A 70,723-nucleotide genomic window follows, 5' to 3' on the forward strand; every position below is an offset into this window, starting at 1 on the left:
CAGGCAGTGAGTGGTGCCAAAGCTTGGAAAAGGGTGGAGCATCTTGGGGCAGTGAATAACCAGTTCTCCGCTTCGCCCAATTTCTCCCAGAACCCTGGATTCGTTTTGTCCCGGGCCACCTACTTGGCAGACCCATGCTCTCCTGCCTGCATCCTAGCACGCTGGGCTTGGAGCCCATGCCACACTGGTGCTGGTGGGGACGGGGAGTGAAGGCCTGGGGACTTGAGGGGACACTGCAGGCCTAAGGGGGATCCAGCATCCTTTCAAGCCCACCTATCCCTTCCCAGGAGCTTGGCAACCTCTGAGGAAGCTGCTAAGGCCTCTGGAACTAGGCCAGTAGGCCTGGAGGGCAGGGGAAGCACCACCTCTCCAGGTCCCAGTCGCGGTCCCTTCAGTCTCTGATTCCAGATTTCTATCTCCCCTTAACTAGAACCAACCTCTCCCTGCTACCCTTTAATTTAGAGGAGGAAACCTGTGGTTCTGGGTTTCACCTAGGAGTTCCAATCCGCCAGGTCAGACAGCGTTCAGCTCTCCGCGGGGACAGTTTCTAGCGTCCCTCAGGGATCTCGGTTTCCTAGACGGCCCCATGGGATTAACACTTGCGCTGCTGGCAGCGCGTGCCCTTGGCCTCTTCAGGCTTACCCTTCCCTTTACACAGGCTCCCAATTGAGCTCGGGGAGGGAATGAGACCTGTGGGTGAAGCCCCGGGATATGCTTATGGTGCCAAGGGAAGACACCACAAGTTCGGGATTTCAGAGTCTCAGGAATTTCCAGGCCTTGGAGAGAAGCCAAACTGGGGCCCGATGGATCGCTTTAGGGAAGGCCTCAAGCAGAGAAGGGCACGTGATGCCGGGGTGTCTTGGAGAGACAAATTCTGAACCTGGGAATGCTGCTGAGTCAGATGCATTTAACCCCCCCCCCCCTTCGTCCTAAACTCTGAGGAGGCTGGGGGGCGGCTTCTCGAAGATTGGGGCAGATTTCTAAGAGTCAGGAGAAGCCGCTGAAGGTATCTGAAGGAAGAGGCCAAAGATTCAGAGACGTGTTCCTCGTCAGTCCTCCGTCCCTCCGCCCCGCCGTCACAAGGGGTGGAGTATGGAAGGCCCAGAGCAGGAGGTGATTGATACACAAACACGCAAATCCTGGGAAAAGAACAAATAGATGGAAAGACATGAACACGCTCTTGGATTTTTTTTTACTCCCAGGCCGTATTTAAATTCCAAGACCCCGAATTCTTCTCCCAGTGGCCTCAAAACAGAACCTATAAATTCCGTGGTTTTACCTTCAGATTAAAAGATCCTCGACCCTTCTCTAGCTCCCCGGGAAGGGATCTATCCTCTGTCCCTGACAACATGTGCCATGCCTTTGGCCCCCTCTTCTCCTCGCCCTTTCCGAGCTTACTGGGACCCATGGCTGCTCCGTAGGCCCCAAATACCACGACCGTCCCTCTGTTTCAGTGAGGAGGATCGTTAGTCGCAACTGCCTCCTTCCTGCATAGCTCCCCGGATCTTAAGTCAAATTCCCTCCGCTTAAGCCGGACTCTTCAAAAAAAACCCCTGCTCTTCTCTGAGATGCGGGCTTCGAGCGCCACCTAGCGGCAGTTATGGAGACGCGCAACAGAAGCACGGGTCCTACAGTCACCCCTTTCCCTCTACCGCACATGGAGCCCCCAAGCCAGCCCGGACGCGGTCCCACTCTCACACCACAAGCCTTTACATGAGCACGCTTCACCTCCACTTCCTGGCACTGAACCATTAGGAGAGGGCCACGGCAAGGAAGACCAGGGATGCGGCTGGGGGACACCCCCTTGGAACCCGCAGATGCCCGGAACGCTCTTTCAGGAATCGGACATGAGCGGGGTTGAGAAAGGGGCAAGCCATGTCTCTGCTGGTGGGGGAGGGGGCGCATAAAAACGGTCCCCCTTGGGGCATCGCTAGAGGCCACTTCCTCTTCGCAGTGAGTGCCTAAAGGGGAAGTTATGAGCCCCGAGTCACCTCTATTCCTACTCCAGCCTTGCCCTCCCCTGCAGCCACCCGGACTTCAGAAGCAAATTACCAGAACCGCCCCCCACCCCCAACCCCCTGCTCACAAATTTAGGGTCCGTGCAACCGCCTCAGCGCGGAAAGGTTAGGCAAGCGCTCCCTCTGCTGTCCATAGTTCGGTACTGCTGCACACTGCCACTCCAAGGACTGCAAAATTCAGTCAAGCAGCAGGATTGGCTTCTCTAATCCTGGTATGATATACTGGCGGTCATCTTAGCCATCCCTCTGCCTCAAGGGAGAAGGTCCCTCTCCCAAAAGGGCAAAAGAGGCTTCTCCGGTCTTCCCGGGTTTGCACAGGGAAGAAATGACTCAGTGTTGCTGAGTTCCACCCCTTCCACTAGTTCTGTGCTTGTTCATTTCTGCTGCTGAGCCAGCTGCCCTCCAACTGATGTCTGGCAAATAATGAATTTCTTCTTCTACAGTATGATCATCAAGGCTGACAGGGCAGGCTGTGTTCCTTAGGTAGTACTCGACAGATGGAAAGGTCACAGGGAAGGTGAGTGCCAACAGGTCAGTCCTTTCAGAGACTATATAGAAAGCGGTGAGAGGTGGTGACAGTGCTGTCTGGCACTGCTAGAAGAGCCAAGGCCCCTGAATTTCCATGTTTATAGCCAGCCACTCCCTGGCAGAGAACCCCCAGGTCCCTCACATGCTTGATACACACTGACACCCTGATATGCCAAATACTTCCTTCTGCTGACCCAAGCTGCCACCATCACCTAGTGACACTGAACCCTTGACCTTGGCACAGCCACACTCACCAGAGCCCTGCTCCTGATATCTGTTCCCACCCCATTGCAGGACATTGTCCAGCCCTGGACAACTAGGAGAAGCAAGGGTCAGAGTAAGCAGGAACCATGGCCAGGTGTGGGATGAGGCAGTCCATAAAGGTCACTGTGGGTCTTTGTGGGATTTTGGCACTGTCCTTAGAGAAGAGAGAGGGAGGGCAGTGTGTGTGTGTATGCGACAGAAGGAGAGGTGTAGGGCTTTGAAGGTCCCCATGTAACATGAGATCTTGTGACAACCACTCATTGAGGTGATGCTCTGTGATTGTGTATAGGTCTCCCAGAGCTCTGATCCAGGCCCCTCCCACCCACCTGCCATATCCAAAGAGCAGGCATCCTACCTGGACACAGATCAGAGTAAGCCACAAGTACTGGGAATTTCCAGTTACTCTAAATAGCTCAGGAAAGTGAGACTCAAACCTAGGCCTTAGATGGGGGAAAGTGGTAGAGGGGGGCTTCTGCCCTTTTCCATTCTTATCCATCCTTTCTCTCTTGGGGTCTTCAGTAGTTTTCCATGAGGGTACATGGTGCTTCCTCCTCTCACCAGCATGGACATCTTGGGGTCCTTGGAGTCACTACACTTTGAGCCAGGACACTTCATGTCCCTTTCTCCTCAGATCTAGGAGGAGAAGGCAGCAGGGGAGCCATGTCTGATGTGCCTGGCTGTGTGCCAATCTGAGCTTGAGAAAAATGCAGGTTTCAGGGCTGCACTCCAGAGCCATTAAAATGGAATCCCTGGGAACCTGGCCTGAGAATCTTCCATTTGGTGTAGCAGCTCCCTCCCATTTAACCCCTTCCTGGATTCTTATGGGCACCAGTCTGTGAGAAGTGTAGAACCGCTCCCCTGCCCATCCAGAATGGCTTACAGCTGAGGCAATCACACCTGCCATTACGGATCAGACATCCTGGGTTTAAGCCTGTAACTTCCTAGCTGTGGGACTTTGGTGGGACTCTCTGAGCCTCAGCTTCCCCATCTGAGATCTGGGGATAGTAATCCCTGCCTCTGAGGGCCAGATGAAGCTAATGTTCCCCAAAGATGCTTTGTAAAAGGCACATTTCAGTACAAATGCTGCTTATTATTCAAGAACTTCAGTGCTAGGTGTAAGGAGTTAATAAATTTGGGGGGACAACTCCCCTTCTTTGGAGATTTATCCTCCTTGTGGGCACCTGAGGGCATCTCACTTGCAGTGACCCAAGGTCTCCACCCTGCTTCCACATTTTCTTCCCAACCCACCTCTCCCATCAAAGACATGTAACTGATCTCTGTGGGAAAACAAAGGGGAGAACAGCCATGCCCTTACCCTTCACAAATAGGGGCTTAACTAGTGTCAGTTTTTGATATTAACAGAGTGGCTGTGGGTTGAGTTCACCTGTCAGGGGTAGGGGGTTGGAGAGTCAGGGAAAACTTATTAAAAACACATACACAGGATGCTGAGTCTGATCAGGAGTCAGGTGCTGGGAGGGGCCTCTGCTGGTACATTTTTTTTTGGGGGGGAGCATGGTAATTAGATTTATTTGTTTTTAGAGGAGGTACTGAGGATTGAACCCAGGACCTCATGCTTGCTAGGCATGTGCTCTACCACTTGAGCTATACCCTCCCCCTGCTGGTACATTTTTATCATGGTCTCCAGGTAATTTGGATTCCTTTATCACTGGGTGAGACTTACAGCCCTGGATGTTGTTATCATAGGCAGGCAGTGAGGTCCTACTGGAAAAGCTCCCCCAGAAACTGCTTATCTCTGGTTTCCTTCTAGGGCAGAGGCTGAGGATGGGGTAGGGAGTAGTGAGCCGGATGGACTATGGGGACAATAACCTAGAATGACATTGACTTAGAATGACAGGAAGCAGGCCTAATGGAAAGACTTTTGAGAGTTTTGAGGTGTGGGGCAGGGGATTCACTCATACTAGCCTTGTGGTCTGGGTCTTGACCTGTTTAAAGCCACAGTTTCTTCATCTGTGAAATAGGGGTGACACTCAGACCTGCTCTATTCTAGAGTGGTCATGAGTTGCCACTGTTTCTGAGAGGGGAGGGTGCATTTTCACAAACATATAGATGTGTGCATATGTGTGTAGAAATAAGAGCAGAACAAGCATCCTGTTCTGAAACTTTTTTTTTCATTCAATAATAGATCCTGGACATCTTTCCATGCCTAGATTCTGTGGTGGTAACTTGTAAACTGTAAACTGCAAAACTGTTGAAATGTTGGTTGATTTAAACAGACTTTGGGGAGGGTTGAGGGGCTGTGTCCTTATCAAGGTCCTCATTGTATATGTGCCCATGTCTTTGAGATGATAAACTGGAGGAAAGGGAGGGTTTGTGAGTACATGTGGGTGCATCAGGAGCTGGTGACCCAAGTAGGACTTGGCTGATTTTTAATAGTACGTGGCCTGGAGTGAAAAGGAAGGGACTCAGTTCAAAGTCTTCAGCCCCTAGAAAGCCGCCCTTAGCTGCCTCCTAGGAATCTGCCTCCTGGACAACTGGCCTTCGAAGAGCTCATACTTGGGACTTAGGCAACAAGGAATGGGTGGCACAGAGGATATATTAAGGAATATCTAAGCTACTATAACAAAGAGGCCCCAGATACAGAGGCTAAATGGGATAGATGTCTATTCTTTTTCACATAACAGCCTATATTCTGTCACAATTGAGAGCAGATTCTGGAACCAGATTGCCTGCAGTCAAATCCTACTTTTTGTGACCTCACTCAACCTCTCTGTGTCTGTTTCCTCACTTGTGAAGTTGGGATGTTAATAATGACATAGTAATTCTACCTTATAGGGTTGTTGTGAAGATTAAATGAGTTGTCCCTCCAAAAATTTCTTTATTGAGTGCCTACTATGTATCAGTCACTGTTAGAGGCCCATGGTGGCTGCCATCAATGGGCTCAAATTGGCTGCTTGGGCTCCTGCCATCATGTCTGCCTTCCTGTCAGTGGGAAGAAGGAAAGGGCAAGAGGCACACATACACATTTCTTTCAAGTTCATAACTTAGAAGTGGCCTACAGCTGAGCTCTTCATAGCCATCAGTCAGAATTCACCTAAGCATCAAGGATGCTGGGAAGTATAATCTTCAGGTGTGTGATCACATGCCAGCTAAAACTCAGGTATGCTAAAAAAAGAAGGGGAAACCCACACACCTGTGGTCAAGTAATCTTCAATAGAGGAGGCAAGTATATACAATGGAGAAAAGACAGTTTCTTCAGCAAGTGGGGCTGGGAAAGCTGGATAGCCGCATGTAAATCAACGAAGTTGAAACACTCCCTCACACTATATACAAAAATAAACTCAAAATGGCTTAAAGGCTTAAGACAGAACACCATAAATCTCCTAGTAGAGAACACAGGCAAAACATTCTCTGACATAAATTGTAGCAATGTTTTCCTGGGTCAGTTTACCACAACAATAGAAATAAAAGCAAAAATAAACAAATAGGATCTAATTAAACTTACAAGCTTTGGCATAGCAAAGGAAATCGTAACAAAATGAAGACAATCTACAGACTGGGAGAAAATATTTGCAAACAATACGACTGACAAGGGCTTAACTTTCAGAATATATAAACAGCTCATACAACTCATTAACAACAACAACAAAAAACAACCCAGTCCAAAAATGGGCAGAAGACCTAAACAGACATTTCTCCAATTAAGACATACAGACCGCCAATAGGTACGTGAAAAGATGCTCAACATCACTAATTATCAGAGAAATGCAAATCAAAACTACAATGAGGTATCATCTCACACCAGTCAGAATGGCCATTGTTAAAAAATCCACAAATGATAAATTCTGGAAAGGATGAGGAAAAAAGGGAATCCTCCTGCACTATTGGTGGGAATGTAGTTTGGGGCAGCCACTATGGAAAACAGCGTGGAGATTACTTAAAAAACTACAAATAGAGTTAACATATGATCCAGCAATCCCACTCCTGGGCATATGTGCATGGAGATTACTTAAAAAACTACAAATAGAGTTAACATATGATCCAGCAATCCCACTCCTGGGCATATGTCTGGAGGAAACTCTAATTTGAAAAGATACATGCCCCTCAATGTTCATAGCAGCACTATTTACAATAGCCAAGACATGGAAGCAACCTAAATGTCCATTGACAGATGACTGGATAAAGAAGATGTGGTATATATACATAATGGAATACTACTCAGCCATAAAAAGGAATGAAATAATGCCATTTGCAGGATCATGGATGGACTTAGAGATTATCATACTAAGTGAAGTAAGTCAGAAAGAGAAAGACAAATATCATATGATATCACTTATATGCAGAATCTAAAAATGAGACAAATGAACTTATTCACAAAACAGAAACAGCCTCATAGACATAGAAAACAAACTTGTGGTTGCCAAAGGGGAAAGTCAGGAGGAGTAAATTAGGAGTTTGGGATTATCAGATACAAACTGCTATATATAAAATAGATAAACAACAATGTCCTACTGTATAGCACAGGGAACTATATTCAACTGCTTGTAATAACCTATACTGAAAAAAGAACATGAAAAAGAATATATCCATATGTATCACTATGTTGTACACCAGAAACTAATACAACATTGTAAGTCAACTATACTTCAATTAAAAAAAAGATAGAGAGTCTAGGGTAGGTTTCAAAGGGGCTGAGAAACCCCCTCCCCAAACTGGATGCAAAAAAAAAAAAAAAGCCTAAGCGTTAAAAACTTAATAAATTAAAAGTTGTTTTTCAAACCAAAAAAGAAAGGAAGGAAGAAAGAAAGAAAAAGAGAGAAAGAAAGAAAAGAAAGAAGAGCAGATATTGGTAGAAAACTAGCATTTTCTTCTCTGTTCCTGGGGGCAGTTGCATCTTCCTCATACACAGCCCCCGAGGAAGACAGTGACAGAGGGAAGAGTGAGAGGGAGCCTGAGAAAAAAGGCAGTAAAGGGATCATTTATGAAAGGCAGTCCTTGAGACAGGGATAAGGAGATAGGAGGGCAGAAACCAAGACCTGGGGCCACCAGCTTGTGTCCAGGATCCAGGGTCAAGGAGATGTCCTGGAGATGGTGAACCATTTTTATGCTTTTGGATCTTCTTGTGTATTTCCTTCCACTCCCTCTGGGTTCTGAGTAAAGGTCTGTGGACTTCTGTGCTGGGGAAAAAGGTGCGTTATTTTTTGTGCTAGCCTAAGCTTAAGAGGAGGAAGACTGAGAATAATGTTGGAGGACACTTGTGGGAGCCCTGGCCACTCAGAGTGAAATCAGCCACAGACCAGAAAGAAGTGGTTCAGGGTTTCCATACCAATGGCATAATGCACTGAGATGCCCGACGGTCCTAGGAGAAGCAGCTGACAGGGAGGCCCTGGCTGGGCAAGTCTGCACCTGACATGCAGGATGCTGTAAAGGGTGGCTGTGAGTGGCCACTGATGGAGCTGGGGACTTGAGGGTATAAGAACAGTGTGATAACACTGAAAACTAGGGATCTTCATCGTACTCACCACCTTAACCTGTTGTCTGGCTGTATTTTCTCCGTATCCCTAAGCTTAAAGGAGCCTCTAGACCTGGCATTCTTAACCCAGTGTCCAGAATCCCCTGCAGCTGGGGGCACAGGTATGCTTAAGTGTGGTTTTTTTTTTTTTTTTGAATAGTGATGGCATCATGTATTGTTATCAGATTCCTAAAGGGTCCGTGACCCAACAGAAGACAACAGCATTGATTTCTTTCTCTTTTCCTTTTATCTGTTGGGAAGAAACCACCTTGATTTGATTTCAAAACTCCTGTGACTGTGCCTATAAATGTGTTTGTATAAGTAAGTTTAAGGATGAGCAGGAATTCCATAGCCCCTGTCCCTGGGAGGACAATCAGGATATGGCTGAAGTTTTGGCCAGTTTTCTCTCCTGCAGATCCAGCTGGAGAGGGAGGTCAGAGGGAGGGAGCATATTGGGTGGAGAAAGACAAATGGAGACTCTGGACTTGGCAAGTGGAGCCAAGATCCAGCTGGCCTTTTTCTTCTCTTCAGCTCTAACCTTCTGTGAATCTGGATCCCATGAGACAGGAGAATTCAGGAAACAAATTCTTTAGAAGCACATGGTGGGCTTTTAACATATAACTGTTGAATGACTGAATGATTGAATAAATAAAGCAAAAATGGTTTCATAAGAGTACAGCCATGATAATAAAAAACAGGGAAACACAATCTTTGTAAGTCATCTGAAACTCTTGACAGGAGCCTCAGTCATTTCAAAAAGTAGTTTCGCTGTGTGCCGAGACCCTCACATTCAATCCCCAGAACAACCTTGAGACATAGACACTGGGAGTCACAATGCCCATTGAGCAGATGGGGACATGAGGCAGGGGGCTAAGGCACAGCCCAGGGTGGCAGTTTGTGGGTGATCAGAACCAGACATTCTTCCTGGGACCACAGAGCCCATGCTCTGCTTTTCTCACTGGACCATTCCAGTGAGCTTGCCCCTCTACTTAGGTCCTGGTGAGGTTGGGAATCCTGTCTTCAGGTTGCAGTCTCCCTTTCAGCATCTCTTCTCTTCTTCCCAGGTGAACTGTGATGCCCATTTCTCCAGCCTCTTGCAACTCCGAGTGTGGCCCTCGGACCAGCAGCATCAGCATCACCTGGGAGCCAGTTAGAACAGCAGAAGCTCAGCTCCACCCAGCCTGCTGAGTCAGAATCTGCATTTTAACAAGATTTCCCTGAGTGATTAGTGTGCACCTTGGAGTTGGAGAAATTCAACTCTAGGTCTCTCTCTGCCATCCACAGGTGAGGGAAAAGCGTTGCTAACCTTATTTGTAGGAAGCCACCTCCTCTGGGATGCTGGGGCAGGGATGCCTGTTTCATTCAAGACCTGCAGCCTCTCTGGTGTTACTTCAGATTTCCTAGGACATCTTCCTCCCAAACCTTCCCTCTCCTTCCAACCAGAAAGCCAGACCTTCCTGCCCTCCCTGCACAATCCCTGCATTACCTTAAAAAAAATTTTTTTAAAAATTCCAGAATAGTCTTAAATTTACAGAGAAGTTGCAAAGGTAGTACAGAGTCCCCATATACCCTCATCACACAGCGCCCCCTATTGGTAATGTCTTACATGTCTGTGGTGCATTTGTCCCAACTAAGCAAACAATACTGGTATATTACTACTAACTGAACTCCCCTGCATTCAGTTTCATTAGATTTTCCACTAATGTCCCTTTTCTGTTCCAGGATTCCATCCAGGATACCACATTAAATTTAGTCATCATATCTTCTTAGTCTCTTCTGGTCTGTGAGAGCTTCTCATGATTTCCTGGAGTTCTTAATGCCCTTAACTGTTTGGAGGAGTCCTGGCCAGGTATTTTGTAGAATGTCTCTCAATTCGGGTTCGGCTGGTGGTTTTCTCATGGTTAGACTGGGGTTATGGGTTATGGGAAGAAGATGGTACCGGTGAAGCACCCTTCTCATCCCACCATGTGGGGGGACATGTAATCAACATGACTCATCACAATGATGATAATTCTGATCACCTGGCTGAGGTCCTGCCTCACCTAACCTTCCCTTTCTTCTTCCCCCAAGTCCCTATAGTTTCCTGCTTGGTAGTGTGTCATTGTTTTAGTGGTTAATGATATGTTTGTACTTCAATGTCTCCCCCACCCCTCTCTAGTGCATTCCTCCCTAGGCCACTTAGGTTGTTTCTCTGGTGCTTTTATTACTGACAAGGTGTGTTGTTGGAACACATCCTCTGCCAACAGAAGCACTGAGGCAGTCACGTGTCTCCTGCCAGCATGAAGCCTAAAAGCTCAATGGAAGTTGCCCACAGGGGCCTAAAGGCAAACAGGAGGCTGGGCCTTCAACAAGCCGAGATATGCTCCGGCTGTTTAGGAAAGTGTTTTCTACTCAAGTTGAAGGAGAAAAATCAGACTTAGATTAGAAAGTGATGGGAAGCAGGGCAATGCTGGATGTGTGGGGGAGGGAGGTAGCCAGACATGCCTGAGTGTTTGCATTTGTTTATATTTTATTCTAAATTCTGAATGATCCCTTTGGATTATGTTAGGCTGTAATTATGTGCTTCTGCTTTAACACAAGCCAGTCATATTTTCATCTGAGAATAGCAGCACTGAATGGGAAACATCCTGCTATTCTTCCCACTTTGAGCCTTCAATCTGCCTGTGCTCCATGAGGTGCCCCCCATCCCCGCCCTCCATCCAGGGCTACCTGTTGCCAAGTAATTAGGGCAGAGGGAGAGTTAAAGACATACTACAAGGGGTCCACCAAGCAGACTAGGTGCTCAGGAAAGAAAACTCTGGCCTCTGGGTGGAACTGATATCTTTAGAGTCCTAAGTGCAGTGGCGGGAGAAGTGCCCAAGATTCATGCTGACCTGTCTCAGCCTCTGCAGCCCTACCTACCACCCCCAGTGAAATCTATACAATCATGTTCAATTTCCAAAATTCTCCATTCAGTGCTAAGTCTGTATGGTTCCAGGATTGTCCAGAGATGGTAAAATATTGGTACTCGTCCTTCCTGAAAGGGCAAGTTATGATCAACAGTCATGTGCATGCCAGGGGGGAGTCTGCTTATGGAATGCTCTGTAGGAGTCTTAGCCATCCTACGAAGGATACACGATATGTCACTGGCCAGTTCTCCTTCAGTGGTGGCTGTGGGTAGCGGGAGGGGGAGACTGTCAGCTGCTACCACCATGAATGCTAGTTGCTCACAGGAAAGCCATCGAGGAAGACTTTTCTCCATACTCACTGAGGAAGAACTGGCCTCTGATCCAGCTGGACATGCCCTCGAGCCACACACCTTCTGATAGAGAGGTGAGGGGCAAACAGGCACCCAAGACTATGGGCAGCTGTTTTAGTCAACTCTGTTTGATGGCAGTGAATGGAAACCTGCTCAGAGTAGCTTGATATAACCTGGCTAGTAGAGGACTCCTCTTTGAGCCTTCCCCGGAGGTGGACTGCAGAAGCTGGGGTACAGTGTGCCCCCCACTCCACCAGACATGGCTGATTAAAGCAGAGCAGATACTGACCCAGACTGAGCCTGCTAGAGCCTTTCCCCTGATTTGGACAGGGCCAGAGAGTGAACAGGACATCTGACTGAAGGTGTACACTCCGAGGCCATGAAGCAGACATGCTCAGCTTCGTGTACAGAGAGAACTGAATGAACCCAGAGAGAGAAGGCTTCTAGGCCTGGCTTCTAGGCCCTCCTGGGGCCCAGGTGTGACACTTGTTCCAGGGTTCCAGGAGACACCTAGCCTTAGAATAACTACCCTTTTTGCCTACATTAGCCTGGGTAGGTTTCTGTCACTTATACCCCAGAAAAGGCTAAGACAGAGGATACTGTAGGAATTCAGAGAGTATCACAGAAAGGAAAGGTGGGAAGCACAATAGGACTCAGGAATTTAAAAAATCATGTGTCTCTCAATCTGCCCATCTGGTTCCTTTTCTTGCCTCTATTTTTCTTAACAGAACAGTTTTCTTTTTTGTTTCCATCAATGAATCTTCAACCAAATGTTTACTCCAGTCCTGAATCTACACAACTTTTCAGTTTCAGCCATTGGATTGTAATCTCTGCATCTAGTTAAAATATGGGGGATAGGGAGAGCGAGAGGAAGAGAGAGAGAGAGAGATTCTGCTTAGCCTGGAGGACAAGAGGTTTCACACAGTGTATTAATCAGGAATTTTTTTTCTTTAAAGAAGAGACAGAAGTCCATCTCTAAGTAGCTCAAGAAGAGAAGCAGCAATGGATTAGTTCATGTAACAGACATGAACAGACTGGAAAGGACTTCAGGAACAACGGGATCCAGAAACACCAACAATGTCACTGGGGCTCTACCCCTCTCTGTGTTGGCCTCGTTCCCTCTTATTGGACCTCTATGTGGGATATGGGAAAGACTGACAACTCTAGACTTATATGATTCCAGAGAAAATAAAGGCCTTCTGTCTCCTGTTACCAGTATACAAAATTTCAGTTAAGGAGCTGATGACCCAGTTTGAGTCACACTCCCTCCCTTTGGCTGATCACTGTAACCAGGAGAGCAAGGGTTATGTGATGGCAGCCTCTCAGTGCCCACATGGAAGGGAGGGGGATCCTTTAAAGAACAGAGCTGGTTGGGAGGGTCCACTGTGCATGGTCTGCAGTGTGACCCCTTTCAGGCACCAGGGGTGTGGCAGATAAACCAGCAGGGAAGCTGGGTGAGAAAGAGGGCAGTACTGGCAGAGAAGACAGTCCTCTTTTGTCTTCCTGATCAGCGCTCCCTCAGAGCCCTATCTTTGCAGATCTGAATCATTCTGCCAACAGCCCTTTGGCCTCCTTTATGTTTTCCTGGAAATTCAGCCTCCTGTTGTAACTCATTCTGCCTGGGCTCAGCCTCCTGGCTCTTGGACCCTTGCTTACATTCTGGAAGAGGATTCTGGAAGCTGGGCTCTGAGCAAGAGCCTGTAACTCTCCCTATGGGTTAGTACTGCCGACAGGACTGCAGACCTTGGCTCATAGGGGCCACTGGGGCGAGAGGAGGTCAGTCTATGGAGGAAACGTTCGTACCTGGTGCGGAATCACTGGCCCAGGCATTAGGCCTGGAGAATCCCAGGTTGAGCTGACTTCCGTCCCATGGAGGGCCTTAAGAGTGAATACCCCTTCTAGCAGCAATTATAAGTGCCTCTCTGTGTTGATTTCTGTCATCCCCAAGTCTTAAGCAAAGTTTTGTTAAATGCTAACAATAATAGAAAGACATTAAAGGTCAGAGGCCTGCAGGCAAACCCTGCCTTCAAAACTGAGACATGGGGAGACATCCGGATTACTTCACAACTCCAGTTGTCTCTCAAACAAGTCTGTTCAGACATCTTTAAATATGCATTTTATCACTTCTCCCTGCCAGAGTGTTGACACTCAGGCTGGCTTTCCCAGGGCTGACTGATGCCTCAGCCGGTGTGTGTAACACCTTCCTGGTACTCGGGGGCGCAGGCATCACCAAGAGGCAGGAGGGTGAGCCAGAGGGGCATTCCTGCTTCTCAATCAGTGCCTTTTCTGTTTGCAAATCGCTCAACACCAACCACTTAATACATGCGGACAAATCTGTCCAGACTCTCAAAAGGTACAATTCTTAGGGGTGAGGAAAGAGGAAGGACTGTCTTCCCCATACCCTTCGGCCATCTCCTCCTATTCCCACTTCTCAGCTCTGGCCAGGAAGATTCTGAGAGTGGATACAAAAGTGGAAGCTTTGGGATTTCAGTGAAGACAGATGATGGGGGAGGACCTCGGGTTTCACTGCGAGCCAGCGGTTATGCTGTCTTTGGGACCCACTGTCCCACAAAGGTATGAACTAGCATCCAACAAGGTCTAAATCAGCGCCAGGTTGTGTTAATTCAGTAACTCTCTTTTAATTACTTTTTTATTTTGAAAAAGCTTAAGCCTACAGAAAAGTTAAAAAACACTATAATAAACTCCCAAATGACCTTTACCAAGATTCACTGAAAACTAGTATTGCTACATTAGTTTCATTGTCCCTCTCTCTTACACACACACACAGATGTAATTATTTTAGTATTATTTTTTTCTGAAATATTTGAGGATAAGTTTCAAATGTCATATCCCTAAATACTTCAGTGGCACATCTCTCTTAAGAACAAGAATATTTTCTTACATAACCTTAGAATAACTACCAAATTAAGGAAATGTCATTAATACACAGAATTATCTAATATGTCCATATTCAAATTCTGCCCTTTGCCCCATATTGTCTTGTTATAGCATTTTTTTTTTCTGATGCAAGATCCAGTCCAGAGTTACAGATTGTGGCTAGTTGTCATGCCTCTTTAGTCTTCTTTAATCTATAAGTTTTTCTCATTTGTTTTCTTTTTATAATATTGACTTTTTGGAAGAGTTTGGATGTCTGATAGTTTTCTCATGGTTAGATTCGCTTTGTGCATTTAGATAGGGAATCTAACCATGAGTGACTCTGTGTCCTCCTTGGTTCATCCATCAGGAGGCACAGGGTGTCATTTGGTCCAATTGTTGGTGATGTTAACTTTGATCGCTTGGTTAATCTGGTCTCTGTCAGATCTATCACTTATGAAGGTTACTTTTTTCCCATTGAAATTAATAAATGTGGGGAGATACTATGAGACTATCCTTTTCCCCCATAAATTGCCCAGTAGTTTAAGCGTCCATTGATGATTGATGATTCTTTCCTGCATTAACTATTACTATGACAGTTGCAAAATGGAGTTGACTACTTTTAACATCTAGAACCAGCTGCTGTTTATTACCTCATTTTACAGATTAAACCACTGAGGGTCTGAAGGTCAAGTAACTTGTCCAAGGCCACAAAGCAGTGAGGTTCATACTTAGGCCTGTCTGATTCCAGAGCCTGTGTTTTTGCCCTTCTCCTATCCTCCCGCCATGCTGCCCCGCCAAACCACCAGCTGTGGGCAGGGATGAGATGTTCTCTCAACCCTGTCTGCCCCACTAAACACTCTCTTTCCTTGCTCCTTTCCCTAAATTTGAGGCTGAGGCTCTGGTCACGGTTGGATGGAAAGAAATGGACCACTGGGTCATTTTTGCAACCTCCCCCATGTCCCAGCCTTCCCCTCTTAGTCCCCTCATGATCCTTCCACAACTGGGATATCCAGAGCAGAAATCTCACCAAGAAGTCACCTCAAAGGGGAGAGGGAGGCGGGGAGGGCCAAATTAGGGGTATGGGATTAACAGATACAAACTGTTATACATAAAATAGATAAGCAACAAGGACGCACTGTATAGCACAGGGAATTAATTACACCCATTATCTTGTAATAACCTATAGTGGAGTATAATCTGCAAAAATACTGAATCACTATGCCATACACCTGAAACTAACACAATATTGTAAACCAACTATACTTGAATAATAACAAAAAAGAAGTCATCTCAATTATTCTGCCCCTTTTCCCAACACACATACATCCCACAGCTAAGAGGCACTCTCCTCCCCTGATCTTGGAGAAGAAGGAGATTATGTATGGTATGAACTGAACTTTGCAAGGTGCGTGAGAAGCGTTCGTGATTGGAGGAGGGGCAGAGGCAGAGCTACAGGGCAAATGCAGTGTCACGTGTGTGAGTGAGTGTGTGTGTGGACAGTTGGGAGTTCTAAAAGGGAGAAAGAGGAGAGAGGGATAGAGTATAGGTGGTGCTTAAAAGCACCGATCTGGTGTCAGAATGCTGGAATTTGAACCTAGGTCCACCATCAACCTGTGTAACTTAGGGTATGTTATTTAACATCTCTAGGCCTTGCTTTTGTCATCTGTAAAAAGGACATAATAGAACCTACCTCATGAGGTTGTGAGGATTCAGTGAACTAATCCATGGAAAGTGCTTTGCGGGTGAGATTTGGTCCGTCAACCATGGGGGTGTGTTGAGGAGGAAGATGATGTAGGTGGCGGTGGGCAGCGGAGGAGCCTTGAAAGGCCCTGGCCCCAGGACAGTGCCCACATGAGGAGAGAACCAGTCGCTGATCACTGGAGAGGCTGAGGGTGAGACTGAGGCAGGAAGGGGCTGGGAGGGCTGGATGACTCACTCACTCACTCACTTGTTTACACTTATCTCACCTGCTTCCAGAAAGGCTTTGAAGTAATTAAAGCCTCAGGTGTCTCAGCCTGCAGAGACCGGAAAGACCGTGTCCCAGCTGGAGCGTGGCTTGGGCAAGGCAGGCACAGCGTGGCAGGTCTGGGGCTCACCCGGAGCTGGAGGAGGACCGGCTTCTGCAGCGTTAAGGGGAGGATGGCAGGAGGAGAGGCAGAGGGAGGAAAGCCAGACTGAGCCCCACTGACCACCAGCCCAGATGGCCAGAGGGGCTGGAGGCTGGGAGTGTCCATTCTGGACAAAGGGAAGTGGGAGGAGGCCCTGAGGGGGCCACTGAGAAGGGCTTCCAGAGGGGCTCAGAATCTGGCTGTGCGCATTTCTGGGATTTTCTCAGTTGCTGTCTTGGGGCTTAGACCACCCTGTTGGATATTCTTGTTGGCCTGTCCTGGGCCCTCCAGCTGCCCCAAGGTGCAGGCCCTCTCCACCGGGAACCACCAACTTCTCATCTCTGGAGGGAGGGCCTTTCCTCTGGGGTCCAGGTGCCTCTGGCCTCAGGCTGAATCACTTGTTGGAGGAAATCCTGTCCTCCCCCACCTGCCTCCCCCTCCTTCTCCCCTCCCACCCTCCTCTCCACTCCTCCCCTGCCCCATTCCCCACAGCTGAGTTGAGTCCCACCCTCCCCACCCTAATGCAGTGGGATATCCTGAGGGTCTATGGCCTTTGGCAGCTGTGAGGAGAAATTTCCTGCCCCCACCCACTGGGAGCCCTTCTTCCTCAGGCCAGCCCAGGTCTGAGCTTTGTCTGCCCCTCCCCCACACTGTTTTCTTACCTTGAACATCCTGACTTGCCCCAGCCTCCCCTCAGCTCAGGTTTCCTTAGGGGGCACATGGATGGCGTCCCCACATTACACCAAGTTTTGGCAAGTCCAGCCCAACTCTGACAGACTTTCTGTCACACTTCCCTACAGCCACTTAATCCACACGTTACCATGTAATGGAATACCTTCCATTTAGGAAGGTGGAGGAGGTCTCCCCTAGGCGAGATTACACATGATGACAGTTCCTAAAGGTAGGGGCTGGAATTCAGGCTAAAAGGGTAAGGCCACAAGACTGGGATGGAGGGGCTGGGGGGTGACAATCAGAAGTTACACAGCCAGGGTCTGCCAGCCTAGGTTGTGGGCTGCCCCAGCAGCAGTGGAAAGGAGGAAAGCGAGAGGCTCTGCTCCCACAAGGATTCCCACCTTCTCTCTGTTCAGCAGAAGGAAACCTGCCCCTGAATCAAGCTGGGGGGCCAGGCAAACAAGGCGAGAGGGAGCTCGTCTCCTTTGCCCTCTTTGGCTTCTCTTTGCACTCTTTTGTCATTTGGGGGCTACTCAACATCTGTATCCCCTTCCTAATAGCATCCTATTTCCTTTGGAGGACTGTTTTAAAACGTATCCTGGATTTTGTCTTTATTCAGATGTGATGAGGCCAGCTGATCAAGAGATGACTGCCAGTGCAAAGATAATTTATTACTCATAGTTCCCAAGAGGAGGGGGCATGCCTGCCCCACAGGGCCTCTTGGGGAAGCAGCAGGGTCAGCCAGGAGGTGGGGGCATGGGCACAAGCCTTATCGTGGTTTCTGTGAAACAGTCAAGGCAAGGGAGGGCAAGCAGATTTAGAATTTGCAAATTTGAATAATTTCAGCAGGCTCTGGGCTATAGGGAGGTCTGTAGTTGTCTGGTATCTGGTCCTGGGATGATTAGGTCAGAGGGATATTGTCTCCATCTCCTGGAGTGTAAGAGCCAAGAGAAGATGGTTTGGAGTAGGGGCTCTGGATTGGTTGGTTTATATAAGAAAGACATGCTTCCCGTTTTGCGATCTCTAAGAACGGGTTAACCCTAAGATAAGCAGTCTTTCCCAGTCAATAAGGCCCCAGCTACCAGAGTATCAAGAATGTAGAAAGTAAAAAATTATAATACAGGGACTTAGTCCAGTGATATCAGATAGTATATTGGTGGGATGGTAAATGCAGGCATTCTTCCTCCATTGACAAAACCAGAGAGATAAGAGTGAAGCCAGAATGGTGGGCGCAGTTTCTGTGTCTCATAGTCACTCTTAAGGAACTGAGAACTTAACCTTTCACAATGTCAAAAAGACCATCTTATGCCCCAGCTCCTGCAACACAAATGCGCAGCACACCATAGAGTTATCTTGCCCACTAGAGGCTAGGGGAACCCTGGGCACTAACAGCCAGGTCATGGTGTCCTCTGGTATTATGATTCAAAACCCCAAAGATAAAGCACTGGTGCCACCCACGAGGGCTGGCAGAAAAGTCTAGGACCAAGTGAAGGCTTCTTACCCTGACCTAACACTGTGGGAAGCTGGCAAGATTGTTGGTGGCATATGGCAAGATCTCACTGACGAAGAGAAATAAGGATATTTAAACAACTATAAAGCAGAAAATATAGAGTAGAGTGAATTTATGAAGGCCTGTCATAATTCCCCTAAATCCGTCCTTACACAAGTGAAAAAAATCACACAGGAGCTGCTTTAGAGGAAGAAACAATCTCACATAGAGAAAAAAGAATCTTACAAGAGCATTCAGCCTGCTAAAGATCCAGAGGATTATGACGATGGCTTTTTAATTAATTAGACTTTTTTAGAGCAGTTTTAGGTTCACAGTGAAATTGAACATGAAGCACAGAGAGTTCCTGTATACCCCTTACCCCCACCTCACTTCCACAGTCTCCCCCTCACTATCAGCGTCCCCTACTTTTTTACAATTGGTGAGCCTGCACTGACACATTATCATGGCCCAAAGATCATAGCTTACAGTAGGGTACACTCTTTTGGTGTGAACCCCATTCCATGGGTTTTGACAATTGTATAATGTCATGTATCTACAATTATTGTATCATATAGAATGGTTTTTCAACTCAAAAAATTCCCTGTGCTCTGCCCATTTATCTCTCCCTCCTCTCTAACCCCAGGCAACCACTGATCTTTTTACTGTCTCCAAAGATTTGCTTTTTCCATAATGTTATATAATTGGAATCACCTAGTATGTAGACTTTTCAGATTGGCTTCTTTCAGTTAGTAATATGTATTTAAGTTTCCTCCATGTCTTTTCACAGCTTGGTAGCTCATTTCTTTTTGGTGCTAATGATATTCCATTAACTGAAGGTACCACAGTTTACTTACCCATTCACCTCATGAAGAACATCTTGGTTGCTTCCAAGTTTTGACAATTATGAATAAAGCTGCTACAGACATCTGTGTGCAGGTTTTTACATGGACATACATTTTCAATTCCTTTGGAGAAACACCAAGGACCATAATCGCTGGACCATATGGTAAGAGTATGTTTAGTTTTAAAAGAAGCTGACAAACTGTCTCCAAAGTGGCTGTACTATTTGGCATTCCCATCAGCGATAAATGAGAGGTCCTGTTGCTCCACATCCTTGCCGACATTTGGTGCTGTCAGTGTTTTGGGTTTGGCCACTCTAATAGGTGTGCATTAGTATCTTGTTTGAATTTGCAATTTTCTAATGACATACAATATTAAGCATATTTTCATATTGCTTATTTTCCATCTGCATATCTTCTTTGGTGACCTTCTTTTCAGATCTTTTGTGTTTTAATCAGAATTGTTCATCTTACTGTTGAGTTTGAAGAGTTGTGCATTTTAGATAGCAGCCTTTTATCAGATATGTCTTTTGCAAATATTTTCTCCCAGTCTGTGTCTTGTCTTCTCATTCTTTGGTAATGTCTTTTGCAGAGCAGAAGTTTTTAATTTTAACAAAGCCCAGCTTATCAATTATTTACTTCATGGGTCATAACTTTGGTGTTGTATCTAAAAATTCATTGTCAAGTTCACCTAGATTTTCTCCTATCTTATCTTTTGTTGATGGCTTTTCAATGAAGCATACAGAATTATCTCTTTCCAGAGAAACCACCACCTCATCAGTACGATGCTTAGTGAGAGTGTGGTGCCGGACTTACAGTCAGTTATCACAACAGCTAGAAGACAGGTCCTCAAACTACAGGTCTGGGTCTTAATAGTTCATTAGCAAAAACTAGAAGCTGAACTTTTTCAAATAGAGGAGCAACACCAGGACAAGAAAAGGAAATTCCTGGAAAGGACAGATTCATTCAACCGTGAACTCCAAAGGTCATATCATTTGAAGGTAAAAGTGGATCTGGAGAAAATCACAGCTGAAATGGCACAGGCAGAGGAATAGGCCTAAAAAGGCAGAGAAGGGGAGAAAAAGGCAGCAGAGCAAGCTGACCTCGGTCCCAGCAGTATCGTTCCTGCAGAAGAGCAAGGAGCTAATAAAACCATTTTAGCAGATGTCACTAAAGTGTGTTGAGAAATGGCCCCTTCTACCCCCTAGTTCCTATATGTGTTCAGTGGACTAGTGGCGATCCCAGGCCAGGCCCACTCCTCAGCTAGGAGGGTTTTGGTAGGCAGTTAGCCAATGATCATTCAACACATCACACATAGGCCTTGATGTCTGGAGCACACATATCATCCCCTCTTATGCACAGTAATAACTGCTGGTGAAGCACCAAATGTTTAGAAAGTAGTTTAAGGTTTTGGAAAGAGAGAGGATGATGGGGAGAATGTCTGGGCTGCAAACTCTGACGAGCCAATTACCACGTAAGGAATTCAGAGCTGCTACACACTCCCAGGAAAACCCACTGAAGAGTTTGTCTCTGTAGCCACCTTAGAGAAGGTTCATTCATTCAGTCAATGGCTCCATGTCAGTTCTGTGTTACGGGTTGGGGCACAACTGGAATAAGAGATTCAAGGTCTAATCTAGTCCAAAACAAATGATGTCTTGGTTCTGAAGTCAGACCAAAATAACAGTGGCTTGAACAAGGGAGAAAGGTACCTCTTAGTCACGTAAAGGTTCAGAGTTAGAGAAACCAGGGTTGGTGCAGAAATTCTGCTCCATGAAGTCTGCAGGGACTGTATCTACTAGGGTTCAATAAGAGAAGAAGAACCACTATATCATGGGATCAATAATTTATTATAGAAATTAGACTTTATTCAATCATTGGAGGTGCTAGAGAAGTAAAGATCACAAAAGGGAGTTGGAGGATCGTGGGAAAGTCACTACTTAGCCATTGAGAAGAACAGATTGTGTGTATGCTGGGGGACAAGCCAGAGCTCCCAGGGAAATAAGGAAGCAACGTATGTCAGTTTCCTGGATGGGGACAGAGAAGGGTCTGCTGTAGAAGTCTGTGAAAAGATGTTGTCTCTTCACAGATAGTACTTCTGCAAGTTCTTGCCCAGTGTCTAGGGGTGGGCCTCAGGTCTCTGCTGTTTATCAGGGCTGGCAATGAGGAAGAAGAGCTGGGCACTCAGGAATTTGAGTAAGGACAAGTAGGAACACTCTGGCACATTTGTGTCTATCTCTTCCTGCTTCTAGCCATGACAACTTCAGAAGCATAAATCCTTCAGAGCTATTTTACTTCCAGCTTCCAAATCTTGAGCAAATTTCTCCTTAGCTCAATTCTAGCCAAGAATCATACAGGGAAGGGTGTTTTAAAATGTACTTCCAGTTTAACCAAGGTGACAGTACAAAACCACCACAGGGACCTAGGTTCCTTGTAGCTTACTGCTCGGCGTTCTCACCTCCTGTTAACCACTCCATGTTGAATCTCCAGAGGAAAGGTAAGTCCACCTCGGAGAGTGGCATTTCAGGAGTAGCAGAACCCACATTGAAACCCAGTGGGCTCCTCCAAAGTCATGTCCTCTCCAGCCTAAGCAAATGGGGTGGGGGGTCATTGGAGGTGGTGGCAAAATAAAGAATTCAGATAGTAGCAGTTCCCTCCCTAGGTACACTCCACCAGTCAAGGGAATGATGCCCCAGGGGAACATGAGCTCATAAAGAAAAACAAGAAGACATTGAGTAGTGCAATCTCTATAAAAGAAAATCAAAAAAAAAAGAACATCCTATATGAAATGAAGCAGAATTAGTGGACCAGCAAGAACAAAATGTTAAAATAATCATAATAAAAGCCCTCTAAGAGATTATGGATAATAATATAAATTTGAAATAGGGAATGAGAATGTATAAAGGAGCTATCAATACAAAAAATATAACAGCTGAAATGAAGAATTCAATATGTAATTTGAATGGCAGAATAGATTCAGACTGAGAATTAATTCATAAATGGGATGACAAGGTTGATGAACTTTCCCAAAAGGTATCAGGAAGGAATAAAGAGATGAAAAAATACAAGGGTAAAGTTAATAGATATGGAAGATAGACATGCCTTTAAAATGAAAGTTTCAGAAGAAGAGGAAAAAAAGCTGGAAGGAAGGACATTTTTCTTAAAATAATGAGTTAAAGAATTCCAAGAATTTCCTAGAATTAGAGAAAAGTGTAAGATTTCAGGCTGAGTACCAACAAGATAGATTTAAAAAAAAAAACCTGAACATTACAGTAAAATTTAATAAAGTATGAGACAAAAATTCTAAAAGCTTCTAGAGAATCATAACAAACAAGCAAACAAACATGAAAAACAACACACATACAAACTACCCACTGGGAACAAGTATCACACCGACATTGGTTTTTCTCAGCAGCAATACAGAATGCAAGAGAAAGAGCTTTAGGACTAAACTTTTCATGTAAAAGTGAAATAAAGATATTCTCAAACTCTCAAAGTCTTAGAAGATTTACTTACCCAAAGGCCCTCTTTGAAAACACTTTTGGAGGAAGTACACTAGCAAAGAAAATCCCAGAGAACACTATAAGATATGAGAATGAAGGTTGACTAAAGAATTTAGTGAGGTATGTATTTGTCTAAATAAGTAAGCCTAAAAATGAAAAGACAAAAAGCTATATCCATCACTGAGCACTAAAATTCTAGATCATACAACATGACAGGGGTATGTGTCTGGAAGGGTGTGGAGTGAAGTCCATTGCGAGGTGAGCACACACTTTTGTGGAGGGAAATATATAGTTATTGATAAGCTAAAAATTGATAAAGGAAAACAAAGACAAGTAAGGGTTATCATAAGCTAGGGGTAACACCAGAAGAATGAAAACAGAATGTATAACTTTCAAATCAACAAAAGAAAATTCAATCTATCCAATGAAAGTTATGGAAGGAGAAAAAAGAGAAGAAATTCAATATGGTAAATAGGAGATATAAAATAAGATGTCTGACATAGGTCTGAATATAACAGCAAATAAAATAAATAAATGGGCTATCCTGACAAATCAAAAGACAAAGAACCTCAGATTAAAAGTAAGTAATACATTGAAATAAAATGTTATCAATTTAAAAGGGGATGCAGAAAGGCTGAAAATAAAGAGAAAAAAGATAAACTAAAACATCAACCAAAATAAAGTCACTGTATCAGTTTTCATAACAGACCAAAAAGATTTTAAGGTGAAAAACATCATAAAGGACAAAGAAGGACAGTATATATTCGTAAAAGACTAAATTAAAAAGGTCTAATGGCTATGACTACAAATGCACCTAGTGATATAGATGAAAATATATAAATAGCAACTGACAAAACCTGGGTTTGGGGTGGGACTAGATAAATCAACCATGGCAGTTAGAGATTTTTAATAGCTCTTTCCTAGAACTGATAGTTGAGGTAGACAAAAATTAAACAAAGACATAGAAATTTAAACAATACGTTAATAAGCTCAAATTAACAGGTATATATAGAGAAATTTACTCCTCAAAATTGGGACTATTTATGAAACATTAGCAAAATTTGACCAAGTAGTAGATCATAAAGGAAGCTTCAATTAATTTCAAAGAATCAACATAAAAAAAAGTTCTCAGACCACAGTATAATAAAATTAGAAATTTACAACAAAATGGTAACTTTAAAAATCCTCTATGTCTGTAAACTAAGGTAATACTTTCAAATTACTTTTGGTTTAAAAAGGAAATGATAAGGAAAACTTAAAAGTATTTGAAAATAATCAATGAATGCACTGCATGTCATAATTTGTGGGACAAAATTAAAATAGTACTTAGAGGAATATTTATAGCTTCAAATATGTTTATCAGAAAATAATAAAGAGTTAGAAAGAAATGAGCTAAGCATTTAACTCAGGAAGATAAAAAAGCAGCAGAATGGGGGGAAGGTATAGGTCCATAGTAAAGTGCGTGCCTAGCCTGCACAAGGTCCTGGGTTCAATCTCCAGCACCTCCAATAATAAATAAATAAATAAACCTAATTACAAACCACGCTAAAAAAAAAAAAAAAAAAAAGCAGCAGAACACACACAAACATACAAATGTGAAGAACAAAAATCAAAGACAAGGAAAAAATCAGTCACATTGAAAATTACAACAAAAAAAGAACAGATTAACAAAACTAAAGCCCTGTTCTTTGAATCAATTGACAAGATAGGGATATCTCTGAAAGATTGATCAAGGAAAAAGGAAGAAGATGCAAATAAACAAAATAAAGAATAAAATAAGGGGAAATAATTACAGACACAACAAAGATTATAAAAATAGTCAAAGCAATTAATACTATGTGCTGTAAATAGACATGTAAATAATCTAGTGGAACAAAATAATGAGCCCTGAAAAAGACTCATTTGTCTGCAAATACATGCGATATAACAGAAGTGGCTCTGCATGTTCTGAATTAGTTGGCTCTCCAAATAGGAAAACATCAGATTCTTATTTCATATCATATATACAACAAAACTTAGACGTATTAAAGACTTAAATGTGAGAAGCAGAACTAAATTTTTTTACGAAAAAATAAGGATTTTTTTTTTTAGAATCTTGGGGATAGGGCAAGATTTCTTAAACAAGGAATGAAAGCTCAGATCATTAATGGAAATACTGATGTATTTGCCTATATTCAAATTTTTAAATTGCATATGAAAATGACACAGGCAATGTTGAAACACAAGGCATAGACTGGGAGAATAGACTTACTCGCACATAACTGACAGAGGGTCGGGACACAGACTACTATAAAAGGAATTCCAACAAGTCAATAACACACAGCCCAATAGAAAGGACAAACTCAACAGCCAACGTGCATGTGAAAGAATGTCCAACCTTACTAGAAGCCAGGGAAATGTAAATTTTTAAACATGAGACCAATTCAGAAGAATTAGATTGGAAGATTGTTTAACATCTGACCAGAGCAAGTGTTGTCAAGGAAGTAGGGAACGAGGGACTCACATGTTGATGGGAGTATAAGTTCATGTATGAGTTTAAGTGGAAGATGTGCATGCCCACAGCCCTGTGTTTCACTTCCAGGTGTACATCCGGAGAAACTCTCACCTCTGTTCACAAGAAGACATGGACTAGAATATTCACCACTGATTGATTGCAACAAGTTTATAACAACCTAAATGGCCATCAGCAGCAGACTGGAGGTACAGCCACATGGCGGAGTTCTATACAGCAGTTAAAATGAGCTGGAGCTACACCCGTTTACATGGATAATCTCCAGAATGTAATATGGGAAGCCAGAGAGAAGTTACAGAATCATAAGTGCCTTATATCCTATTTATATTGAGTTTAACTTTTTGAAGACAAAATCATGAGATAGTTAAGGAAACAAAAATGGGGTGAAAGTGTAAAAGTGTACATGGGAATGATAAACACTAAATGAATGACAGTGGTTTCCTCTGGTAAAGGAGGGAGTGGGGTGGGACAGAGGAGAGGTACCTGGCAGCCTCAGTTGTATCTATAATTTTTTCAAAACTTCTGTAGCCGATATTTTCTAGTATTAAAATTTGCCAAAGTTAGTGGATACACAGATGTTCTTACATTGTTCTCTTTTCTTGTTTGTGTGTTGGGAAATTTCATAAGTAAACAACAAAATTACAAGTAAACAAAAATTAGAAGTGGCTTTATGCCAATAAAATTTTAAATCCAGAAGAAATGGATGTTTATTGAAGTATATAAAATGCCAAACTTTGAACAAAAAGAAATAGAAAATAAGCCAACAATCAGTAAAATGATTGAAATGATAATCAAAATTAACTCCTTTAAACATTTTTTCTCAGCTCAGGTTGCATCGCAGCTAGGTTCTACCAAGCCCGCAGTACTAAGCATGTCTTTTTATTCTGATGCTTTGATATCTGGGGCCTTGCTAACCCTGGAAGAGACTGACCTCTGGGGGGCCAGTCACGTCCTAGAGCTAGTAAAGGACTCACCTGGGAGCACACCTTTCATATGCAAACTAACTAATCCAGAGCTCTCCCACCCCACGCCCTCCGTTCTGGGCTCTTTCACTCCAGGCCTCTATTCCCTTGCCCTAATCACCCAGCACCCGGTACTAGGCTGCTAGACACAGCCCCTACACCCAAAAGCCCGCTGAAATGATTTAAACTAGCCAATTCTAAACCTGCTTACCTTGCCTTGCCTTATCTCCTCCTGGTCTTACGCTTCAGAGCAACCCAAATTCAGGTCCATGAGGGACCATGTATGAGTGCTGTTTGCAGCAGCAGAGAGCTGGAGGCACCCTAAGCACCCATCATTAGGAGAATGAATAAGTAAACCACGACAGATAGATGCATTCTGTGGAGTAAATAGGTAGCAGTTGAAAGCAATGGGTTCGAGGTATGTAGAATAACAGGGATTAGTCTTAAAAGTGGTGAAAAAAAGTATGGAATAAAAAGAGATCTGAAATGCACACACATTCAAAACACAATATAGTTTTCAAAGACACATCTATACCCAAGGACATGGGCCAAATATAATACAGTAAGTGTCTCTGGGGGAAAGCAGAAATACGGGCACTGACGGAGATGAAGGGAAGAAAAATAAGTGCATGTATATATATATAAAGAGAAGGCCTTGTATGGCTCTGGTTCATCGGGACCCATTACAGTCAACTGATGATTTAGCCCCTTTAGAAGATGACAGTGAAACAAAAGGTGGACCAGTCTGAAGGTTCTGAAACTATGTTCCTCAGAACCCCTCAGAGACAAGGAGGCTGGGAGAGGGAGATGACAAGGCAGGCAACGAATGCTCAAAGCCCCCTGTCTCTACTTCATGAGAGAAGCACAAAGAGATTATGTTTGACAATGAGGAAAAAAAAAAGAACGATAAAGGAAAATCCATACAACTTATTTGTATAGTTTAACAATTAGTTATAAAACCAATACCCCATCATGCAGAGCAAGAAGTAAAATAGAGCCCAGGGGATGGAGGCCCCAGTTGCTCTGGACCCCAGGAGGCTGCCCTCTCTGTGCCAGGCACTGAACGGGGCACAGGTGGTTGCGATCTTATTCCTGGAGAGGACGGTCCCCAGTAACTGACCCACAAAGTCCATCAGTGGCTGTGCTTCCTCCACCTGGAAATCCTTCCGCTGTCCCTTTTCTGACCTTATCAGGCCCTGTGCCTGTCAGCCCTCCACCTCAGCCAGACTCCTCCCAGGAGAGAGTTAAATAGAGTGCTGACTTCCTGCCAGCCCCCACCTGAACCCAGGTTTATCTCTGGCTCAAAGCCATCTGTCAGGAAATGGCCCCTCTCCCTTTGGGAGGTACCTGTCTGTCTGCCTGTCTCAGCGCTGGTTTATAGATCTTCATGGGGGAGAAAAGGAATAAGGTTGCCTGTGAATATTCCTTTTTCCAGGGACACCTATAAGTAGCATCCCACAAGTAAGACGTTAGATCTTTTAATCTCTGTTTCACGGATGATGACCATGGAGTGGATGTGACTTGCACAAGGTCACCTGCAGAGTGAGGACCAGACAACAGATCCGTCTCACTCCAGAGCATGTAGCCATCAAATCCTCTCCAGAAGTCATCAGGACAGAGACTGTGGGGTTCTCAACAAAGAGTACATTCCTAACTCAGGAAGGAGATTTGTGGGAGAATACCTTCTCTTCATCCCTGGAGAGGGACTGGGGGCCTGGCTGGCAGTGGACAGGTGCAGAGAAATGAAGCTCTGCTGGCCTAGATGGCCCCGAGACATCGTTGGCCAGTACCTCGTCCCCATGGGAGCTGCTCTTGGAAACAGGCCCTGTGGATGCCTGGTGTGGGTGAGAAGAACCAGGAAGGGTGTAAAGAACATAACTGGTGGCTATTTTGGGAAACTGGAGTTATTTTGAGGTGGTAAGAATTCAGAGGAACAAATCCTGAGTTTTAAGAGAAAACACCAGAACAAGGCTGTCAGGAGTCACTTAGGCTCCGACACACACTAGCCTTGGCAGGGGCTGCGGATGTCTGGGCGCACTTTGCAATAGCTTTGTAATGGCCCTTAAAGGGCAGGGCTCTACTTTGCAGCTCCAGAGACAGGAAAACACAGTAACAGGGGACGAGCTCCCCCTTGTGGCCTTTTGGGGTGATGGCAGCTCTGAACTCAGGCCCAGGGGTCTGGGGAAATTCACATGCCATCCAGAACTGATGAAGCATTTACAGTGCATTGGGCCTTGCACGAGCCACTTACCCCTACCGTCTCCCCTTCACAACAGCTGGTGGAAAACTGCTTCTTTTCACCTGGGCTCGTCCTCCACCTTCTGCCCTCAGTTGTGAGATGAAGCCTCACTTCCTCCCAGGGAAGCCTCACTTCCTCCCAGGGGAGCCTGCTGACCCTGCCCCTGGATCCTGTACCTCTGCTGGTGCTTCTGGAGAGCCTGGCTGTCTCTCTGCCTCTTGTTGCACTTCCCCATGATTCGTTTATCTGATTGTTTAGCTGATTTGTTGGATCAATGACTGTAACTTCCAGCTTACTTCCCATTACATCCCTGCCAGAGAGAAGGGGCTGAATTCATTTTTGTCAGATGAAAAACTGATGAATGAGAGACTATCCCTGGCCTGTAGCTTGTACACAGGGTCCACACCACAGCAGTGGCGTTATGCACTGCTTCAAACTGCCGCTCACTTTAGGGAGAATGTCTCTGAAGACCATTAACCTCGAAATCACTTCTCCTTGCAGAACCCCAAATGACTACATATATTCATCTGTATTTACGCCATTCTCTCATTAGTAAGACACAGGAAGAAAGGAAACAAGAGAAGAATTTTAGGACATAACCATCTAGTGTTGGGACCGAGTCCCTGAGAGTTGGTCTTGGGCATGGTCACTGAAGTAGGGGGAGAGGGTCTGTCAGAGAATGTCACCCAGAGATGAAACCCAAGAGGCCATTTAAGCTGGCTCTTCAAACTGGGGTCCAAGTTTGGTGGGGTCAGGGATCACACTGTTGATCTCTCACTGTATTTCCTTTTGTGAGGTTTTAATAAGTGACTTTGGCCTCTCCCAGCCAGAGGTTTCTCCTCGTTGATCATCTGCATGTAGTGGTGGAAATGGCAGCAGTGCCCCGAAACCCTGGGCTCCCCAAACGTGCCATACTCTTTGGCACACTCCAAAGCACTGGGAAGACTTCTAACAGTCCGTTTTCACAGATGAAGAAATTGAGACTCAGTAGTATAACTTGCTCACCATCACACAGCTGGTATGTGGCAGAATGGGGACAGCCATCCAAATCTGTGGTTCCAAATGTGTGCTCTTGACATTTTTTTTGAGTAAATAATATACTCACACAACACAAAATTCAAACAGTTCAAAGCAGTGACAAGCCAGCCTTCCTCCCACCTTCCCTCTCTGTCACTCTGTTGCTCTCCCTGGAGAACCAGAGCTATAAATTTCCTGGGTGTCCTTCCTGAGCTTTTCTATTCATATTCAGACCCACCTGTTCTCCCTCCCCACACGCACAAGTGCAGGGCAACCTAGCACACGTCCTATTCTGCATCTTGTTCTTTACACCTAACAATATACCTTAGAGTTTGTTCCACATCACTGTAATTAGAGCTCTCTCATTCTTTTCATGGCTGCACGTATTACACTGATGAATATACCTTAATTTATTGTCTGAGTTCTCTATTGATGGTCTTTTGTTTCCAATCTTTTGAGATTCCAAATAATGTTCCAATGAATGTTTGTTATATATGTCTTTTCATACATGTGCATGTATACCTGCACATCTTAAGCATTATACTTTGTTTGCTCGTTTGTATGTTGAGCCATTCATTCATCCAAGCCCTAAGGACACGAGATGAACTGTACCCAGTGTCCTCCCTGGAGGAGTGCTGCTCCTTGGCAGAGATGCTGAATGGGGCACAGAAGGAGTGCTGGCCACTCTCTCTCTTTGGAAGCCTGAGGCTGACGACTGGTCTGAGGATCGACCTTCTCCAGGCTCCTGAATGAATGCTGGGATTCAGGTAGACTACACTCTTCTTCATACTGCACTGCGCCCTTCCCAAGTCTTTCTGTGTGTGGTGGTTTTCCACCCTATTCCTCAATCTTTGAGAAGCATTCTCGGAGGCCAGTTAGAGACTCTTTGAAACAGTTGCAGCATGGGTGAGCACCCCCTTGCGGATCCCTGTGGCCACAGTGTGGGGAGACCCAGGATTGCTCTCCTCTCACCACCTTCTGGTACTGTGGAGCGCAGTCTCAAGACTCTTCCTTTGCCTTGGGTGCTAAAGGCAGAGGGAGAGTCCTCCCCAATCCTGCCCCCCATTAGAGAGTAGAGGCCAAATTTTAGGGGTATCCTGTGCCCAGGGCTTTAGGGTATAAAATCAAGAGAAGAGATATGGAATCAGAGAAATGGGAACATGGAAACCAAAAAACAAGAGAGGATCAAAGATGGAAAAATAGGTGCACCAAAATGGGCTAAGATCGCCACTAGAGAAAATTATAAAGACTATACTTTCTTCATTCTTTGGTTTAACAGACCTCTGTGAGTTCCCAGACTCACAGAGTTCCCCACCCACTGACCTCTGCAACCAAGACAGTGATGCTGAAACCAGCATCCAGCCAAGCAGGGCCTAAGCCCAGCCAACTTGGGCAGGGCCAGCCCCACATTGGGAAGACACCCCAAGTTGGACCGATGGCCTGGTGTGGCATTTGCACCTGTGGAGAAGAAAGGGAAAGCCAGGAAATTCCCAACTACAAGGGTGTGTGTGTGTGTGTGTGTGTGTGTGTGTGTGTGTGTGTGTTTGGCTCTCTCCAATTTGGGAGGAACCCCCTTTGCATGTGTCTTGGAGGGAGGCAGGATCTCATCTGCCATTAGAGAAGCTAAAGGGCCAGAGCTTTCCCTCTCTACCTGCTCTCGGCTAGCCTGTGGGCAGATGCCCAAGTTGAACCAGTTAATGCTCCTTTCAGGATGACTCAAAGGTGTAGGGACAGCTGAAAAATTATTCAAAGTGAGGGCAGTGGGGCTGGGAGCACGGCACCAGCCACATTAAGTGAGCAGTGGCAGGGATACCAGTGGGGACTCCCAACCAGACCACTCTTGTTGTTTGAACTTGGCTGCATTTGCTTCCTTCCTGGTTCCTGCACACTGATTCTTTTGGCATTTATGTGGATTCTATGAGCTACCCAAAATCTTTCCAAAAACTCTCTTTATGCTTTTATCTTTAGGGTATCCAAAGTTAATTTATGTGCTTGCTGTCAAGAACCCTAACTGGTACATAAATTGGTACAAGAAAAAAGATGGCTGGCAAAAGATTAGCAGGGGAATAGAGGGCATGGGGGTTGGTTATTTACCTTAGCTAGCGCTATTGGTATTCAGGAATGGGAATTATTAGCCTATGCTCTGTAATGCAAACCAGCTAATTAAATTATTGCCTGTGGTCACCTAAAATGAAATTTCCACAGAGGACAGGCTTAGGAGACCATTTGGGATGAGGAACCAGCTTCTAAAACCACAGCACAGCTTATGGAAATTGGATAACAAGCTTGAACCCTAAATTATCAGCTCAAAGTAATGACTTAAACCCATGGACTTTCTATCATTGCTTAAAAATGTATCTTATCTTTTGTAGTAACATAAATGAAAACCAATCTTGGAATTTGATCTAATGGTTCTTGAATTATAATGTTAGACAAATAGCAGTCTTATAAAATTAAGACATTGATGAGGAAAAGTGGGACCCCAGGAACCGGAACAGGCTATATAAGAGACACTCAGAGGGAACCCCAACTGCCACTGAGCCTCCTTACCAGCTGAAGCAGCTCCTCCCCATTGTCTGGCAATGCCCCTCCCCTGACTGACGATGCCCTGACTTCTCCTGGAGTTACCTTGCAAGAGGACACCATTTATCCTCATGGCCCACCCTTTCTGCTCAACATTTTATTCAGATATGACAAATTTTGGCATGCCAATTTGGGGCTGCGGGTGATTTTGTTTGAAGGAGCAGGTAGGTCACAGAAACCAGGCTCCCAGCTACTCAAGCTAGAACACCAACTTCAGAATCTTTTATAAGTGTCATACATCGTTAAATTCAGCCTGATCTAAAGTTACAATATCAGAAACAGTATCACCTCAAAGGAATCTGAAGACTCATAAAGATAGACACATTGGAGAAGATTCATTGGGTGCAGCTTGACCATCCCCCCAATTATGTCCCTGGAAAAAGCTCCATATGTTTTCTTCTCAAATAACTTAAAAAAAATACATTGGTGAAGGAAATACAGAAGCACCAAAAGCATTTTAGTAAGCTATGTTCTACAGGTCAGGGTGCCATTGTGAGGTGGTATGTGGCTCTTTGTTTCAAAGAAAACGAAGAACTCTGTGTACTTTAGACTAAGTAGTGACAGTTAATAGCAGAAGCAAATGAACATAAATAACACATTTGTCAACAGAGCTGACAGTTATCTCATGGACAAACGTCCCTGACTGTTATAATCATTTTGGCTTCTTCAAATTAATTGCCTGGAACCAAAATAGTCCACTAAGATGCCGCCCTGATAAGTATTTTTTTTTTTAATTGTAAAAACTGGTGAGGAGAGGCTTGGTTGAGTTACTGTGGCAAAGTCTACTAATTGTTTTCCAATATCTAGTTTCCCCTTATCTCTCACAGAAGCAGAACCTCTGATTTTTAGCAGAACACGTGGTTACCAAGAATAAAGACTACATTTCCCAGCCTCCCTTGCAGGCATGGCCATATGACTAAGCTCTAACCAACAGAATATGAGTGGAAGTAACATGTTGTGTGTCGGAGGTTTTTAAAAAGTAGGGGTTGTATCTTTCTACTTCCTCTTTCTCCAACCTGCTGCTCAGAATATAAAAGTGGTTATGAGGCATTTTGGAATGTGGACAAGGGCAATACTCTAGTCATGGTGAGAAAACAAGATAAAGAGGAATGTAGGTCCTTGAGTGGCTTTGTGGAATAGAGAAATCATCCAGCCTTGGACAGCCTACATTAGGACAGTCACGTGAGAAAGAAATGAACTTTTACCTTACTTAAGACACTGTTATTCCAGGTCTCTGTTACTTGCAGGTAAGTAAGTAACAATGACAGATTAGTAAGCCTCAATGATAGAGAATGAGGTGCCTCCTTCAATTTCTGGACCTGAGTCATTTCAGAAACCCAAAGACCCTTAAGTAAAAGGAAGACAGAATGTCCTTAGTGAGGAACTCTGTAATAGCAGAAAAGGAATATTCTTTAATAATTATAGCCATCATTTATTGAATTTCATCATGTGCCAAGCACTGTTCTAAATTCTTTATATGTATTGATTTATTTCTTTGGTATCATACATATACCAAAGAAGTTGATCAATACCTTGCAGCAGATACAAAAATTAACTCAAAATGGATTATAAATCTAAGTGTAAAACTTAAAACTATAGAACATCTAGAAGAACACATGGGAGAAAATCAAAGACCATGGATTAGGTATAGATTTCATAGCTATGACACCAAAAGCACTATCCACGAAAGAAAAAAACTGATAAATTAAACTTCATAAAAAACGGTAAAATTTCTGCTCTTCAATAAACACCACTTAGAAAATTAAAAGACAAGCCATAGACCAAGGGAAATATTTGCAAAACATGTACCTGATCAAGGATTTATACCCAGGATATATAAAGAGCCCTTAAAACTCAGTAAAAAAGAACGTAAGCAACCCAATGTTTTAAATGGGCAGATGATTTGAACAGACACTTTACCAAATAGGCATATGGAAAGATGCTTAATGCCATTCATCATTAGGGTAATGCAAATTAAAACCACAATAAGATACCACTACCTTAAAATGGTTAAAAATTTAAAAACTGAACATACTAAGCATTGACCAGGATAACTATAAACTCTTATATATTGCTGGTGGAATAACAAATGGTATAGCCATTTTGGAAAACAGTTTGATGGTTTCTTATAACACTATACACAGGTAATTACCAAACAACCTAGCAATCCCTCTCCTGTGTATTTAACGAGAGAAAAATAAAACATGTACACACAAAACCCTGAACACAAATGTTTATACTGGCTTTATTCATAATTGCCCCAAACTGGCAACAACCTTAATGTCCTTCAACTGTGAATGGTTACACAAACTGTAGTAATCCATATAATGGAATATTACTCAGCAATGAAAAGCAGTGAATTACTTCCACAAACAATAAATGCTGGAGAAGGTGTAGAGAAAAGGGAACCCTTCTATACAGTTGGTGGGAATGTAATTTGGTACAGCCACTATGGAAAACAGAATGGAAATTCCTTAAAAAACCTAAAAATAGAGTTAACATATGATCCAGCAACCCCACCCCTGGGCATATATCCAGAGAAAACTAATCTGAAAAGATGCATGCACCCCAGTGTTCATAGTAGCACTATTTACAATAGCCAAGACATGGAAGCAACCTAAATGTCCATCAACAGATGACTGGATAAAGAAGATGTGGCATATGAACACGATGGAATACTACTCAGCCATAAAAAAGAATTAAATAATGCCATTTGCAGCAACATGGATGAGCCTGGAGATTGTAATACTAAGTGAAGTGGATCAGATAGAGAAAGACAAATAACATGATATCACTTATATGTAAAATCTTAAAAATGAGACAAATGAACTTATTTATAAAACAGAAACAGACTCACAGACATAGAAGACAAACTTGTGGTTGCCAAAGGGGGTGGGGAGGGATAAGTTAGGAGTTTGGGATTTGCAGATACAAACGGCTATATATAAAACAGATAAACAGGGTCCTACTATATAGTGCAGGTAACTATATTTAGTGTCTTGCAATAACCTATAATGAAAAAGAATATATATGTATAACTGAATCACTATGCTGTACACCAGAAACTAACACAACATTATAAATCAACTGTACTTCAATTAAAAAAAAGTAATCAACCACGGACACACAACAACATGGATGAATCTTAACTGCATCACACCAAGTGAAAAAAACCAGACTCAAAAGTCTACATACAGTATGATTCCACTGACATGACATTCTAGAAGAGGCAGACTATAGGGAAAGAAGATAGAGCAGATGTTGCCAGGAGCTGGGGATGAGGGAGGGGTTGACTACAAAAGGGTATGAGAGAATTTGGGGGGAGGGGGTGATCAAAATGTTCTATACCTTGATTGTGCAAATTCCTCCTCACCCTTCAGTGCAGCTTAGAGATCATGTCCTCCAGCCAGTCTTCCCTGATTGCCCCTCCCAGGCCAGTCTGGGAGCACCTCTTGCCAGCTACACTAAGAGTGGTATTCACCACACACTACTGCTGAAATTTGTGAGTTTCCACAGTGATAATACAAGTGGATGCATTTGTCAGGACACATAGTTCACTGAAAAGGGCGAACTTTGCTGTATGCAAATTGTATCTCAAACATGACTACAGGGGGAAAGCACTCTATGAAATAAGCACTTTACCCCCATTCTACAGTTTAAGAAACTAAGACACAGAGAGAATTCAAACACACAGTCCAGCTCCAGACCTGTGCTCTTGACCACAGAACTGTATTGATTTTTCCTCTTGGCCTTCCTTCAAGGAATCCTCAACCACTCCTACTCCCAGGGTAACTAAGCCTTAGAGAAAGAGAAACACTCACCTTTTTGAGAGATTATTAGTCACTGTCTTTCAGCTAACATGAAGGTCCCCGTGGTCCATCAGAGTGGAGGCTCATGGAACTTATCTGCCTTACAGCAGGCCCAGTGTAAAACCATTCCATGGTTATCATTCTTTCTATGCTCAGAAACTAGCAAAACAAAACAAAACAAAACAAAACAACACACTGGTAATCCAGTAGTTGGAAAGGCAAAATGGAAGCCCCTGGAGCTCTCATTGTGTACCAAAATAGTAAATCAAAAGCTACATCCTGGAGGAACTGTAAAAATTTTACCATAAAAGACTATAAAAGTGAAGGGTGATGATTCCTATCACATCTCCATTTAATTATCAAGAGATAACAGACCATACTAACACAACATTGTAAATCAACTATACTTCAATTTTTATAAAAAGAGAGAGAGTAGAACATGGATAAGGCTCAGAGAAAGTCCAGAGTTTCCGTGGCACATCAGGGTTCTATGTGGAGCCTGTGGCCTGTGATGATAGAATAACCACAGTGGAGGCACATCTCATGGTCCAGAAAAGAACCAAGAGTGTTTTGTTTTGGTTTTTTTCCCCTAAAGAAAACAGCCACTCACAGAAATCACTAGGTGTATATGAGACAGCAAGATGAACTGTGCTGGCTGCTATCTGATCTACCTAGCCATGTGCTGGCTGTACCCTTTAGAGTCCAACCTCAAGTGTAAGTGGAATATATGGAATCAGGTCCAAGTAGGTCTTGAGAGCATAAGTAAGTGTTCTGTACAGGCCACTCTCCAGGGCCTGGACTGGGGGTGGTAGGCGAGATGCCTAAGGTATAACATTTATAGAGGCACTCACTCAGGTGCTGACCCAGTACTTACACGACCCTGAGAGTGTATTTTTCACAACAGGCAGCCAACTTGCCTCATCCTCACACACACCGCAATATGCCACCCCTCACTCCATATCTATGATCTCATGTGGATCATCTAACACCAGATGACTGAGGAAGAAAAGTTTCCAGTCTAGTTTATAGTGCAATACACCAACTCTGGCCAGAAACAGACCATTGCTGTACAGTCACATTCAGGGGTGGCTCTGAAAAACAACAGAGAGGAGAGACCTTCCCAAAGGGCAGAATGTTAAACAGTGTATTTTGTGGCTCACTCTGTCTGTAGACAGGAGATGGCCTGAGGTAAAGATTTGCAGTGAATGTGTGGGAAGTGGCTAATGGTTTAGACAGATGATCAAGGACTTAAAAGGAATGAGATTAAAGACCTGGGGCAAGGAAGTGGAAAGAAAAAGTATAAAGAAGAATTTTGGGGATGGAAATAGAGTGTGAAAATATTTGTGTTTTATGAAACTGAGCACCAAAAGCCTCCCACTATAGAACGGGTTCTCAATCATCAGACGGACAAGATCGCACTCTGGATCTGAGTCCCCTTCCCCAGAGAACTCAGGGCCTGCTCAACCTCCCCTGGAACAGATGGCGCCATGATTGAAATGAAAGCCATACATGAATTCCACATCTCACACCAAAGTTAACCCGGTTACCATCACGGCAAAGTGGACAATTTTCCAGCAGCAGCAATCACCCCCAAGTCCCCTAAACTATTCTATAACTGCAGGTGAACCAGGGAGGGACCTAGTAGGAATTTTGGATATACCTTCCCTGATCATCAAGCTTCTACCAATATTATTCAGCATGAACTTACTCTATGCTTTATAGTTGTCTTATTTCTCACACAACATTGCTTCTTAACAAGAATTCACATTTGCAGCTTGAAAACGAGGCCAATGTCCATGAGATTCATCAATCTTCTGTATTCCACCATCCAGAAGCAGCTGACTCTACAGATCAATGGAATGGTATAGTGGAAACTACGGCTTGTTCCCAAAACCCATCCTCCCTTTCTCCTGAGCATATGGTTGTCCACATAGGGACTACATTTCCCTGACTTTCCTGCAGCTAGTTCTTCTCAATGGAGTGTGAGTAGAATTGAAAGGTACAGCTTTCAAGTCATCTTAAAGAGCCTGCCTCGGAGTTGCGGCAGCTTTGCTGCCAGCTGGCCAGGACCAACAACTTTGGAAGGCACCTGCTGATGATGGCAGAGCTTCCTTATTAGCTTTGGTCTCGAGATATGTTCACAGAGCAGAGCTATCTGCCTTCCCTGGTTGTAAGAGAAAAAAAAACACTTATCTTGTTTGAGCCATTGTTTTTGGTCTCTTTGTTGGAACAACTTAGCTTTTTCTGGCGGTATACTACAGTACTTCAAGGATGAGGCATATGCTATGGGCTAGTGATTAATACAGAATTCTATTTCTCCCATAGCCCAATTATATGGGTCCAGAAAGAGGGAGTAACACTTCCTACAAGTACCCAATGACCATCTCACTTCTTGTGACCCTTGTTTCTGCTAGATTAGTGTTAGGGAGTCCTCAAGGGAAGAAAGATCCCCCCAGGAGAAACAATATTTTTACCGAATTGTAAGCAGAAATTGCCACCTGTTCACTTCTGATTGTTCATGCCAATGGATGAACAGGTTAAAGGTGATTATGGGATTGGCCAGAGTGATTAATTCTGAGTATGAAAGTCAAGCAGAATTTCTTTCTCTACACAACAGGCAAAAGGAAGTATTCATGGAACCAAGGGGCTCCCCTGAGGAGCCTCCTAGTGCTGTTATGTCCAGTGATACCAGTTAATGGAAACTAAAATTTTAAAAGTTAATCGAAGTAAAAGTTAAAGTTAACTGTAGCTCTTCATAGGCAGGGCCATCATGGGCTCAGATCCCTCATAAATAAAGGCTTACTTCTCTGCTGGGTAAAGAATGTGAACTAGCTCATGTGATGGCTGAAGGCAAAAGAAATGCCGAATGGAAAAAGGAGGAGGGAGGTCATAAATACAAAATAGAATCTCATATTGCAGAAAGAAAGAGGCTTTTATCTCCTGACCTGTCATGTTAGACATTTATACATTTGAACTTATTTGCATTTTCTTCCAGTTCTTCTTCCTTTGCTATTGTATTATGTGTGACGGTGATCAACTTTACAATTTGGTTTAGTTCATAGGTTGCAAAATACTGAGATAGAATCCCAACAGAATTAAAAGTGGAATAGAATGAAGATCTTGAACTTAGAGCTATGAGGGCTTAGACTGTCTCCCTTGGGGGCAAGTTGAATACATTCTGTACAAATGATAGTAACATGATGTGAGCATTTTGAGGGGGAAAGGACTGCAAATTTAGAAAGAAATGCATGTGTGGATGTTGGGCAGCCAAAGGATTGGACTATATTGGCATTTACCATTTTCCTCTTTTTTTAAACCTAGCTTCTGAACACTCTTCCTGATTGGGAAGACTTCCCCCAAACAAGGTAAATGGTGGGGGCAGTTTTAGCTTTTCATATAGAAACCTAAAGGACTGTTTTCTCCCCATCTCTGACAGCTGGCACCTACATGTTTCCTAGGTTTAGCCAATCAAATGATTCCATACAAGCTTTGAATCTGAAGGATTAAAGTTAGTAAGGATGGAAGGAGACTTGAAAGATTACACATAGTGATACTCATGTCATGAATTTCATGACAGAGGTACCCATAGCAGTGCACTAACCAGGCTTTCCTGTAGTGTGATCTGGTGGTGTTTCCTGAAACAATCTTCCTTAATTCTTCAGCCTTCCTGTTGATCCTGTAAACTAGTATTCCTGCAATAAGTTAAAATTTCTCTTGAGTTAGCTGAGCCGAGACTTACACACTGATGGACATGGAGAAAATCAGGGATTCAAGGAAGAAGATTATTGTCCGCAGTCTGGAGTTGAAAAGTATTCTCTGAACCTTACGTAGGTGAGAAGGGCTTCTGTCCTATATTGGCTGGAGAGGGATGCTGTTTCCTACGGGTCCCTTTTGTGGACTCTGGTCACTAAGAAGACTCATTTGTCAGGACAACTGGGGTGGCGATTGACAGTTGCCAGAGCTGTGGCCCAGAGATCCACAAGACTCAGCACTCCTCCCCTCCTCCCCTCCTCCCCCTATATTCAAGGACCATAAAGACAGCGATGCAGGGAAGACGCAGCCGTATGGGGAGGAGCAGTCAGGGCTGGGTTAACTCTTCTTTTTCCTGGGATTCCTGGCTGTTCCAAGGAATGTGAAGAGGAGGCAGCAGCGCTCACTACAATGAACCCCATAGCACAACTGCAGGGGTGCTTCCCAGCAACAAGGAGCTCAAGGTGCTTTCTCCTCAATGAAAAATAACAGCAACTGAACTCTTATATCAACTCTGCCTTTGCCCTGATCCTTCATGGATGCCGCAAGCTGGGCCAAGTCATGGGAGAACTTACTGGGGGCAGTAATGCTGGCTGATTCCATCGGGGCCCTTTGGGGCTGTCATCTCTCTGTAGTAGAGTAATGTCCTCCCTAGTCCTCCTGGAGCCCCACAGGGCCCAAGACGCAGGTAGGACTAGAGAGGAGGTTCAGGGTGGTGTTTATTTGTACCCCAGAGCCATGGGGCAGGTGCACCTTTCACCTTCCGGGTTGTCACCCTGCAACCCTCCTTCTGGCCCGTGCCTCTCCCACAGGTTTTCAAGCGCTTACCTTTCTGCGGCTGGAAGGATCCCGGGGGCTGAGATCCGCTACTCCGAGTCTGCCCCGTCAGCCCGGAAACCCACAGGAGCGAATCCGCAGTCAGGGCGGTGCCCGGGTTGGTCAGGGCACGGCCCGGCGCCTTTACGGCCCCTGCACGCTCTTGCGTTTCTCACAATTTCTCAGGCGGGGGTGGGGAGGTGGGGTGGAAAGTCCGGCAGGAAAAGAGAGGTCGCCGCCTCGCATTTTACTTCCCGAGCCCGGGTCTTGGGTCCCAGGAAGAGGTGAAGCCCACAGGAGAACCTGGTGGCAGATTTCGCTGAGTCCCCGAGCCGCGTCGGACATGTGTCCCTGAAGCGTAGGAATAAAAGGCAAGCCCTTCTCTGTCGCGGCCAAGGGCGCAGCCTCTCAGGCCACCCTCCACAGCCCAGGTCAGCGCTCAGCGGCTGGAGTCCGTGGGCCCTCGGCGCGCTCAGGTCCACGGCCGAGCGGAGTGACTCGCTGCTGAAGAACGAGCCAGATTTGCCGGACTCCCCAGCCCTATGGCTACAGGACCCCAGGCCAGCGGAGTCCGGGTCAGAGCTGGTTGGAGGCTCGACTTTGCGGACTGATCGGATTCAAGCCAGTGGACGAAGGCTGCGTTTTCTTCCCGGCCTCCGGCCCCTCAACACCTCAGAGGACCAGTTTTGGGGGACGGCTGTACAAGATGTTCCTCTTCTCCCGGAATCTGTTTATATTCCTCATCTGGGATCTCCGGAGGCCCGGCTTCAAAACGAGAGTCCGTTTCTCACCCTTTTTTCATTTCTTGCAAATTCCAACCTCCGAGTGTCCCCTGCTGTCTGGCCTGCATAATCCCTGTGGTTGAGGGACGGTGCTTCTAAGTCACTCACTAATCGTCCCTACAGAGCTCTCCGCTGAGTTTTTGGCCTGGACTGTTTATGTTTGAGGCCGTCCGCGCTCGGAAAGCGGAGCTTTCCCCACGCCCTGGGCTGTCTTCCGTGCAGCGCTGGCCTTTCCCGGCAAATCAGCGCGGCAGCTCACTGGAGTCCTGTAAACTGACCCTGACACCCCATGACAAGCTGTGAGGTGGGGACAGTGGAACCCACCCCAGGGCAGAAGGCTCGGGGATTGCAGAGGGGTGGCGTCATTTGAACTGAGTATCCTGTTCAGTTTGTGCAACCAAAGGCCACAGGCCTTCCAGTGATGTGCTGCTTCGGCCCCTCTCTCCCGCCGCCTCCCCTCCCCCACCTCCTCCCCTTCCACCACACCCTCCCCATTGAGAAAGATCCAGTCTCTCTAACACCACTGCCCCCTAACTTTCTCTGTTCTAGAATCCTCTCCCACCAGGTCCAGGCTGGTATGCATCAGCACTATAAGTGAGATTTGAGTAGACTTCTGTCCCAGCAACCCCTGCACAAAGGCAGACCAGCACCTCACTCTCCCCTAGGACAGAACTTGAGGACGCAGAGTTGACTTAGAGCTTCTGTGGGCTTAATAAACCGTCCTCTCCCTCTCCTCCTGCCCACTGACCTGCAGAATCTGCCCCAGTGCAGCAACCATGCCACCTCGGTGCTGACCAGAAAGCACCCAATTTCTGGCCTGAGATGGGAAAAGGAGAGAAGTTGAAGCCTGTGGACAGAAATGGGTTAAAGGGTATGACTGTGTGTCTGTGAGCTCTCAGGCTGGGCTCCTTAACAAGTGTGCCAGTGTGCAAGAGCTGATTTCCCCCTGACAGCAAGTGAACGTGAGAGGACTCTGCAAAGGCCCATTAGTATTTTTCTACTAACCAGTGGGACCCGCCTTCGTATCTGTAAGCAGTCAGATGTAGCCTCGTAGCCACCTGGGAACAGGTGGGTGAATGCCTACAATCGTGCATTTCCCTGGACTGGAGGCAATCATGAGGGTGAGGTTTGGGGACAGTAACTGTTGTGTAACCAAGGATCTCATGGGAATGAGTGGATAGATGTATAGACATGCAGCAGGACCCACTGGTCAGCCTGATACCCAGCCTGAGAGTTTGAAACAGGCAGAGGGCAGCGTGTGCCTGTGAGCACAGGGGGTGTGGGGGGCATGTGTGGTGGCAGACAGTGGAAGACACCGCTCTGCAGTGGCCCCACCTTGTCACGGGCACCAGCCCTCTAGGGCTGGGCCAGTCCTCACCTAGGTTCACTCCCTCGGATCTCCACCCATCCCTACCTGGTCTGTACCAGCTCTCATTACCCTGCCAGTCTGCCCCATGGACAGTTGGGCACCTGTGAAGGTGGGGATTTGCTAATCTGCTCCTTGTTCCAAGGAGGGGCGGAAGCGTGGCACCTAAATACACAATAAGCCTCCCTTTGAAGCACTGAGGAGGGAAAAAGCTCCCTTCGAGGAGAGTAGTCACTTTCCCCAGAAATCAAGGGTCTGGGATGAGATGGGGAGGGCAGGGCCCTTGCAGCTTGTAGGATCCTCTGCCTACCACCCCGCCCTGCCTGGGGGCAGAAAAAATGAGGTCAAACCACCCTGGGTGCCATTCCTGGAGCACTTGAGAAGAGCCAGATGCTTTTATTTGTATTATCTCCTTAATCCCTCCTATAATCCGGGAAGGGTTGGCCCTATAATTTGGGCAAGGAAACTGCAGGCTCCTAAAATTTAATTAACTTGCCCAAGGTTAGAAAGTAGAGAAACAGAGCTCAAAACCTAGGCTGATGTCCAAAGTCACCTCAGCAGCCACCTGGGAGTGAAAGAGGTTTTTGGAAAGAGGGACAGGTGCAGAAGGAAGAGGGAATGGGGGATGAGAAGGGCCATGCAGGTAACAGGGAAGGAGCAGCACATAAGATAACAGGGAGTGGTGAGGCCTGTGATATGCTGGAGAGTGGATTTGGGGGTATCATTTGTATCTATATTCTTTATTTCTTTAAATAAAGTGGAAAAATATTCTTGGGCAAATGAAAATAAGACTGCAGGCCATATCTGAAAGCCAAGCTTGAGAATCCAAGATTAGGTCTCATACTTAGGGTGGTAGTTGAAGACCTTGATCCTTAAAGTAGCATCAGTATCACAGGAAGCACATTCTAAATCTGGGATCTCATCCTAGACATAATAAATGAGAATCTACATTTTTAACAAGGTTCCCAAGTGTTTCTTATACACGTTAAAGTTTAAGACTGTCAGGTGAAATTTAAATTTTATATGTAGGTACACCTTATATTGTATATAAAAAAGCCTCCTCAAGGACACCTCCCCCACCACTGCTTCCTCTAACACTCTGGGGGAGGAGGCAGGGGAGAAGAGAAGGCCATGCTCTCCTTTCTTTTCAGTATTCTGACTGAATCTTGCTGTTTAAAATATTGCTAACTCTCAGACCTTGAGGCTTCATCCTCCTACCCACCCCAACACTCTCCCCCTTCCTCCAGCCCAGAGCAGCCTCCCCCAGCTACAGGCTTTGCACAGAGCAGATGGAAAAGGAGAGAAAAGTTTTTCCTTCCTGGTCACCATTCCTTTGTCTAATAAAGTGTGATTCATTCACTTCTATTTTTAACTTTTGCTGGTTTGAGTCCCCCATCCTGCTGACCCAGAAGAGGGAGGGCTGGAAGTGTATAGAATCCCCTTCCAATCCCAAAGGGCTCCTGGAAGGTTGCAAGCCCAGGCTGGGAAGGCCCAAAGTGTGGGCACCGGGATAGGTGCAGAGAAAGAGGAGGGCGAGGTCTCAGGGCCCTATAGTGCTGCACAGTCAGTCCTGGAAAGAGGGGGGCAGTCAGAGCTGGAGGAACACAGTGGACTGGAGCGGCAAGGAAACATTTTTTTCAAAACCTTTGGGGGGCAAAATCCCAGTGGACCTCTGAGCTAAGTGCTCCCTCCACAAAAATGAGACACTTCTTGAGGAGTCCTCCCCAAATACACCACAACCCTGGACATGCCATCCTTCCCAAAGATCCTGGCTCTAGGATTAGACTCTGGGTTGGAATACTGGCCTCAGCTTTTATCAGCCTCGTGCTCTTGGGCAGGTTGCTTGATATCTCTGAACTTCAATTTTCCTTGTCTATAAAGTGGAATGAAAAAACCACCTACGTCATAGGGTGGTTGTTAGGAATGAATTAATACTTTTAAAACCTAGTGCAGTGCCTGGAACACAGCAAGCCCTCAATAACGTTGCTTATTAATACCAGGCGCCTCTCCCACCGTGGCCCCTAGAGGGCGCCCGGAACTCACTTGTCCTGCGTTTCTGAGGCGAAGCCCCAGGTCTGGCTCCTGTTTCTGGGCCTTCAGCTTTTGGGACTCGGTGACACCTCTCGCAGGAACTGAAGATACGTGGCTTCTGCTGGGGCTACAGGGCGGAAAACGTGAGGTGGCAGGAGTTACTCCCACCAAACCTCCCCTTAGGGCGGTATAAAGCAGAGGGGGCCTCGCGCCCCACGTCTCCTCCTGGATCTTCTGGGCCTTGCAAGGGTCCTCGGCCGGAATCCGGGGCAGCTCGCCGCCCCCAAGGCCAGCCTCAGGCGCGTGGAGTCCCGCTGCCCGCCGGAGCTGCAGGGCTGGAAACCAAAGCGCTAGCCTAGGAAATCCCCACCCCCACGCTGACCAGCAGTCGAGTTAGACCCTCCTACCTCCCGGCTGAGGGAGGAGAGATGGAGTAAGGAAAGGAGGAGATCCCTCAGCCGGGTGGCCGCTTGTTAACCACCCATAGGAGCTTGATTGGGTCCCGCTTGGCGTGAACTTGTGAGGGTAACTGCGAACCCAATAGTGGAGAGTGTATGGGTCCGTGTGTATGCCTAGAAACGCACACCTGTGGCTCGCCTGGTGTAACATTGCACACCATCGTCGTTGTATAGTTGGAGGAGGTTTGTAAGATTGTTCACAAAAATGCACGCTGTGAGTGAAAGGATGTGAGTATGTACCCATCCCTTAACACAACATGGTTACCCTTCACTCCCTCTGCTCACCACCCCCTCCCGCCCCTACTCCCGCCCCCATAGCACACATCGGCTTCCAAGTCTGCTCTGAGTTCCTTGGAAAATCCGAACTGGCTCCAGTCCTTGCTCTCCTTTAGCTTATTCCTATTGGACTCCCCAGAACAAGGAATCCAGGCGTGGGTGCAAGTGGGCGGTGCCACGGGCCTTCCTGGGCCGACATTTGGTAGCAGATTCGAGCCATGCGGGAAAAGCGCAGGCAGCTCCTCTAAGCTGCCCAGGCAGCGGCCTGGCGGAGGAACTCTGAGATGATTAGGTAGGCCTAGGAGAGTGAGAAGCTGCTCCGGAGCAGGCTCTGCCAGGGCGACTGAGAAATGTGTAAGGGTGGGTGTGAGCAGAGCAGAAGGGGGTTTCCTCCCGCCTCTGGCCTGAGGAGCCCTCAGGGCAGCCCCCCCACGGGGCCACAGCTCCCCAACCACCACCACCCTCCAGCATGGCCTCTGAGTTCCAGCTGCTCCAGTTCTGCAGTCTGGAGGTGCCTACTTAATTGTCTCATACACTGGACCCGATCTGCCCACTTGCAAGTCATTCTCACCACATCTGAGTCCTGGGTCCAGGGCAAACCCCACACTTGCCACCATAGTGAGGACTTCACAAGGCAGTGCTTAGGCCATGCCCACACAGCCCCAAGCACAGATCCGGCCGCACAAAGCCGCTATTATAGTTAACAGGTTGAGCCAGATTCTCTGTGTGCCACCCAGCGGCACAGTACGGGGCCTCTAGGACCCCAGCCCTGCATGGGTTTCTGAGCCCCCGAAAGCCACCACCCATTCAGCCACCGCGCTGGGCTGCGCCAGGTCTCAGCGGGCTCACTCACCGTGCGATTTGGTCGGTGCAGTCGGCTCACTCAAGCCAAGGAAGGAAGCCTTTCTTCCCAGGCAGGTTCGTTAATTCCTCTTCTCTCTCCGCACCTCTACACACAATCATTCGGATAATTTGTTCCTTTTCTATTTATGAACAGACAGCGACCATTTCGTGCAGGGGCGGTGGCAGGCCGGGAGTTGTGAGCTTTCTGCAGCGGGTAATTGGCCCTGCCTGTGACCCTGGCAGCCCCTCCATTCCAGCCTGAGGCCCTCTAGGGACACCTCGCGCCATCCCGGCCTTTCCCCGCCGTGGCCCTCGGCCGATGCGGGATTAGGCGAGATTCGGTCCCAACGAATTCCCGGCGGAGAAAGGGGAGTCCTGAGCGGTTCCTCAGCGCCGAGAGCCCCGGTGCCCAGGGGACTTTGTCCCCCCGTGGGACGTCTCGCCTTGGGGCCCGGGCAATTGGGAGCGATCCTGGGAGAGCGCGCGACCCGGGCCTCCAGCGAACGCCGCGAGCAGGCAGGCGCGCGGGAGCCGGGAGTCGGAATACGGAGTCCGCTGATCTCCCTTGAGGGCCGCCGGGGCCCCAACGCTCAGGGTCCTGGCATTCGGATTCCCTCTTCCCCACGAGTCCCTGCAAGCCGGGCAGGGTCTGAGAGCCGCGGGGCTGAGGGGCCTCGTCTGCGCGATTGTGTGACCCCGGCTGTTTGTGAAGATAGGGGAAGTAGGAGGTATTTGGGGGAGGAGGTGTGTTATGCCTAATTTTGCTTGCGTTTGTCTTGCAAGAGGGGGCGAGGAGGTGGTGGTGAAGAGCCGGACTTCGGAGCCTCTCTGGAGGGTTTTTTTTTTTTTGGGCCGGGCAGCCGCACCCAACTCCAGCCTCAGCTCCTTAGCTAGACGGTGTGCGGCCAGAAAATATCCAGGAGCCTCCCGGAGTGTCGCCTCTTGAGGGGGTCCCAGGGATTATGGAGGAAGGCCCCAGTCTCCCCTGGGGTCGGTCACTCTGGAATCATGCAACTGGCAGGCACTAAAGTTGTGTCTTAAAGACGCAAATGGAATAGAGAGACGGCAAGGAACAAGATGGAGCGGACTGAGCAGCTCCAGTCCTACCAGGAGGGGAGGGACAGCCAGATCTGCCGAGGTAGAAGGAGCCGAATTCTGCGGTTCCAGAAGGCCATTTCCGGATTTCGCTGGGCCCAGTACTGGATGCTGCAGCCGGTGCAGGCGCGAGACCCTCGCAGATGTGACATTGAGGCTAGAACTTTCTGCCCACAAGTCTGTCAGGGCCTGGCCTGGTCACCAGGTGGGCCTGGGGGCGGGGAGAGCAGGGTAGGCAGAGGCCCCAAAAAGTCCTTTGGACCCAGAATCTTCCTCTTCTGACCAGATCCAGCTTCAAGGGGGTCACAGATGAGGGACGGATGAACACTGCCCATTTCCTTCCTAGTCAAATTTCCCCTTGGGCCTCCATGGGTGGGAGGTTGCTATGCTTTGTCCCCACATTGTATGGCAGATCCAGGATGGCAGCCTGGGCCAGAATGAGGGACAGTGGCTCTGATGATTTCCATAGCTCTCCTCCCCAGCCCCAGTCTGGGTGCACACAGCTCTGCAGACACAAGCTCCACATCCCGCTCTTTTCTAGTTTCTAGCCACAAAGTTCTCTCTCCCCCATTCCAAAGAAGGCGCCTCCTATCCCCCAACTCCACTACCTCAGGATGGCATGGTCCCCAGAGCCTAGCTTCTTCCAGAAAAGCAGGCCCAAGTCAGTTTTGTGCATCCTGAGATTGGTCTTATTTACTAGATCAATCTAGGTTGGGGACTAGATGATACAGGGAGTGTTATTTACTGTGGCTTCTTTCTTGGGTGGAGTGGTCTGGGGCCTCCCTGAAGGTCCCTGGGAAGTCACTTACTCAGATCCCTCCCAGGCCAGGCTAGTCTTGGAGCTGGGAAGTCCCGCTTAGAGCATACAGAGGATCCTGGCTTGATTCCTGACTCAGTGTGCCCTGGTTTCTGCAGCTTGCTGGGTAAGGGCCTAGCAGATTCCTAGCAGATGTTCATACTCTACAATGTATCTGCACACCCCACCTTAGACCCCCCCCACCACCCTGTACACCACCAGTGCATAATTAGACCCACTTAAACACCACCTCATACACTCACTTGCAGGGACAGTCACCCACAATGATGTACACTTCCCATTATTTCACTCCCCTAATTGTATACTGTCCCACACAAATATGTACAGTAAAATACACATCTCATACATAATTACACTCATGCAATTATAGATGATACACAATCACAAATATTCACACATTTAACACAAAAATAGATTCACAATAAGAAACTAATATGTACTCTCACAAACTTTACCACATGATTCAGACACAATCACAAACATGGGTGAGTGATTACATAACTACCCCAAAAGACAGTCACATTCACACATGTTTATACACACACACTACAAGTTTGTATATACAATGGTAGTTTCAGTTTGCAACTTAAGCAGAACAAGCATACATAATTGCAAACCAAATTACAGACAAATATTCATTATTAATAACATCTTGATTGCCTACACCACCACAAACACACAATGCACACACACACAACTCTTACACCCAAAGACATATCCTTTCTACTAGCTGTCTCAGGAGAGTCTAGATCTCCCATCCTTCCTCAGTGTTGCCTTCTCTCCATTTCTCCCCCTCCTACTTTCCTCTCTCCAGATGGTGTAAGTCCTGGCCCTGAGATGTCCCTCAAACTTAGGTTACCAGTATCTGCTCTGGCTGCATTAGCTCACACCAAACCCAAGTAGCTGTAAGATGCTGGGCCCAGCAAGGAGCAGGCAGCCTTGACTCTGGATCCGGAGGGTTTTATTATTTTTTCACATAAATTACACACAACACTTTATAAAATGGTTACACAGAAAAACACCTTTGTAAGTGCATAACTTAACCCCTCCCCCCACCCACGAACAGGATCTGGAGAAATAGGCTGAGTTTGCGTGGGAACCTGCCTGTGCGTACCTGGGTGTGGCTAGGATGTGTGATGGGGGCCTGGCAGGCCAAGTGACGCTGTTGTGGCTGTTGTGTGTGCGATGGTGTGTCACAGTGTGGCTGTGGCCTTGTGTTTATGAGAAGTGCCATGCTGTTCAGAATGCATCTGGGTCACCCCTGGACTATGCCTGCTAGTAAGGATCAAGTGTATGAAGGCTGTGGTCCCGTGTGTGTGACTGCCATAGGTCCCCTGTGTGTGACTGTGGGGTGACACCAGCAGGGACAGTGAAATTGCCTCTGTGTGGGCCTGTGGGTGTCAGTGAATGATGAGGAGTGGGAAACAGAGATGGGTTTCCCCCCAGGGCAAGTTCAAATGACAGCCCATGCTGTCCTCTAGGGACCCCAGAAGCTCTTATACCACCTCTCCTGCCTTTGTCAGTCCCACATTAAAAATCAGAATAAAATAAAATGGACACAGAGGACTCCTAACAGTTCCAGAGGGCGCAGGACCACATAGGCATCTGGGAGGCGGCCATGTATTCCTGTCCTGCCCACTCTTTTCTTTTCTAACAAAAAGGAGAACAGCGTTGGCATGAGTGCGCGGGCGGGTGCGGGAGGGGCACGGGGTTCCCCTGCTGCCCGCAGTCTGAGGCGGGAGAGCTGGCGAGAGTCTTGGCTCTCCGGCCTCGGCCACCCCTTGGCTGTGCCCTGGGTCTTGAGGGTCTGAGCAGGCAGGCTCACTCGCAGGCCGACGCCACGGACGTGACGCTGGTGATCTTGGTCGAGTCGTCAGACCACGGCTGCAGGTTCTGCAGGGCGAAGAGTGACGAGTTGTGCACGCATAGCGGGTCGGCGGGCAGCGGCTGCGCCAGGCTCTTTTGGAAGGCCTCTTGCTGCAGCTGCAGGAGTATGCGGTTCGCCTGCTGCCTTTCGGCCTCACGCTCCTCCGCAGTCTGCCGCCTGCACCAGGGACAAGCCGTTACCGAGGCTTCGGAAGCGCTCCCTAGAGACCGTCTGAGAGAGAACTGCTCCCTTTCGTGGCCCCCAACTCCAGCTTGGGCCCTTTAATGCAGTTCCTTATCTTGAGGGTACTGACTCAAAGACTGGAAACCCCAAAAGTAGATGGAGCGGGGGTATCCTGGGGGAGCTGTGGGAAAATCCACTAGGCACAGGCATCTGAGGCTTCCCATCTCCACACAGGGCCCACACCTGCACTAGCCTTGGAAGGCACAGACAGGGATAGGATCGCATCTCCCCTCTCCCCAGCCCCAAGGAAGACCAGGTGCCTTCCCAAGCCTGAGGGGCCTCAACCTCCCCACCAGTCCAGGGCAGAGACAAAGGCCAGTGGATACGAGCTGCCCTGGCAGACCTCTCTTCGACATCTTCTCTCTGTGAAACTCTCCCAGGCTTCCAACCTCCTGCACCGAGCCCTGTGCCCTGCCGGGACTCTCTCTGGACAAGACAGTTTCCTCCAAGGCGGTCTAGGGAGGCGATGACTCATTTATTCCATTTAATGCCTCCCCTCCACCCTGTCAACTGAGATCAAACGTCTGTCTCTAAGGTGGACAGATCTAATGGGAGTCCCCGGGGCCTCCAGAAGCAATTTGTAGGCGATCGATGAAGCCTCGAGAAGCCAGGAGACCTCTCCCAGTGGCAGACGCCAGCCTCCTTCCCACCTCCCCTTTCTTGCCTTTTCGTTCTGTGTTTCTTTCTGTCTCTCGTCTTCTCCTTCCTCCCTGCATTTCAAATTGTCTACTTCTCTTCCTTTAGGCTTTGTGTCTTTAACTCTTGTTTTCTCTCACCCCACCCCCTTCCTTCTCTCAGAATTTAATTTGTTTGAAACGAAAATGAAGGATTTAGTCGTTCATTGGTTCATTGGTTTATACAAGACTTCTTCAGGCTGCCTGGTTTTTCCTTTTCTTTCTGGGTAGGGAGTCTATCTCTGTCCCTCCCCTTGTGATTCAGTTTCCCTCTGCCTGCTACTCTCTGTTTTTCTCTCTGCCGCCACCCCAAAAGCTTGCCTGGCTCCCTCCCCTAGGCTGCAGCCCAGGGTGAGACTTGGGTACCCAAGTGCACCCCCCACCCCCAGCCCTTGGACCCTCTTTAGCTTTCCGGAGGCCTGGAGTTTCGTCCCACACCCCTTCCCTAGCGGCAACAATGTTGTTGGGGCGGGGTCAAGCAGCAGACCCGAGGGCCAGTAGCTTCCTTTGTGGCCACGGTGGCGGAATCCCAGGCAGATTCCTCGCCTTCGTTCAGAAAAAGAGGAAACTCCAATTCCTTCCTCCGGCCCTAGGCCCGCCCGTCCCGGCGCCGGGGACTTCACCCAGACTCTCTTGCTCTACCCCTTGAGGCCTGAACTAGCAAGAAACTCCTGATGCATGTGGAACGGAGCATGCAGCCAGATGTGCGGGAGGGTGCAAACAGCGAAAGTGCCTGCGTGTGTGTGTGTGTGTGTGTGTGTGGTGGGGGGATGAGTTTAGTTTTGAGTGTGTGACCTAGAGAAGAGAAAATGTCTCACTCACACACACACATCCATCTGCTCCTGATTGATCCCCTTTTCGAAAACCCCGCTGCAGCCGGTGCAGATTGATTTTCCCCTTCCTGAGTGGGAGACCCGCTGCGCCGAGGCCAGACGTCTGGGGAAGAGGGTGTCAGCAGGGCCCAGGCCGGTGGTTTGAGGCCCCAGACGCTCTAACGGGAGCCCCGGCTGGGGCGCAGAAACAAGGCGCGTCCCATCCTGCCTCCAGTCTCCGGGATAGAGAAGGAATCTCTGTACACATGAGTTTGTGCAAAGTCCCTCAAGACTCACTCATCTCGGAAGCCCGGGATGTGTAGACTGCCCTCAAACCCAGGCGTTTCCCCCAAGCAGCGGCGGAGACCAGTCGTGTCTACAGCGGCAAAGAAAGCCGGAAAGCAAAACAGCCGGGGCCCTCCAGCCCCATTCTGTCATCGGCCACGGTAGCTTCCCGCTCCCTACGAGCCTAGCAGAGCGGCCCCAGAGCCATCAGAAAGCAGCGAGCGAGGGAGTGTGAACACCCCAAGAGAGGACCCCCGAGCTGGAGACTGCGCCGACCGCGCCCGCGCCCGCCCCGCGCGCTCACCTCCACTTCGTCCGCCGGTTCTGGAACCAGGTTTTGACCTGCGCGTCGGTCATTTTGAGCGCCTTGGCCAGGGCGGCGCGCTCGGCTGAGGCAAGGTACTTCTGGCGGTGGAAGCGCTTCTCCAACTCGCAAATCTGCAGGCGCGTGAAGGACGTGCGCGGCTTCTTCTTCTTGGGGGGCGTCCGATTCTGATAGGGGTGACCTATACGGCGTGTTACAGTGAAGGGTGAGAGGGCCACTGGAGCGGGAGACAGACAGACGGCAGAGGCAAGCGGCAGAGCGTCAGGAGGCGTCCCAGGCCCGACACCCCGCGAGTCAGCGAGCGCAGCGACTAGACCCCAAGAGCAGGACTGTGATCCTCCCGTCAGCCTCGGCTCCAAGCCCGTGTCCTGAAATGGCCCCTACCCTCACTCCAGGCCGTCGCAGCTGCCACCACGAAGGCCTCCCAAGCCCCGGGCTCCCACGAGCCCACCAGACACAGCCGCAATCTCCTGGAGGGCATGTCTGAGGCCAGTTAAAGGTCACAGCACCCCACAGCCCCAGGCCTCCAGCCTCAGAGAAGCTACTCAACAGTAAGAGGCCGTGCATGGTCAAGACCTTGGATCGCAGGGCCTGCCCTGAGGCTCCATCACACAGCAACACACACAGACACATCACATACAACAGGGGCAACTTATAGGGCTATACACCCAAACAAGCTGACACAATCACAGACACACAAGGCAGATGCACAAGTCGACTGACACAAGGGGACAGCCATATACTCCCTCAGAACCTTCAGGCCTGGAGCAAGATTAAGGCAGGCTGTGGCTACCCTAGGTGGGCTATGTGGAGTACCTTTCTGCCAGAGACACAGGACCACTGGGCTTCAGACTGGGGGCTTCCATCAAAGCCCTTTAAAAGTAGCCTGGCCTGGGTGGGGGTAGGGGAATGGGGCACTAGGCTCTGCCCCCTCAGGCCTGAGAGGACTTGGGTTGGGGCACTGGGGTCCCCTGAGTACAGGGCCCTTTCTGGATGCCCAGAGTGGAATGGCAGTTCTGTCTCCCTCCACTCCCACTTCTGCCACAGACCCAGAGTCCAGGCCAAGCTTCCAAGGCTGGAACAGGTGCTCAGCCCAGGGTCTAGCTCTAAGCTGCCTATTCCCCTTCCATCATTGGGCCCTGGAGCCTGAGACCCCTGGGAGCCCCAGCTCCCTGGGAGCCCCACGTTGAGGTCGGTGGGAAGCGGCCTGTGCCTCCTGTTTCCTCTCTAAGGCCCCACCGGGAACCCAGGCTCAACTCGTGGCTGCTTCCCAGCGGGCTTGGGCGCTAACCCGGTGGGAGGATCGTACTCTCCGATCCAGGGAACTTTAAGGGCGGCGGGAAGTGAGGCCAGGGAAAGAGGCCCGCGCAAAAGCGACAGCTGAATGCCTTGAGCGGAAGCGGGAGCAGAGGGAGCCGAGGCGAGCGGAGGAGGCGCGGAGCAGGCAGAGGAGAGGGCGGCAGACGGCCGCCGCGGAGTGCGTAATCGTCCCAGGAGTTGTCTTTTCGGCTGCCGATCGATCACAGGCTTGCCCGGTGCATTATTCACGCCGGAGGGAACAAGGCTGGGCCCAGGGGGGAGGATGCCAAGCCGGGACAGAACGAAAATGAAGCGGACGGCTCAGTCTCAAGCTGCCACTGATCCGGACGGAGCCCGCAGTCTGAGAAGAAGGGCCCGCCAGCTCTGCTGCTTTACTTCGGGCTCCGGGCCTCCCGGCAGCGCGACGGGCACAGTACCTCGGAGCGCGGGTGTGTGTGTGTGTGTTTAGGGGACGGGAGGTGGGGAACCTGTTTTCCTTGCGTCTGATTCTAGGGTTCGTTGCCTCGGCCAGAGAACGTTTGCCGGGACGGAAGAAACAGTTTGCTCACATTGCGCCCCTTTCTCCGAGATTCCCGAGCCCCAAATGCCGGCGGAAGGTAGTCTCGAAGCTATATCCCCCTTCCCTCCGCCTAACTGGGCCCAGGGAGCGCGAGAGGGGATCAGGGAGAGCTTCTCAGATCAGGGGTTCTGCGGGAGAGACGGAGAGGGGCCCAGGCTGGGAGAACTCTTCCTCCAAGTCGATTCCGCGAGCTTAGGAAGGTGGCGGGCGGCTGAACTTGGGGGAAGCACCAAGAGAAACTGGGTGACCTGGCGCGCAGAGAGGGCTGCGGGGAGCCATGGAGCATGGGAGGGGAAGTGCAGAGCCCGGGCCGCGGCCAGGCGGTGCGCGCGCGGGCCGGACTCACCTGTGAACCTGTCCTTTGTGTATCTGCGGTTACTCTCCATCCAGGGGAAGGTGAGTCCGGTGAGGTTGTTGACGCCCGGCACGGCAGGCACGGAGGGCACGGTGGGCAAGCCGGTAGTCAGAGGTTGGGGGTGAGCCACCGCTCCAGCTAGCGGCCTATGCGCGGGCACCCGGATCACCCCAGCAGCGCTCAGAGCGCCTCCGCCGCCGCCACCCCCGCCGCAGCCGCCGCCGGGACTGGGGCCGCCCGCCAAGGCCATGTTCACGTTGTAGGAGCCGGCCAGCGGGCCCATGCTGCAGGCTCCGCCGCCACCGCCGCCGCCGCCGCCCGCCGGGCCACCGGGGCCGTTCGGGCCTCCAGCGCTATAGGCCCCCGCGCCCCCGGCCCCCGCACCAGCTGCGGGGCCCGCTCCGCCGTAAGGGTAGGCGCCTCCAACCAAACAGCCAAGGCCGTATTCTCCGTCCTGGAGGCGCGAGGCGGGCCCCATGCAGCCGCCCTGGTCTGGGCTGTTGAGGATCTGGTCGATGCCGAAGCTGATGGGCTCCGCGTGGCCCGGGTGGAGATGGTGTGGACCCAGGTGCTCCATGCTGGCCCCCGACCCCGGCCCCGCGAAGGGGGGGGGGGGCCTGGGCGGTGGCGCTTGCTGTGCTTGGCTTGGGGGCAGCGCTCAGGGGCGCGGAGGCGGCAGCGGCTCCTGGCTGCGCAGACTTGGAGGCGAAGTGCGCAGAAAGGCTAAAGTAGGGGGGAGGGGAAGGAGAGAAGGGGCGCCGTATTCTTCCCCTCTCCGACTACTCCTTCCCCTCTCCGGCTGCTCTCGCTCGCTGTTGACTCTGGGACATCAATCACCGGGCGAAAAAGCCCGGTGCGAGCGAGCCTCGCCGTTTCGGCCGGGTCTCTCCATTGGCTGTGCGCGGAAAGGAGCGGGGTGAATGACAGCGCGGGGGAGGGGCGGAAAAGAGGAGACGGAGGCCGGGAGCCGAGACAGATGTAGGAGCCAGAGTCAGAGGGACTGACGACCGAGGCTCAGAGAAGTAGTTAGGAAGAGAGAGAAGAGGCAAACCAGAGACTTAAAAGGAGAAAGAAAACGAATAGGACGCCGCCATTCCCAAGACCAATAGACAGATGGACCCAAGAGGCTGGAGGTCAGAGTCTTCTTCCCAGCCTGGCAGGAGCCCCTCACTTAGAATTGGGCCAAACGGCCAGCCCATCAGGCCTCTGAGAAAGGGGTATCCCTGTGCTACTGGAAAATCTCCCCAAGGGCTCAGCTGGGAAGCATCTGTCTGTCAACCAGAGGATTTACTCTAAACTTCAAGTCCGGCTTATTAGAAAGTAGAAGACTATTCCCTGGGTATGGAGCCCAGGCCTCTCAGGCAGGAAGGTGAGTTCAGGCTTGTCCTTTAAAACACAGGCTTATGAACAGCTGGCTATATGTTGTTGAAAAAGGCAGCAACCACCCCACCTCAGCCTGTTTAGAGAAACTGAGGGAGGGAAGACTTCCTAAAAGGCAGGGACAAGTCATGGGAATTGGCTTAGGGCCTGCTGCCAGGGGGTGCCCATGCCTCAAGATACCCCCTTTTCTTATAAATAAACAGAAGCCTCAAGAAGCAGTTCCCACAGTATATGAATGAATTCAACCAGATTGCTTTCACCTAGCAAGTAGCCCAGGACTGGCTATTCCAAGCAAGAAAACTTTGGACTGTAGTGAGGGGAAGGGGTTATTTTCTTACTTTGGAATCTTGGGAGGGAGGCCTAGGGGCTTAAGTTGGTGGGGGCCAAGATCGAGGAAATGCATCTAGGACAAATCTAGGCCCTTTCAAAGTTTTGCCTGTGGCTCCCTGGCTTAGAGCCCAGGAGAGAAGAAGGAAACTCCCTTTTTCTGCTTCCTCTCTTTTCCCTCTCTAGTGGAGAAAGGTCCGCTCCCTCCCAGGAGCCAAGCCCTGGGAAGGGCCCAGGTTGGATCACTTGGAATCTATTTCAGATTCAACAGGCCTTCAGGGAGGGGCTGTCTCCATCAGGTAAGATGCTAGAATATGAAGGCTCACATTCTTCTTAACAAGTCTCATTGCAATCTATTTGCTTTGTGTCTGTTACTTCCACCTGAAGAGATCTCCTCGGAGGCAGGGAATGGCTTACTCATCTATATTCCCCACTGTGGAGTACAGCCCCAACCCACAAAAGATATTCATCTTGGGTAAATAATGAATGAAAGAACCTCCTTATTCAACAGATATTTTATTGAGTACCTACTATGTGTCAGTCACTGTTCTTGGCATTGGGAAAACAGCAGTGAACAAAACAAAGTTCCTGTCCTCATGGAGCTTAGATTCAATAGAGAGGGTCTGACAATAAACAAAGAAGTAAATATAATAAGCCAGATGGTAGTAAGTGTTATGGAAAACACTATAAACTCTACACCAACCCTTCAAGATGAGTATTATCCCTATTTTATGGATGCAAGGAAACCAAATTTCAGAGAGACTAAGTGACTTGATCAAGATGGAGGAGTTGGATTCGACCTACTTTTATGGGTTGGCCTGGAAGCCTGGCTGCTGGTTGGAAGCACATCTCTGTGGGGAAAACCTTGCCTGGGCTCCAGGCAGGTAGAAAAAGGCCCACTCAAAACAAAGCCAGATGTGGAGTTGGTGGTTGTTTGTAAACACTAAGCAGACACATGAGCAAGAGCTCTACTCCCTTGTCAGTTCTCTCCTCTCTACCTACCCAGTTGGGGGGCACTATACCTCTACCCAGGAGGTTCCAGAACTTTCTTTGGAAGTTGTTTGAGCCTGAATGAGTCTCTTTCCTGCCTTTTAACTTGAGGGAACTATAGCAGAGATAAATATAAATGTTTTACTGAGAAATTATTGTGTACCAGGCACTACACCACATTGATCTCATTTAAGATGCACAGTAACCCTGTGAAGTTAACAGAAACATCCCCATTTTTAAATAATTAAGAAGACAGAATGAATGTTTATAGCAGTATTATTCGTAATGGACAAAAAGTGAAAACAACTCAGATGTCCATCATTGGATGAATGGATAAATAAAATGCGGTGTATTCATACAATGGAATATTATTCAGCCATAAAAAGGAATCAAAAGGAAGTCCTAGTCATGCTACAACATGGAAGAACCTAGAAAACATGTTAAGTGAAAGAAGCCAGGCACAAAAGGCCACATGCCATATGATTCCATTTATACGAACCATCCAGAAGAGGCAAATGCATAGAGACAAAAAGTAGGTAAGTGGTTGCTAGGAGCTGGAGGTAGTGAGGAGTATGAAATAGCTACAAATGCACACAAAGTTTCTATTTGGAGTGATGAAAATATTCAGGAATTAGTGGTGATGTTTGCACAACTTTATGAATATACTAAAAAAAAAAAACCCCACTGGATTGTTGAGTTAAAAGGCTGAATAATATGGTACATGAATTATATCTCATTTTTTAAAAAGAGAAAACAAAAACTGAGACTTGGTGAGATGAACAAACCTGCCCAAAGTCCCACATACAGAAGAGGATTGTTCAGGGACCCCCTAGATCTGAACTATTTTCTCTGTATAAGGCTGAAAACTAGGGGGAGGGGCGCTTCAGTTCCCTTTGAGGCTTGGCCCCTGTTGCCGTCCCTCCTTTTAGTCAAGAAGTCACATTTCAAGTCTAACCCCAGTTCTGCCTGCTGCAATTAAAACCCTATCTATCTAGTTACCCTCAACTACCCTTTGCCACTCTCTGGCCCATGCAGGAAGCCCATTGAGGGCTCCTAACACTCTTCTTCCCCCTTTCTTCTCCCTCCAGGTGCACCTTCTCAGCCCCTATGGCTTTCCAACCAAGCCTATTCCAACCCTTTGTGCACCTGCCTCACTCATCTCCTCAGGTCTACACCAGTTGTCCAGGGTATGTGGGAGGAGACCTCACCCTTGCTGGCCCAGCCTAAGGGTGGCAAATGCTGCCTAGTGGCCCCATAAGACTTTCAGGATGCTCATCTTATCAAAACCCAACAACCCAGGGATATCCTAACTTGCCCCTGCCCTCACAGCGGCCTGCCTGCCTGCTTAATCTCTTCCGTGCTTCCCACCCACCTCTCCTGCTTATCTGAGTCAACTTTTATCCCAATCTAGTTCTGAGGTGCTGCCTTCCCATCAGCTGGAGTTCTCTGAGTCCATTTTAACCTTTATCTTTCACTAGGATAGTTGCTGAGGGGCCAGGGTTACCCTCTCAGTCCCTTCTCTGCCAAGGAAGATGAGACAAAAGGGTGAGGATTCATCAGGCTCTGGCCCCCGCCCCTCCCGGAAGTAGTGACACCTGAGCACAGCGCTGCAGTTTGGAAAGCTTTCTGAAGTGGGGGAGGAGACTCACAAAAAGCTTATATTCTGTGCAGCTTCTGTTTCCACAGCACTTTTCCATGCTTTGCCAAGTAGCTGTTAGAAGGGAGGGGGGTGTTGGGAAGCAGGGCCCACAAAGCACCAGTGATGTCCTAGGCACCTTCAGTCACAGCAGTTATCTCATCTCATCTTCCAATAATCCTGTGGTGTGGCTTTTGTTATCTCCATTCTACAGATGAGGAAACTGAGGCACTGAAAGCTGGGAACAGGACAGAGACAGGGCTCAAATGCTGCTTTTCTGACTCCATTCATTTCAAGCTGCCTCCTCAACACCAGACTTGGCAGATGTGGTCCTTGCCCTGCAGGGGTATCTTGCACATGTCTAGGTGAGTTTGAGCCCTGAGGCCACCTGGTAACACCACCCCAACCCCAGCGCCATCCCAGCCCCCCTCCCCTTGCCTGCAGAATAAAGAAGTACCTCCAATTAAAGAGGAGCAGCTGGGGCTGAGGCTGGGGCAGGGGGAGGAGTAAAGGGAGGGCTCAGCCACAGGGGGAGGCCCTTTGGATCCCACCCGGCTCCCTCCCCGCTCTGGGAGAGACCCCTGGGCCAGGGGTTGTCCTTTAGCTTAGGAGTGTGTGTGATAACTTAATTACTCTGTGTTTGTGGGACTGTGCATCCACGAGGGGAAAGCCAGATGTGAAAGTACATGACAGTGAGGGAAGCTGTGCAGATAGACTGGGTATGTCTTTGAGGACTAATTTTGCTAATTTATCCAACAAATATATATTGTCTATTATGTATCAGTATTAGACTGTTGGGATATAACTGCAAGCAAAACACATGTCAGTAAGGGTGTTAGAAAAGAGGAAGGAAGTCTGGGTCATTTTTACAACTGGATTTGTCAGTGTAAAGATGTATGTCAGTGAGAATGCGAGAGTATGTGTGTTTATCGGGAGAAGAGTGTGTGTTTCTGTAACGGTTCCTCTATAATGGGCACATATGATAGCGTGAGAGTTTCCTTCAGCTACTCTGTGACAGTGTGAGTGTAATAATGATGTATGCTGTTGATGGTTTGTGTGCATCTGTAGGAGGGGTTTCTTATTTTCCAGTGTAATTGTCAGGGAAATAGCCATGTGTGAGCCTGTGGGTGAGGGTATGGGAAGGGGGAGACAGGGTATGCCCAAGAGTTACTTCAAAGGGAAAGGATGGAACAGGCTGAGAAATACATAAGGGAACATGTTACACAAAGCAGTCCATGGTGAGACCTTTGGGGTCTGGATCCCCAGTACCAAAGGAGTCCCTCCTGCCTTGCTCATTTCCCTCAGGAAAGGAGCAGAAAATGTTGCCTTCCATAGGAAGAGACAGGTGAAGCTGGTGACTCAGGGACTTAGAGACCTGGCAAAGAGTACTCCACTTCTGAGGAACCTGGGGTTGAGGGGGTAGTGCAGGCGGTGTTTGTCTCTAGGAACCTAGAATGGGGAAGGAGGGAGTGAGCAGGTCAGGCTGGTTCCAGCCACACAAATCAATGATTCTTCAGGGTCACAGTGGGGTTGTCCAGGGCTATCCCCGGGTGCCCCCACCCAATCCTCACAGAACAGGACCTGAGGACCTCTCCAACATGGAAGGACAGGCACACATTTCTCCATCAGTGGAGGGACCCTAAATGGGTTGAAGACAGAGGGATAGGGGAAAGACCTTCCTTGATGTAAATAAGACACATCTCAGCTGTCACCTGGTTTAGGGGCCAGCATCTTTCTCCTCCTCCCACCCCTCCAACCCAAAGCCTGCATGAACAATGGGGTCCTTATGTTCAGAGCCTCCCCTCTCAGCTTCTGAAAGGAAGCAGTTGGCCCCATCAACTCTGGACTTTGAGCTAGGGTCTCAGCTCTCTCCCTTCCCATAGGAGGCCCAGAGACCCCCAGGTCCCAACATCCAGCACTGGCTCCCTGCACTGGATGTGTCTTCTAAGCCAGGTCTCTTCTCAGGATGCCAGAACAGAGGAAAGGTTGGGGCAGGGGGTAGACTGAGAGAAAGTTCAGGGCAGGACAGATCTTTATGTTCCTGCCATCCCCTGACAGGAGGGCTCCATAGGCACAGCCAGGAGGGCTTTTCACCAGTGGGCCTCAGTAGAGCACCTGGGCCTAGAACCCAGGCCACAGGCACACCCCAGCCTCCCCCACCCTTAGCCTCTACCCTTGGCCCTAGTCAGGGGCCAGGTGGGTCCGTGCTGGGTCTGAGGAATTTCTTGAGGCAGAGGGCACCCCTGAAGCCAGGCCCTCAGCCGAGGTGCGGTGGAGGGAGAGGGAGCAGAGAGAGCACTAGTCCTCTGCAGACCAGGCCTCCGAGGACCACCGCCGCTTTCTAAGACCCTACTCCCTGAAGTCCGGGGCTGGCAAGCTCCCTTGGTGAACGGCGCAGGTGTGCGGGCTCTCCCACTCCACGCCCCACCCCCAACCCCAGCAGGAAAGCCGAGAATGAGGCCAGTTTTCCTTCTGGGCCAGGAACCTGCAGTGGCCAGATCTACCCAGACTTCTCGCCTCAATTCGTCGCCCCTCCCGAGAGCAGAGATTTGGCCTCAGAGGAAGGGCTGATGGAGACCTTCAAGGCACGGAAATGCTGACTGCCAGGGGTCTAATCCTGGGCTTCGGCGGGGAAGGCCGGCCGAGTCAAAGGTCTCGCCATCGCCTCTAGGGCTGCCTTGGCACGGACAGGTCTGGTCATTTTGGGGACGCTTAGGGAACGTCGGAAGCTGCGGGCGTCCGCCGAGGCGCGACTGCGCTGTTCTGGCAAAGGAAAACCTGGCCGGCTGGGACCCCGCCGCCAATGAGAGGGTCTGGCCGCCGCAGCCTCAACCTCCGCGCCAGCCTGGTGGGTTCGGGAAGTGTCCTTCGAACAAATCAGTTGAGCTGGAGTTCGGGTTTGGAATTAACTTGCCAAGCTCCTCCTCCATCAGAAAAACACGGGGTGGGGTGAGGGGGAGCATGAATTCGGTGAGACCCAGCTGCTGCCTGGTCGGAGGAGGGGGTTAATGTGTTCCACACTGTCCTGACTGCACACAGATCCCCGCATGTATACCAATGGTCAGTACAGACACCGAGCACCTGAGGCTTTCAGGATAAAGCCTTGGCGCAGATACAACACCCTCTGGCATCCAGGCTCACACCCTTGCATACAAAAACGCAGACACTCTTGTGTGCAGTCCCCACAGATGATCACAAAACCTCCTTCCCGCATCCATACACAGGTGCCCACAGACACACTCAACCACACCCACACACACTCTGCACAGATTTAAAACAAAACCAAACCTCTCCTTTCACACACACACAACCCTACAGGTTACACGGACTCAGGTATGCCCAGAGGCCACAAACCTACAGGTACACTCGCTTCCACGCAGACCCTCCTGCTCAGATAAAATCCACCTTCCTCCCTTCACGCACACCCTCTGAGGGCCACACTGGGCCCGCAAGCAGCAACACTGTTTCCCCAACTTTTTCGGGGAGGCCAAGGTCGCCTTGTCTCAGAGAGGGGCGGGTTCAGAGCCGCAGGTGCCAGAAGTGGGGGGCGGGGTCGAAGGGGGAGGGACTGTATCCATATGCATGGACTCCGCGCACGAAGAGCAGCTGCCCGAAGCTGAGCCCCAGCGGGCCCAGAGTTGAGGGAAGGCGGCGGGCGACCCAGCTAATTGAATTAGGCGGGCCAGACCCTGCCACCCGCGCGCCACCCGTGTCCGCTCTGCACCCGCCCCGGCCGCCGCAGGCGCTCGTTGGGTGCCGAGGGACGGATTGCGGAAAGGAGACACCGCCGTCTGAGCCTCTGCCGGAGGCGGCCTCTCCCCCCGGAAATAATCCCTTTGTCCCGCGGGCTACGTGTGGCACTGGGCGCCGGGGATCCCCAAATGGAGTGCGACGCTGTGATTAATGGGATAGCGGCGAGGGGGCTGACAAAGGGAGGGGCCGCGGCCCTCCTCCGCCCAGCCTTCTCCCCGGTTCTCAGCTGCCTTCCGTTCTGGTGCCCCTTCCCGCCCAAAGTGAGGGCAGGAGGGGGAGGGAAGACAACCTGCCGCTGGAAATGAGACCAGTTGGATGCCTTAGTAAGGGAGGTGTGCGCAGGCACCGTGTTTATAGTCTGTGTGAGCGTGAGGTGAGTGGGTGGAGGACTGCAGCCCACTGCCCGCGTGTGCAAGGAGGGCGGTAAGCTGCTCTGCAGTGACTGGGATGCCGGCGATGCTTGTGTGAATGTGGTTTAAGTGCTGAATGTGGGGCTGTGTGTGAGTGATGTGTTAATGGGGTGTGTAAGTACACCCAGCTCCTGCTTTTGGGGGCCACACCAACCCCAAGGCCAGGCAGCTGGAAGTGCCTGCCTGGGTACCTGCCTTCCTCTCATCCTAGATTTGTACAGCGGCCTCACTGAATATGAGATGCCACCTGAATCCCCACCACCAGCAATTGATAGTGTGGTTCCTGAACCCACACCTTTCTCCCGTCCCCATGCCCTGTCTTTCTGGCACAGGCATCTTTTTGTTCAGCTCTTCTACCCTGACATCCTCTGCATCTCGCCTGATCCTGTGCTCACATGCAGACTTCTGAGGTCCGATTCACAGTGCCCTCACTGTAGGAAGCTCCTACACATGTAGCTGGGAAATAACTCCTCTGTCCTAGATGGCAGGGGACTCCTGGGGCAGCCCAGGTCATAAGCATGTCTGTGTGTCTGTCCTGTCCCTAAACTGCAAATGCCTGAGGGCAGACCAGAGTTCCAGCTCACCGCTCAGCACCGACTCACACACACAGGTGCTCCAACACCAAGGAGACTTCCTTGTCTAGTGAGCTCCACCCAAGAGCTGTGAAGACCGGGTGGGTATTGAGGGGTGGGGCAGATGGCCATGCTTCCGAATCCCTTAGGGCAAATTTGCACCCTTGACTCCTCCACCCAGACAAGAGAGCTGGGACTGGCCCCAAATGTGTGTGGGAGTGTCCTAGGGACTGAGCCATGGGGATCCTAGGAGAGCAAAAGAAAGCCACCACCCTGGGAACCCAAGGCTGCTACTGAGACTCTGCCCCAACCAGGAACCCTGACCCCCAGCCTCCCACCTGCAACTGCCCTCCACTGCCTGCTGAGCTTCCACAAACCACCCAGGTTACGCAGTGAAGATAAGGTCCCCAGATATCCAACTAGGGGTGGGAGTGAGCCAAATCTGGGAGCCTTGTGCCCACCAGAAGGACTCAGTGCATCTGACAGGGCCCAGGACCTTCTGGAGGATCACCAAGTGGAGCAGTGGCTGCTGCTTCTGCTCACATCCCCAACAGCCCCCTGCCCTGCTGCCTGAGGCTACGGAGAGATGGTGGGGGTGGAGGATCTGGGGGCAGGACTGGTGGGCCATCTTGAGGAACCTAGGCATGAATGCTGCCCACTCTCAGGCCTGGGGCCAGGCCTCCATGGCCTGCACCATATTTTCCGGGACTTTTACTGCAGCACCAAGATGAGCAGTGACATCCCCCTCTCCCCTTTCATAAATACTGCATCTTCCCAATGCAATTACAGGAGACTGAGCGGCATGAGCATTTACTAAATAAGATTATGGGGTAATGCTAATGCAGTTTATGTCTGCGCTCTGACACCAGACAAACTCCCTATTAATAACCTCTCAATGAGGCTCGAGGCTCGGAATGCAGCGGCTGTGGGCTGCACTCAGTAAGGATGGCCACAGCACAGCCACCCTATGTTCTGGGCCTCCTCTAGCCTGTGCTCTGCCCCCAGGCTACCAGGGCCACCCTCCTCTCCAGACCTCTTGGCTTGGAGCTCTCCTCTGGAGGCAGCCTCGCATCCACCTCCAAGCCAGGAGCCTCATCTGATACCATTTCTTCCACTTCTTTTTCAGCAACAGCTTGGTTCAAATGGTGTCCCATTCCTCTCTTTTGAATCAACACCGTTGGAGGGGCCCAAATCTCATCCCCTAAGAGTGTCCAGGGCATGTTCTTCCCTGGCTTAGAAACCTCTTACAATTGTCTTTGGAAAAATCAAAACCCCTCATCCTGCCATTCAAGGCCCTTAACTTACTTTCTGCTTCATCTGTAGTACCCTCCCCCAGTTGCTGGCTACCATTAGCAACTTTAATAAATATTAAGATATTTTATAAATACTCTCACATCTTCCCATTTGCACTCAACCCTTGGGTACAGTGCTCTGACAACACCTATCTCCCCACTGCAAGTAAATAAATAAATAAATAAATAAATAAATAAATAAATAAATAAATAAATAAGTAAGTAAGTAAATGGAAAGGAAACTCCTACTCCTTCAAAACCCAGCTCAAAGTCCTGCCTCCCCTTACATTCTCCAGGCATAATTCACGAGGCCCTCAAGGGGCCAATAGCACACACATTTTAAAAATTACCTTTTTTGTTGTTGTTGTCAATTTGCAGTCACAGAGATATGGATTGGAGTCCTGTCCACACTGCTGTCCTGTCATTTACAAATGTGAATTCGAACAGATCCATTAACTTCAATGGCACATGCTTTTTTTATTTATAAAGCAGGCACAGTGGACATTGCCTTCTAGTTCATCAAGCCATTGTCAGAATCAATATAAAGATGAAACAATCTAAGTTTCCTAATTCATCGAGTGTGTCTCTGCTTTATCATCTTTCTTATTGCATTGACATTTATGTAAAATGTTTGTCATCCCTACGGGTCTGGGAGTCAGTGAAACTGAATGTTGTTCAGGCCTCCTCAGTTTCCCAGACCCAGTAAGTGAGATCCTCAGAAATACTAGATGCCTTTTCCTTGCCTCCCTAACTTCGCACTTCTTGAGGCCTCTTCAGGGTCTAACTGAGAGATCAGGACTAAGGCAGTAGAGACAAGTGCTAGAAAATTAGGACGTTGGCACAGCAGAAAAGTGCCAACAGGATTTCAAAGTCAAGAGAGGCAGCTACCTGTCTCAGGCCTTGCCTTGGTGCAGGCTGGTCATCAACACAGTCTTGGGTTCTCCTTGGCTTTCAAATAAAAAGACATTTTCATGCCCAAGGACCTCAGTAATGAGGAACCTGGGACGGGCTGCGTAGCCCGAAGGCTCAGCAAAAGCTTCCCCACCTCGGAGGACTCCCCTCTTTTCTCCCTCCTCCTTGATCCCTCTGAAGTCAGCGAAACCTTTGAGCAGCTTCTGGAAAAAGGAGGTTCCTTTGCCTTTGGAGTAGGCTGAGGGATGAGGGGCACTGGCAAGGACTCTTTAAAGCCTCCTGGAGCCTCTCTTCTCTGCCCCCCACCTCTCTACCAACGCCAAATTGTCTTTACCCCAGAGAGGCCACAGGGTCTGTTGGCCCAGGGCCTGAAGGGAGGAGGCCAAGATTTACCATATTCTCCAGTCCCTTGTCCTGGTCAGTCCAGCACACAGTTACCACCATCTCTGAACGGCCACTCCTGCCCTGGGCTAGCCACAGGTGACTGCTGAATTCTGCAAACCTGTCTGAATGTGTCTGGGGCACTCTGGACTTCCCACAGCCTCCCTTCACTTATTTACGAAGCATTAGACTCAACTCTCCTTTCTCTTTTCCCTTTCTCTCCACTCTACCTCTTCTGTCCAGACTCCCTGCTGAGTCTTTTCTTACTGTTGTTGGTATGGGAAACCTCTCTTACCAGCCCTTTTACCCAACTTGTACGTGTGTGCACAGGAACACACACAAACTCAGGGGTACATGTAGACCCTTCACTGTCAAAAACACAAGTACAAACTCCTAAGTGTAACACATCAGGCCGTCATTGAAGCTCTGGGTTCACCCATGCAGGTATGCATCTCTGCTATGTCCCACTGAAAAGCAATGAACGCAGAGAAGTATACAGCCACACACATTGGCCAGTTCACACCAAAGGACACACAAACACATACGCAACCAACCCACATGCCAAGTACAATTATTGCAGTTGACGCTGCCATAGGATCTTCCAGAGTTTGCCACAGATCAGAGAAGTGCCTTCTTTTATCCTTGGTGGAAATTCCATATATATGGTATAATGTGTGCTCAGGGTATTTGGGGCTTGTACAATTGTATGACAGGATGGGGGGGAAAACCACTCCCCGGAAGGTACTTGAGCTCTGAGTCATTCCAGAGGACCTGGAGAAGTAGGAGGAGCAAAAATCTGAGTGGAGGGGTGTGGTCTGCTCATTGGGATCAGAACCTGCCCATCATCTGCAGTCTGTAAACCAGCGGAATATCCTGAGGCAGGAAGTAGGAGCTTGGTGGGTAGGCTCCAAAGGGGTGTGGACTTTGAAACAGGAACAGAAGAAGCTATTTGGGCCTCTCAGTTTCAAAAAGCACAAGGTAAAAGTGGCACTTTGCCTGAGGGTAGCTATTTGGGTCCTGGCGAAGCCAGGCCTGACTGCGGCCAGGAAGAGCAGCACTGCTACACCAAAAGGGTAGGTTTCCACCTCAATGTATTTCAAGAACACCAATCAAGGCAAAAAGAAATGGACTAGGGTAAAGGGTAGGGCTTCAGAGGCGAGAGAGAAGCCAAGTATAATGGAAAGACAAAAGGCATTGATTCAAATTCTCCCTCTGCCACTCTAGTGTCTTAGGCAACAGACTTAACCTCTCTGATCCCTAGTTTCCTCCTCCGTTAAAGATATGCTACCTTCCTTATTTGATTGTAGTGAGGATTAAAGGAGATGAACAGACATAAATGTGCTTAGCCCAATGGCTGGCACATGGCAGGATCCAACAGATGGTGGCTGTATCTGAGAAGGAGGTAATTAGAAGGTCAGTGTAAGAAGTCCTGAAACCCAGGACAGGAAGATTTAGGGCCTTCCTTTCCTGCGGGACCCAGAAAAAGAAAGGCAGCTACAAGCTAAAGTGTCTGTTCCCAGTCAAGGGAGCCATGCACAGTGGTTAAAAATGAAATGCCAGATTGCCTGAGTTCAAATCCTACTATGTGACCAGCAGCAAATTTCTCTATGACTCAGTTTCCTCCTCTGTAAGATGGACATGATAATAATAATAGGATCTATCTCATATGCTTATTCTGAGAAGTAAATGAGTTAATATTTGTAAAGTGCTTAGAATAATACCTGACACATAGGAAAGGCTGTACAAACATATGCTAAGCAAATAAAAATAAACCAGGCTCACATGCTGATGGAGGATCTGGGTCTGAGAAGGATTCAGAGGCAGCAGGGAAGCCACAGGCCAGGGGCAGCCTGCCTCTTTGGCCGCAGGATCAGCTGTCTCCAGAACCCTGTGCTCTCAAACTCCCTCTTTTGTCCTCCAGTAGCTGTGGTTTGTTTACCTTAGGAACAAGTTATCCTTTTAAGCATTCAAGCTGCTGAATGTTTTGTTAAGGGAAAAGTGGATATTTCTTTGTACGTTGCTGGTGGTGCTGTAAATTGGTCCCATCCTCCCTGGGTTATGTAACAAAAACCATGATACTGTTCATATGCTTTGATCAGATAATCCCCCGTTTGGGATATATGCCAAGGAAATAAAAAAGCAATTTGTATAAAGATGTTTACAGTAGCACTATTCATAGTAGCTCAACCTTGGAAGCAACCCAAATACCCAACACTAGGGCAATGGTTAAACCAGCTAGGGAACATCAATCAGCACAAAGGAATAGTACACAGCCATTCAAACTGCTAACTGTGACCCAGACAAGCAGTGGGACATGTCACATTCCTAGGTTAAGATGCTAAGCAGTGTAAAGATATCAATATCCCTAAGGAAATTTAGACTTGCTGCCCTACTAATCAAAATCACACTAGAAATTTTCTTGGAACTCAGAAAAAAATGATTCCAAGTTTCACATGAAAGAGTAAGTAGATGAATATATCAAATAATTTTCTAAAGCAGAGTAAGTTTGACCACATATGAAAGCATTTTGTCATAGGGCAACTAAATGGAAATAATGTGATGTAGGCATTAGAATAGACATTTAAATCAGTGGGACAGAAAAGCCCAGGAAAAGGACCCAATCACACCTAAGAATTTAATAGGGATGTTAGGAAACAAAGGAGAAGGGAACATAACTCAATAAATGGGGCTGGGAAAAGGTTTGTCACTTGAAAAATAAGTTATTTTATATCACATAAAATTAAACACATGGTGGATTAAATAATTTAAATGATGACTAAGAGGATGCAGGGAATAGAGGTACAATGCAATGTTAAATTTTAAAAATTCACAAAAGATTGCATGTTCTTACTATAGCTCAAAAGATCTTAACCTTGATAAGGATCAAGGGATGAAACATTATGATTGATGTAAGTAGTTGGTGTTTCACACTGGTGGAATTTTTTTGTTGTTGAGAAGGTAGGAGTTCAATAAAATGGGAAAAGGAAGGGGTATAAGTCGTCCCACCTTTCCATCAACACAGACAAGAAGCTGGCACTGCTGGTAGAAGGCCTAGAACTACATCTGCTCTAGGTCAGATGGAGGGACCCTGGGAGTAGAGACCCCGGACAGCTAACTAGGGAGACTGAGCCTGGCCCTGAATCTGGGCTTCCCTATCCCCAGATCAGTCCTACCAACTGGTTATATTTACCAACTCCCCAGAGGCCAGACTGCCTGGGTTCCAACTTCAGTTGTTTCACTTAAAAACTGGGTGAACTTAACCTCTCTGGATCTCAATTTTCTTATCTGTAAAATGGGGTAATTATAGCATCTATTCTTAGAATTATTGTAAGGATTAAATCAGTCAATTCATGTACATCCACATAGTGTGTGTGTGGCCCAGAGTAACTTCTCAGTAAAAGTGGATCATGATTTAGGTAGGGGTTGAGGGAATTCTAAAGGACGAAGAGGCAGAAAACAGTGTTTGATTTCTATGGTACCTACAGCTTCTAGGTCTCTGGCTGGTTTTAAAGCTGAGCCCACCTGGCCCTCTCCCTCATGTCGCCAGATGAGGCAAGAGAGACTTGGCCAAGAGGGGCCCTCTGGTGCAGCAAGAATCCAGTGCTGACACACAGGGCTCAGCTGCCTCAGATTCCTCCTACCCCAGGGGGTTTCAGCCTCCCCTCCCCCCAGGGACAAAGACCAAGCCAAGTCTCCATCAGGGATTTGGGGAAAATGGGCTTTGTGCCTAGGGGATAAAGAGGAGCACGGTTCTGGGTACTGGGCTGCAGGCCATGTCTCACTAGACAGAGGCAGCTCCCCCAGCCAAGGACTGGCCCCCAGCCTCTGTTCTACTCAGAGTTTCTTGCCTGCCTCCCTCTTTCCAATTCAGGACTGCAGCTCTGGCCACAAGTCTCCAGGCTTACAGGAAAAAGGAGATGCTTTTCTTATATTGTCTTCTCCTATTCCTCTTGCTAAGTCGGCAAGATGGCAGGGGTGGGAGCTAGTCTGTTTCCTGTCATTTTCTCCTATATGTCCCTCACATACAAACCTGGAAGTGTCCTTATCTATTGGTGAAAACTTTTTTGTTCACTGCTATATTTCATTGTTATTATTACCCGCATTATAATTACACAAGGTAGGACTTCCCAGGACCTATGTAGTGGCCCCTAGGATGAGCAAAAGGAGTGACTACTGGGTCCAAACAGGATGGAGAAACATGCAGGGCAGGGCTCTTTGGGAACCAGATTGCAAAGCGTTTTCTTATCCTGGGGACTGGATCAGGGGAACCT

At 48.1% G+C, this 70,723-nt stretch overlaps 1 protein-coding gene, 2 long non-coding RNA genes and 1 pseudogene across 7 annotated transcripts in view; 2 read left to right on the forward strand and 2 right to left on the reverse strand.

Moving 5' to 3' along the window:
• Nucleotides 1-1,146: 1,146 nt before the first annotated feature.
• On the reverse strand, nt 1,147-41,102 carry LOC141579102 (uncharacterized). 4 transcript variants are annotated; one of them, XR_012510157.1, is made up of 6 exons: nt 40,704-41,102; nt 39,727-39,817; nt 37,834-37,969; nt 36,138-36,284; nt 16,363-16,515; nt 1,147-9,419 (listed from the first exon to the last, which is right to left on the reverse strand). It is a non-coding gene; the product is annotated as an uncharacterized LOC141579102 (long non-coding RNA). The 4 variants fall into 4 exon arrangements; XR_012510159.1 differs by lacking the exon at nt 37,834-37,969; XR_012510156.1 differs by lacking the exons at nt 37,834-37,969; nt 39,727-39,817.
• LOC141579100 (SWI/SNF-related matrix-associated actin-dependent regulator of chromatin subfamily E member 1 pseudogene) lies at nt 17,046-31,038 on the forward strand (annotated as a pseudogene).
• An 8,201-nt stretch (nt 41,103-49,303) lies between the features above and the next one.
• Nucleotides 49,304-55,649, reverse strand: TLX1 (T cell leukemia homeobox 1). Of its 2 annotated transcripts, none has more exons than XM_045507496.2 (3): nt 54,791-55,649; nt 52,545-52,782; nt 49,304-50,403 (listed from the first exon to the last, which is right to left on the reverse strand). In XM_045507496.2, exons 1-3 carry the CDS (start codon nt 55,374-55,376, stop codon nt 50,181-50,183), a joined length of 1,047 nt encoding a protein of 348 aa, XP_045363452.2. In that variant the 5' UTR covers nt 55,377-55,649; the 3' UTR covers nt 49,304-50,180. The 2 variants fall into 2 exon arrangements, with proteins under 2 accessions (XP_045363452.2, XP_074229843.1); XM_074373742.1 differs by having other exon boundaries at nt 52,545-52,746; nt 54,791-55,640.
• Nucleotides 55,650-55,980: 331 nt separating this feature from the next.
• LOC141579103 (uncharacterized) overlaps nt 55,981-70,723 on the forward strand; it is a 17,030-nt gene continuing 2,287 nt past the window's right edge. The window contains exons 1-3 of the long non-coding RNA XR_012510161.1: nt 55,981-56,168; nt 56,693-56,805; nt 59,347-70,723. The exon at nt 59,347-70,723 is cut by the window's right edge and continues 2,287 nt beyond it. This is a non-coding gene — a long non-coding RNA (uncharacterized LOC141579103). The remainder of the gene's footprint in view (nt 56,169-56,692; nt 56,806-59,346) is intronic.

This window comes from Camelus bactrianus, chromosome 11 (genome assembly GCF_048773025.1).
Source record: "Camelus bactrianus isolate YW-2024 breed Bactrian camel chromosome 11, ASM4877302v1, whole genome shotgun sequence".
Taxonomy (NCBI): Eukaryota; Metazoa; Chordata; class Mammalia; order Artiodactyla; family Camelidae; genus Camelus; species Camelus bactrianus.

Bases quoted from the DNA above. Each gene is read 5' to 3' on its own strand.
- TLX1 (XM_045507496.2), bottom strand. From the start codon at position 55,376: ATGGAGCACCTGGGTCCACACCATCTCCACCCGGGCCACGCGGAGCCC. The intron at 52,783-54,790 runs GTGAGTCCGGCC...CTCCCGCTCCAG, and splicing joins CACAAAGGACAGGTTCACAG to TGGCCCTCTCACCCTTCACT. The intron at 50,404-52,544 runs GTGAGCGCGCGG...TCCCTGGTGCAG, and splicing joins AACCGGCGGACGAAGTGGAG to GCGGCAGACTGCGGAGGAGC.